The sequence below is a fragment of the Typopeltis vanoorti genome, chromosome 1 (genome assembly GCF_054136105.1).
Source record: "Typopeltis vanoorti isolate ZY-2024b chromosome 1, IOZ_Tvanoo_1.0, whole genome shotgun sequence".
NCBI classification, from domain to species: domain Eukaryota; kingdom Metazoa; phylum Arthropoda; class Arachnida; order Uropygi; family Thelyphonidae; genus Typopeltis; species Typopeltis vanoorti.
Genome location: NC_143549.1, coordinates 105,201,310 through 105,273,398, shown reverse-complemented (window position 1 = coordinate 105,273,398; position 72,089 = coordinate 105,201,310). Strand labels below are relative to the sequence as shown.

Here is a 72,089-nt window from a genome sequence, read left to right as displayed (position 1 = left end):
ATTCCTATTAGGATGAGCGCCATGGCTGTTTGTTCTTCATATTGTGGATGTCCGTTGACTTTTTTCCAAGCAGTGCATTTTGTATTCAGATTCTAACAGACTTATTCCTTTTCTTTATGTTGCTACTATCCACGGAAGGCTATATGAAAATCTTTAGTACATTTTGTGGGTTGGCTAAGGACTTTTATCGATTTTATATATTTTTTCTATTTTTAATTAATTTTTATATTTTTAAATTTAAAATCCTTTTTCAAGCTACCTCAGGCCTTCAGTAAACGGAACGGTGGTCACGCACAGGCCCTTTTAATTAGAGGCCTGAGGTGGCTTTGAAAGAGGCTTCATACTCGCGCGATGAAATTCATCTCCCATCTCAAGACAATCACGAACATCCATCTCATGGCGAGATTCGAACCCACAGCCTATTGATTGAGAGGGCGTACTCTAACAACTCGGCCAATCATCCCAGCATATTCATTTATAATATGAATATTTTAATTTATCTTTTTTTTCTTTTTTAAATAGGCAATGTAATAGATTTAGTCCAGTCATTTGGAGCTCTTCCAGTTTGTAAAATTTTATTTAGTACATTTGATAGTCTCTTGTGTAATTCCAAATCATCCTATTGAAATAAGTCCAGATTTCCATCCTTTCTTAGTGTTCCTTTTTTATTTTCTTTAAAATTTCGGTTAAATTAAATTTTAGTTAATTCATCTGATGTTCTACTTTCTGATTTATTGCTGTTACTTATTATTGTTAGGAGAGTAATAATTTCATCATCTTCCATAAGTTTTCATAATACTTATTCATTCTTTTTAAAATTATGATATCTATATTACTTATTTCTTTAATATCTTTTTTTTTCAGATATTTCAGGATTTTATGTGTTGATGATTGCATTAAACTCTCTGTAGTTATTTTATATATTTATTATTTTTGTTGTTGTTTTTATCTTCAGCCATTTCGGAGGTATTGAAATATTTCCAAATAACTGCATAATGATTTGTATCTAAATGTAAACTTATGTATTTTAGGTCAAAGTCTATTAATCTTATCCGTTCTTAGTCCATTGTTCTTATTATAATTTTATTTATATTTTAATTCTATTTCTTTTTGTTATTCTCTCCAAGGTTCTTTGAGTACACAACCTGCCTTCTTGTTTCTTAGTCATTGACCATTTAATATAGGCATTATTCTAGTTGTACCTATTGAGGTGAGTACCCATCTCTATAAATCCTTTAAAACTTTTATAAAAATAAATTTAGAATTCTCTAAAAATTCTTGATGCTGTCCAGAGGAGAGCAATTAGGCTCATTGATGATCCTTCCCTTCCACATTCACTTCAACCACTATCCGAAAGACCAGTGTTTCTGCTCTGTGTCTGTTCTATTGGGTATCTCGATGGTCATTGCCCACCTGAACTGATAACCATCATTCCTCGACTTTCTGTTGCACTTGTTAATACGACAGCATCAGCTTCCTCGCATTCCTTTATTTTTCAACTACAAACACATCAAACCTGCTTTTCTCCTTCCTTTTTTTATTCCATCTACCTCTGTCCTCTGTAACAGCCTACTGCAAGAGGTATTTCCAAACGACTACATCCTGCAACTCTTTTAAAAAAAAAAAAAAGAGAAAATGTAAATAAATTTCTGTCTGACTCCTCAACTACACTTCAGACATGGTACTGATGTGTTCATAGGATCTTCGGTCTCTTGTTGTGTATTGGATCAATAAAAAAATCTGTTAAACAAAATAAAACTGAATGTTGAGAATTAGAGAGGAATTTGTCCGCTGAGTGTTACAGGTAAAATTCATTCAAGCATACTTGAAAAAGAGGCTAATAAAAATTGTAGAAGACAAATTTGGAAACAGATTCTGGCCAAATAGGGAGAATTGTCAGGATCAAATTTTCACTTTAAGGCAGTTAGTTAAAAACTTATGGGAATATAAGATCTGTATTTAAGTTTTGTAGATCTGGAATTTTAAGCAGGCAGTTAGAACTGGAAAAGGTACTGGAAATGATTACATGTTAAATCAGGTGTGACATAAGGGTGCCCATTATCTCCGCGTCATCATCTACAGTATATGGTTCACGTTATGAAGTGGAATTGCAGCTGATGTTAAAATTGAGGTTATCAAACTTAACACTTTGCTTTATGCAGATGATATTATGCTCCCAAAATAAAACTAGTAGAATTTCTTCTTGATTGCCTAACTAAACTGAATAATTTCTGTAAATTTATATGAAAATCTATAATAAAAAGACAGACTATGAACACGGGCAGAAACGTAAATTAACGAAGATGGAACGTTAAATAGACAATACAATTAGAAAAGTGTATGGTAGGAAGTCAAGTGAATAAATTTATATGGAATAAGAGAGAAATTAGTCAAACACTAAATTAGGAGCCGGATAAGAAATAAAACTCTTGATCAATGACTAGAGAGCACATATATGAGAGAGTTCTAACAAAGATTAGGAGAGAAAACGAACAGATGGCATCAATGGTGGCAGAATCTTATTAAGACGAGGATATTATGAAAGAACGACATTGTTAGCATTCAGGAATGCGTGAGCAGAGCAAACCTTAAATGGAAAGATTAGCAAAACAGGTAGTTTTTTTTTTTTTTTTTTTTCCAGGAGGGCAAGTTAAAGGGACGAAAGAAGACAAATTCTTGATGTATTGATACAATAAGTTCCTTAAAATACTGAATTATAAGATGAATAACAAACTAATTTAGAGGAAATCTATCGACGACAGGTTGTAATATTGTAAACTTTTGATCTATTATTATCATGGTAAACTGAATACATCTTGGAGGAACCTTATCAAGAATTGAATGGATTGTGTGTATACACTTTTTATAACATAGTAGTGTATATGTGTGTGCGTGCGTGCACATTTCCTACGGAGTAACTATAAAGAATCGAAATTTAATCATGATGAACCGATAACATACATATTACTAGAATATTATTATGCTTCGCTGTGCTCATGAGTTTATTAGTTCGTTAATACCACATATTATTAATTAGGACAAAGTGTGGTTCCATAATGCTAGACTTCCACAATATAACGGCATTTCTTCTGGAAGTGTAGTATTCGCTGAATACTAGACGTTTCTAAGCTTTTTTTTTTTTCTTTCAGTTAGTCAATTTAACTTCAGAAGGGCTTTTCTACTGCGATTTGGCACTAGTATCTTAGAAAAATCGACCACAGAACTTACTCCATTCTAGACAAGAACGTTCTGCCTATTCCATTTTTAAAATAAAAAGGCAGGTATGGTTTTATTTTACAGTTATTCTTAATTTTCAGTTTTACAGTTATAATTTGCATGGTATTGTGATGCCTGAATTCATACTTTGCAGATTATTTGATTTCATTTTTAAATAAAAATCGCACCCGAAAATAAAATAAAAAATCGTAATTATATTGAATTGAATTTATTATTTCAGATAATAGTGATGAAAAGAATCGATTAAACTAAAAGAAAAATAAGAAAAAGCACAATTTTCATTGAATAATTTGCATGACAATTTCAACTAGGCAACAAACGAGTAGTAACTAGTAACATTACTGGCTTAACGGGTGAAGCAAAAGCTTTTCATATTCCCGGCTATCTTAACAGAGACTATGAGTGGAAAGAGTTTATGAGCTATATGGCTCGCCCTGATTGGGCTAGGAGATTAATCCTCAATGAGGGGATTTAGGATGGCTTTAGGTCTTTTGTGCTTAGAATAGTCCGTTGCATCATAGTCAGCGGCCAGTTGGATCAGTCTGTTAGGATGCACACTTGCCTTTGAAAAGAATTTGGTTGCTATAGTCCGCATGAAGGTGTAAATATAGGGGACCTCCGTGTCGCGGTGCAGTTGGACAATTCGGATGAACCATGGAGCGCGATCATTCTAAGACACATGTTCTAAATGCGTTGTAATTTAATGATATTTGAGTTTGAAGTATGGCTCCAGGCCGGTGAGGCATAAGTGAGTATTGGACGAACCATCAGTTTGTATATGAGAAGTTTGATTCTGGTGCTCAGTTTGCTGTTTCTGTTTATTAGCGGATAGAGCTGGGCTATGGTTTTGGATGCGTTTGCACAGAGAGTCTTGATATGGGAGTTGAAAGTCAGTTTACTGTCCATTACTACACCAAGGTACTTGATCTCTGTTTTCCACTGAATTTTTGTGTTAAAGAGGAGAATATCTTCTTTGGGAAGCACTGATCTTCTAGAGAATAAGACGGCTACGCTCTTCTGAGGATTCACCTGGAGACTCCATTTGGCAAAATATTGCTCTATTTGCAGTAGGTTTTCTTGCAGTTTCTTGATGGCTAAGTAAGGCTTTATTGATCTGGCCAATATCGCTGTGTCATCAGCGTAAAGAGCTTTAATTGAAGATAATGGGTTGTGTGGTATATCATGCAGGTATAAGGAGAATAGGATTGGTGCTAGTAAGGACCCTTGTGGAACTCCAGCCAAGATGTGTTTCTGTGAGGACACCACTCCACTTAGTCTCACTTGCGTGCGCCTATCGCAGAGGTACGTCTTTAAGAGTTGAATGATTCCGATTGGGATACCAGATGATATAAGCTTGTATAGTAAACCATAATGCCAAACCTTGTCAAATGCACTGGCTAAGTCTAGGAAAACAGCCCCAGTGCATTGGCGCCAGTTAAAACCTGTGATGATATGTTCCACCAATCTGTGTATTTGTTGTGTGGTACTATGCAACTGTCTGAAACCAAACTGCTCCTCAGGCAGGATGTTTAACAGGAGTACAAAATCTTGAAGCCTAGTAAGAATTACCTTTTCAGCTATTTTTCCGAGATTAGAAATGAGACTGATTGGTCTGTAATTCTGTGGCAGAGTGGGATCCTTTCCAGGTTTATGAATTGGAACAATGTACGCCAATTTCCAGTAGGAAGGGAAATACTTGTAGTGAAGTATGGAGTTGATTATGTTTGCCAAATGAACAATAGCTTTGCGAGGTAGAAGTTTTATAACTTTGTTGGAGATGCCGTCGGGTCCAGGAGCCTTTTTATTTTTGAATTTCTGAATAATAGCATATATTTCCGCAGGTGAGGTGGGTGTGATTTGAGTAGAATGTGTGGGAGCAGACTTGAGTGAATATCTGACATTACGGTGATTCTTGTAGATATGACTAATGTCAAGGTGACCGTATGCGGGTTTGCATTGATTTTCAAGATGATTCGCTATTGCCTCAGCTTTATCAGCATCGGTGTGGATGAGACCTGAATCTGTTTGCAGAGGGGGAAGAGGTTTATTTTTGTTCTTGATCTTTCGGATAAGATTCCATACAGAGTGGCTGTCAGCGGAGATGGAGGTCAGTTTTTCTTCCCAGAGTTGAGTTCTATGAGCTGCGAGTGCATCTCTCACTGCAGAATTTAACCTATTTAAGATCCGTTTATCTTGTGGCGCCCTAGTGTTATGGTATCTTTTTCTAGCCTTATTTTTTTCCCTAATCAGATTCATAGTATCTTCAGGCAGGTGGTTGGACTTGTGGGTGGTTGCAGGGGTAGTAACTGCTGTACAGGATGCTGTAATCTGTTCTGTTAGATTTTTGACAGCTATGTCAATTTCCTCTTTTGATTTAATGATGGAAACAGGTCCAATATATTTCGGGAGCATCTTGGAGAGCCTTTCCCAAGGAATAAATGAGTGAGGGAGTGGGGATAATTTTTCAAGATTTCCTAATTTTAACCGTATTGGATTATGATCTGATGATAAATCATTGATTGTTATTAAATTGTATTGGAGGCTGATGTGCTGCAGTATGGCTATGTCTAATACATCGGCCCTACCATAGGTGTTGTGATGGGTGGGATCAGCAGGGCCTATTACGTGAAGGTTGTTGAAATCAGCATAGTTCTGTAGTATCTGTCCATTTTTGTTAGTGGAGTGGCTATTCCAGGTAGAATGCTTGGCATTTAAATCACCTGCCACAATGGTAGGCTCTCCATTGTCAAATATGGCGTTCAAATCAGAAGGTAGTAGTGCTTTTTGTGGTGGATTGGAATGTATGCTGCAAAAATTTTTAATTTGCCTACTGAGCTCGTGAGAATCTCGATGCCAGTGATCTCAAGATTGGAGGTAGTAGGAATGTTTATGGAGTGATGAGAGATAAAATTTTTGATGAAAATTGCCGTGCCTCCACCTCTGTGGGTTGATCTGTCAGTTCTATACGACTGATATCCATAGATTTTGGGATTGTCTGCTGGTCTTAGATGCGTTTCATTTATTAGTAGAAGATCTGGCCGATGTCTGTGGGCAAAATTTTGGAGTTCTAGGATCTTATTTCTTAAGCCGTTTGCATTCCAGGCTATTATCTCTAGGGCTTCTGGTTTTAATTTTTTACCGTTCATTAGTGAGCGCTGAAATGATGACTTGAGTATCTTTTAGAAATCTGTTAGTAGAACTTTGTGAAGGATTAGATCTGCTGAAATCTAATAACATATTTGCCAGGGACGCGGTAATGATAGCTGTCATATTTGGGCGTGATGTTGACTGTTCTAGGGATGTCTGTTTAGGGCGGGTTACATCCGCATATGTCCTGGGCTGCCAGCTTAGAGTCGTTTTTTGAGGGACCTCAGTTTTCAACAGATGAGCTTCTGAGTTTTTATTCTGTACTTTAGGAGGCTGTGAAGTAGCCGCAGATGTAGGCGAGCTGATGGAAGGAGAGAATGGTCCCTCTTCAGATTTCCTGTTACGTGGATTGTACAAACATCCTCTGTAGTTGGATGTGTGAGGACCGCCACAATTGGCACATTTAGCCGGGGTAGATTTTGATTTAGAACAGGTGTTGGTTGGGTGACCAACCCCACACTTCAAACATTTAAATTCGGCCCTACACATTTTCTGGGCATGCCCAAACTTTTGACATCTATGGCATTGCCCAGTAGAAGCTCTCTTCCTTAACGGTTCTACCGAGATTTTTAATCCACAGATGGTTGTCAAGTCATATATGTGTTTATAGGTTTGACTGATCTCGATCAGCACTAATGGCATTGGAGTCTTGTCCCTCCTGGTCATCCTGCTGACCTTGATTGGTGGTAAATCACTTGAGTGCAGGTCTGTGATGATTTCATCGGTGGAGACATCCTCAGGCACGCCTCTAATCACAACCTTTAGATTTTTTTCCGAACCGAGTGAGAAAGTATGGTACTGAATTCCTCTGGAATTTAGTTCTGCTGTTAACCTACGATAGTCTGTGACAGTTTTAGGGTGAATTTTTACACCACCTGTGATATTCTTTGCATTGTTATATGAGATCTTTAGGTTGTTCATTATGCTCTTTAGAGTCATCCATTTGTTCTTCTCACGCAGGATAATCGGGGGGATCTTTTCCCTTGAGGAGGTAGGTGAGTCTGGGGCAGAGCCATCTTCTTCCATGACATCTATAATTGGTGTTTCGGAGGTCACAGTTTTGCGCTTTTTGCTTGCGCGAACCTCCTGGAAATCAGTGTGGTCAGTACGGGAATGATCTTCAGCCGTTGTGGTTTTTTCAGTAGCGTTGTCTTGGAGTAGTTCAAGAAGTTGAACGTCGTCCGTATCAACTTCTTGGATTTCATGAACTACTACCTTACCTGGCCATTTTGTGTGTAGCAGATTTCCAATATGCTTGAAAATAGCCAGGAGCTGTTTGAAGGTGAGTTCCTCGTACGGCAGGTCTGTGGTTGGACCCACGTTTTGTTCTGGAGAACAGGACATGCTTTCCATTTCGATCTACCGTATTGTGATAATAGGTAGTTTCTAAAATAATAACTGATGCAATGAAACAATGGCGTTGCTGATGGCAGTAGGTTTAGCGTATCGCCGTTGCTTCGGAAAAAAGGTTAACTTACCTACTGAATTAGTTTTTATGAGCCTATACAAGAACCAAACCGGTTGACTATACCAGTAGGACTATTCACTGTCAGTAAAAATATTTGTTGAGTTCATTAAATCACATTTTATATCAAATATCGGAATCGAGAATCAAATGTATGAGCACTAGGCAAAACGCCATTTTTTCCTCTCTTTTCGGCAACAAACGAGCTATTATTATTATTAAATTAAAGCTCTGATCATGGCAGGAGGGTAACAGCAATAGCTGAGCCTCAGTTAGAACTTCATTAGCTACAGCATTGCCATCCATTACCCTCCAAGGGTATTGGTCTCTATCCGGCAACAAACGAATTTATTCGACTTTATTCAACTACGTAATTGCTATAATAAAATTATAGGTGTCTTAATGCATTTTATGAAATATTAAGGTATTATTTGTTTTAAATAAATTTAAAGAAAGATTTTATTTAAAATTTAAAAATTAATAAAAATTATATAAAAAAACTGAAAAAAAATAAATAAAAATTACTTAAGTGAAATATAATGAAAACTTGTTTAAATACCTATTTATATCATTAACGGCTGGTGAATAGCTTTTTAATAATTATAATAATAATATAATATATTTTACTTTCAAAGCAAAAGATACAATTTTCACATAATTTTAAGGCTGAGAAATGTCAGTTCACCTCATAATATCTTCATACATAGCATTCCATCCGCTCCAAGATCACGATTAAAATTGACTTTTAGCTGCTCATATTGCTTATGTAAAATTTCATCTGTCTCGGCTGCATGTAAACAATACGTGGTAGAAGACATGAAGTCTAAATTGTTTCTCCATAATGTTCCACTGCTTTATTTCATTCGTGTACACTGCTTGCTAGTTTCCCATCGATTGTGTCCTGCAGCATACGTCTAAGCTATAAAGCAAACGTCTGCTTCCCAACAACAGGCAATCAAAACCTTGGCCCCATTTCAGCGAAGTGAATATGATAGAGGATTCTAGGGCCAGTTACGTTGCACGCTATCCATGGGATCCGTGCCATAAGAAGAGATATGAAATAAATGTGTTATCACTTTAAATGAATAAAAGATGATCGAAACTCGGGTTACGGATGCTGATATCACCTCCAAGTGGATGTACTTTTCTAATACAGGTCATTTCTTATACTTCAAAGGAGTCTTAGGAATCATTTCTGTAAAAAGGAAAAGCTTCTCGTAACCTAAGTTCATTTTTGCAACCATACAGACTGGATCAATCTCCACATTCCCTTATGGTTTCATCTTTATGTCCTCAATTTCCTTGCTGACAAAGAAGCATGCTTACAAGATTGATTCGGGCGTTGCTAAGCAACCCTGCATCTCTACAGCAAAATTCTCGCTACAGTTCTCGTTACCTTCTAATACTAGAGAATAAAAAAAAAATGTTAAAAACATTTTTTTCTGTGTGTTGTCGTCATTTTCTAGTAAGTTTACCTCAGATGACAAGGATAACACTTTGAATAAGGGGTTGGAAGAAAGGTTGGAACACTGACGATATGGATAGAAACATTGGTTGAGGAAGAAAAACAAAAAAACGACACGGTTGATGTTAGACAATTTAAAAACTGCCGCAAAATTTTTTAAAAGGGGGGGGTATTTTCAAGTAACCGCGAATGCAAACACGTTGTTTAAGAAAAGACGAAACTTGCAAGGTGTGTATATTACATTTTTGTTCAGCCAAGCGAGAGGCGAAATTCATTTCGTCAAGCTTAGAAAGAATCCATACAGATGGATTATTATAGTCACGTCATTCTAGCTTCGGGTGCGGGTTGCGGACTTAGTAACTAGTCGACGTATTTTGAATAGAAAAATGTTAGTGGGTTCTTAGATATTAAACATTCGCGGTTTCTTGTCTCTTTAGCACACAAGTCCTTCATACTTCAGCTTTTAAGAGACTATTTAAAATTTGAAGGAAACTCCGTAAACATTGACCACGAACAGAGAGAAAGAGAACGTAAAAGAGAACTTCAGAGAAAGAAAGAAAGAAGCGAAAATGCATAGAAGAAAATATGAAGAATGTGTATGTGCGTGTCTGAGAGAGACAGAAAGTAAGAGAGAGAGAGAGAGAGAGAGAGAGAGAGTGAAGGAGAGAAAGTAAGAGAGAGAGAGAGAGAGAGTGAAGGAGAGAAAGTAAAAGAGAGAGACAATAAGAGAAAGTAAGACAGAGAGAGTGAATGAGAGAAAGTAAGAGAAAGAGAGCATGAGTGAGTGAAAGATAGAGTGAAAATAGAAAGTAAAAGAGAGGGAGAGAGAGAGAATGAATGAGAGAAAGTAAGAGAGAGAGTGAAGGAGAGAAAGTAAAAGAGAGAGAGAAAGTAAGAGAGAGAGAGAGAGAGAGAGAGAGTGAGATTAAAAGAGAGAGAGAGAGAGAGAGAGAGTGAAAATAGAAACCTAAAAGAGAGGGAGAGAGAGAATGAAGGAGAGAAAGTTTGATAGAGAGAGTGAAGGAGAGAAAGTAAAAGAGAAAGAGTGAGTGAGTGAAAGATAGAGTGGAAATAGAAAGTAAAAAAGAGAGAGAGAGAGAGCGAAGGAGAGAAAGTAAGAGAGAGAGAGAGAGTGAGATTAAAAGAGAGAGAGAGAGAGTGTGTGTGTGAAAATAGAAACTAAAAGAGAGGGAGAGAGAGAATGAAGGAGAGAAAGTTTGATAGAGAGAGTGAAGGAGAGAAAGTAAAAGAGAAAGAGTGAGTGAGTGAAAGATAGAGTGGAAATAGAAAGTAAAAGAGAGAGAGAGAGAGAGAGAGCGAAGGAGAGAAAGTAAGAGAGAGAGAGAGTGAGATTAAAAGAGAGAGAGAGAGAGAGAGAGAGAGAGAGAGAGAGAGAGAGTGTGTGTGTGTGTGTGAAAATAGAAACTAAAAGAGAGGGAGAGAGAGAATGAAGGAGAGAAAGTTTGAGAGAGAGTGAAGGAGAGAAAGTAAAAGAGAGAGAGAGAGAGTGAGTGAAAATAGAAAGTAAAAGAGAGAGAGTGAGAATGAAGGACAGAAAGTAAGAGAGAGAGAGAGAGTGAGTGAAGGAGAGAGAGTAAAAGAGCGAGAGAGAAGGAGAGAAGGTAAGAGAGAGAGAAAGAGTGAAGGAGAGAAAGTAAGAGAGAGAGATTAAAAGAGAGAGAGAGAAAGAGTGAGTGAGTGAAAGATAGCGTAAAAATAGAAAGTAAAAGAGAGAGAGAGAGGAGAGAGTGAGAGAAAGATTAAAAGAGAGATATAGTAAAAGACAGAGAGAGAGGAGGAGGAAAATGAAAAAGAGAAAGAGTGTAGCGCAGTGAAGATAAATTAATGGAAAACTGGGAGAAAATATAAAGAGTGTCTGTTTTCGTGTCAAGGAAAGAAAAGGGGAAAATGTGCCATGTAAAATGAAAAATTTTTTCCCCTCTAGCATCTTGCCTTCATTATAAGCATTGAACGCTTTTCGCAACGGGATGTTTATTCTAACGAGGGAAGCAGAATGTGCATTGAGAAATCTTAACAAAACACTAACTAAAAATTAACTTAATCCTAGATGAATTGTAGTTTGATGTTTACTGTACATGCTTATTTCTCGTATATAACTAAAATCGATTGATTTTTAAGCTAATATATTAAAAAAAACGCAAAACATTTTTAATTATTTGAGCATTTCTAAACTTATCCATCTCATTTGAGATACAAAATGTTTCGATGGGAAATCTCTCTCTCTCTCTCTCCCTCTCTCTCTTAATTTTACATGTAGTAAATACATAAGTAACGAAACTGTGTTAGGTTTATAAGAGGCTGAATCTCTGGCCATAACAGGCAGTCGAGTCTTATAAAGCATGAATTTTAAAATTTAATTTATAAAATAATATTGTAAAAAGGAATTTAAATTATGACATTTGGATTTATTACATAAGAAATTTGGAAATAATTAATTTAAACTTTTAAACTACGCTTAAACTCTTATTATAAGTTCTGATACCAAAGTAAGAGAAAGAGCCTCGTGAATGAAATTACGTAATTCGTATGGGTCCAAACAATAATGTTTGTTACGAGTAAGGCATACTTTGTCCCAAAGTAAGTACAGAATATCAAACTTCAAGCCGCACTTAATAAAATTATTATACTTTTAGTTGAAGTGTCAGTCACTTCATGATTTTTATCAATTTGCTATCAATAACATAATATACTTCTCTAAGCTCAGCTAGAGATAAGCTTCGCACCTTTAGCCCACCCTGGAGTGTATCAAATTTCTTGCCGGTATAGATTATCGTATTTTGGCAAAACAGGTAGATCTGCAGCCGTGCATTGTGATGAACATTTATACGACGTTAAGTTCCATGAAACAGAGCAATCGGGACTTAAGGAGCACGCAATCACCACCAGACGCCGAGTTCTTTAGAAGAAAATTTAGGTTCTCCATAAAAGTAATAATCTCTTAGAACGTTTATACAAAGAAAGTTGTGAAACCTTGCTACACTCCAATGCTGCATTGCATGCACATTTCGTAACTTATTTTGATAATGTCTCGACATTCTATATTGACCCACATCAATAATATGAAATTGAAGAATTAATAAAACAATTAAAATAAATCTTTTCAGCTCTTTCGCCACACGGAATTCTAGCGTGATCTACGGAGTGTATGAGTGTGTGTGTGGGGGGGGGGGAGACAACGTGCTTACCAAAAGGGTGCACGTGTACTACTTGCTGCCCGTTTTTTAGATTCCGGCCACTTTTACTAAATCGGATTATCCATTCTCCCAGCAATTTACAGTATAAGACTTACACAAGAGCAGTAAGGGTTAAGCATTTAAGCACTTCACAATACTTTACATTATAACATAATTCAATGAAAATGTCCTGTTTAGTAATATTTTAGTTCATTACAACAATTTAGTATATCTGATATATCAATAATTGATTCAAAAATGCAAGCCCATGTTAAGTCTGTAGGAAATGTGAAATAATTCAAAACAATCTAACTCAAGTTGCTGCCATCTCCTGTCCAAAATCCGAAGTTGTTCTACTTTAGGATTTAGGGACCAATCGTGTATTGTATGATGAAATTTTCTGAGTTGTAAGTTAAAATTTTGACTTTTCTGGGGGAAAAAACCCTGTTTGACCTTCCCTATAATCAAGTCTACAAGGACTTTCTGTTCACTTAGTATCCTAGTCTTAACACGAGGTTGCAACACATCTTATTTATCACAAATTAATAAAAACAAAATTAAAATTAAATTTGGTATTACTATCTACAGAGTATACACTAATAAATTAATATCATATGATAGTAATTGTTTGGCAATATTAATAATGAATTAACAGTATTCATTAAATTTATTAATAAATGACTAGTTAGTAATCAACTGGGCTTAACAGCTTAAAAACCACCTCATTTAGGAATAATGTGCTAGGACACACTTCGTTGTGTGTTGTATTGGATATTCAAACCTATTTGAATATATATATATATATATATATATATATGGTATACTGTTAAATATTCAATGTAGATTTATTACTTATATAACCAGAGTGTTTTTTTTTCTTCTCTATAGAGAAGAATATGAATTTTTTTCCCGCATTTTACAATTGGCCATGACGAAATAAGAATATCATTTTTTGATCGTTTAAATAATTAAAGGATTTCTGTTTTTAACAGAATATCTTTTACGGAATGTCTAGCAATGACAAGCTGTGTATCAGTAATATCATCACTCCAAACAGGTCGCTTCAAACAAGTTTGTGGCATCCATAACCTAAGGACGAACACTATTTATGAATGACATGTATGGATAACAATGTCACATCACATCGTATGCGAGCGGTGGAGAGACAGATGATGATGATGATAATAATAGAATCGAGTAGCGAGAATCCTCCCTAGATCTCATTCCCATAGAACACGTTTGGGAGGAATTTGGGAGGGAGATGCATTGTTGCTCGAAATTCCCCCTCCAAAAAACAAACAAGACCTTATCATCTCTCACAAGAAGGAGTGGGCCAGTTTGCTAGGTTATCTGAACCCCATTTGAGGATGACTTGGAGACCAGAATTGAGGCCGGTGGTGGTTGATGTTCTATAGGTTGAGATGAGTTTGTAAGGTTTATCAAATGAAAGGGGTGGGAGGAGAGAGAGTGTGTGCAATGTGATGTCGTCTACAAAACTGTGTATTGGGTTGGAGGCCAGCTTAAATACGTCACTGATATATAACAGGAAGATGTGAGAAGACGAACCTTATGGGACCCCTTCATTACTTGAATGGTGAGAGGATAAGGAACCATCCACCACCACACACACATAGTGTGCGTCCAGACAGAAAGCTGGCAATCCAACTACAGAAGTCTTGATTAGTAAGCCCTTGTGCCAGACCTGGTCAAACGCGTTGGAGTTATCAAGTACAACCATTTGAGATTCGCCAAACTTCTCCATGGAATTTGTACAGAGATGGATGACATATGTCCGCAGATCTTCTGTCAACCGGCAACGACGGAATTCATACCGCCGGTCGTTTATTAGGTACCTTCAATTTAGTGTGGGAGTTGGGAATTGATGATTTTTTCCATTACTTTAGATAGAATTGAAATGAGCGAGATAGGGTAGTAGTTGGACGGCAGTGACTTGTCGCCCTTCTTTGAATGGGTTGAGTATAGGTCAATTTCCAGGATGTGGGATAGATACCTGTGGAGTAAGATAGTATATACAGGCGGCATGGGACAGGAGGCAGTTCTGGTGCAAAAACTTACAGGACAATTGGAGGAATGCCATCAGGGCAGGAGACTTTTTTTATGTCTATTTTGGACAGTATTTTTCTGATGTCTTTTTGACAAAGATTATAGTGGGCATTGTACGTTGGCCATCTGGAATGGTTGGGGACATTTATTGTCAATTATGCATGCATTTGAAGCAAAGTGTGAGGCCAGGAGATTGGCTTTTTTTCTGTTGATGGTGATGCAATACAGCCATCTTGGTATGATAGCTTTGGGAATAGTGTTGGGCAGAAGTTACGACCGACCGATTGCTTTGGCGAGAGACCAAAAGGCTCGGCTGCCGTTTGGAAAAACTGCTATTCCTGCTTTTTGCCCGTCCAATTCTGTTTTGGAAGCATTGAGTGTTTTTTTTGTGTGTTTTTTTGCATCTATTTCGGGCTTGGATATAAGCTCTAAAGGAGGATGGAGTTCTTGATTTGAGCCAGTTTATGGTGTTTGGTTTTTCATTTGAACAGCCTTGGCGCATCTTTTGGAAAACCAGGGTTTAGTTATAGAATGGCTGGTCATGGTGTAGGGAATGCATGTTTCCATGCTGGTGAGGATTACTTTGGTTATAAGTTCGTTGCATATGTTTGAAGCCCGGAAACAATAGTCCAACCATGGAAATGAGGCATACAAGTCGCGGAGGTGTCCCACTTGGCACTGTTATAATGCCAAACTACTTTTGTATAGGAGTGACTGTGTGAGCGTTTTTGCATGGGGAGAAGGAGATGAACACTAGATTGTGGTCAGAATTACCTAGGAAGGGCCCACTACATTCACTGGGTATTTGGAAGGGTCATTGGTGAGGAAGAGATCTAGGGTGTTTGGGGGGAGTGGATCGGGTTATCAGGTATTCTGATTGGCATCTGAACAAGTTGTGTAAGTTCATTAGAGATGACAAATGTTTCAGCATCTCTGCCTGCAAATCTATACAGCTGGAGAAGGAAAGTCAGTTGGTGTTGTGGACATTAAAAGCTCCTAGGAGGATGATTTTGCTGTTGGGAAAAGTGGACTGGAGAAAATCAATTTTTGAGGAAAGGAAATTAAAGAGCTCAGCGTGGTTGGTTGCATTAAGGCAACGATAGAGACAGCAAATGAATTTGACTGAGTGGGAAATGGATATTTTCAACCAATGAAGGCCAAAGTTAGGCGATTCTAGGTTGGGTACTCTCTCTCTCTAGCAAGGTATGTCGGAGCGGATGTATGCACAGACGCCACCCTTGGGTAGAAAGGAGTTAAAGAGTGTGTAGTTGAGAGGAATAGTGCTGTTGAGATTTGAGTTTCTGTCAGAAAGAGTAGGTGGGTTTGGTAGACTGAAGATCGTAGTGGACAATTTTAAGGTTGGAGTTTAAGCTACGGGTGTTGGTGAAGTGGATATGTAGGGTTCTGTGAGACATATGTTTGCCTGCAAGGCTCTTGCACATTTCCTATGCAGTGCCTGGATGCTGGCCTCCATGGTGGCTGCTAGTGACGTGACCTGATTTTTGCACCAATTTAACTTGTCTGCTGTAGTCGATGATCCATCTGTTGTCTCAATTTTGACGTTTTTCTTCAAGTTGTCTTCGAAGCTGGCGTCCTTGTTCCCTCTGTACAAATGTTAGATCTGGTTGAGCACGTATGCGCGATTGGTGGCTTGTCTTTGAACTTCTTGTTGATTGATGTTATTCATTTTGATGTGCTTGTCGGAGAGTCGCAAACTTTTACGAGGCGTGGAAAGTTCGTTCTGTCCTTTCTTTTATTTATGGGTCCGAAATGATGACACCTGACGATATTTTTAGAATCGATGTTGCATTCTTCTGCTAACTTGATGACGTCTTCTTTTAGTGCTTTTCCGTTTTCCTTTGGAAAGTTCAAAATAACGGCGTTGTATTTTTTCCCCCCCATCGATGGTGCACCGTTGATGCGATTAGGTCACGGAGTTCATTCGCAGGTAAGGATGAACTTGCGTTGCAGCGCTGATCGTCAGTTATTTCGAGCTTGGTTCCCAGTACTCGTATTTTGGAGGGAAAAGTTTGAGGTGTTGTTCGAGTTTTTCGATTCGTTTGCCGAAGTTCAGGAGCTGTTTTACAGAAGGGAGGCACAGCGAACAGAAAAATTGATGGTTGAGGTAGATAAATATCTTGTGCCCCGATTCATCTATTTTTACGCAGGAAGCGTGTAGTCAGTGGCAACAGAACTCACAGAATATACCCTTTTTTTCATCGCTGACATCAATTTTACAGCTGCGGTACTTTGTGGGTTTGTCGGCAACCGACGGAGCAGCGCTGGCGAGACACGGGGTTGCTCGTTCAACGTTGGCTTTTGTTGCCGCCATCTTTGCTTCGTATGGCAGGCATAGGGGGCGCTTACACGTGGTTGATTTTTAAATTGAAAGATACCTGATTTAATGCACTATAAGTACTTACAGGTTGTGCAAAAGTAATCGGCTCCTAAATACTCGCTGTTAAGATTTCCGTTTAATGATTACTTTGAATGAAAAACACTTGTAGAAGCGATAAAATGCGGGAGCACAAGCTTTTATACATTAAGTCCTTCAATATTCATTAGGAATGTAGCTTTTCCCAAAAACGTTGTAATTTAATTTGTACGAAAGATATAACACTGTTTTGTATAACATAAACTATTAGTATGCTGGCAATAAATTTAAGTCCACATTTGGCTGTAAATTGCAAAGTATACCCTATTTGATCACAAAAGAAACGAAGATATTATGAAAGAATTAAACCAAGAATCAGTAATAGAAAAAATTAAAAAATATAAACATAAATGGATGGAACACGTTCAAGGAATGAAAACAGAAAGATTACCAAAACAAGCCTTAAGTACAAGCCATTAGGAAAAAGAAAACCAGGATGTCCTCTTAAACGATTCAACGATGACTTCTAAGGCCGGAATAGGCCATGCTAGGCCTAAATCCTTGATACGTATGATGATGATGATGATGATGATGACATTTGGCTGTAGTCATGCAAATTTTCTCATATACAGATAAAAATGTAGCTTGTCCTTAGCTTTTGCACCTCAGTGTATATTAAAGGCTGCAGGGTTCCAAGTCTTTTGTAACAGTAACAGTTTTTAAGCAGGTATGGCATTAACCTGTAAATTGCTGGCCTGGTTAGAGTGGTTAGCGTATCGGCTTTCCAACCTAAAAGCTGAGGGTTGGAATTTTACGGTGGGCATAGAAGTTTGTTTATGATTGTCGTTAGGTGGGAGATGAATATCACCGCCCGGTGTGAGACCACCATCCCGCTTATTGGAGGCCTGAAGCGGCTTGGAAAAAGTTCCATGCTTGGTCTCTAATGCAGGGTTTCCGGACTATGTAAAAAATATGAACTAATAAAAGAAATAGAGGAAAAAACATCCTTCGCCGCCAACGGTACTAACTTACCAGACATGTACATCCTTTCATGGGTGGAACTCATAAACAAATAAACAGGCATTCATTTCTTTTTATTTCACAACATGTCCACGTGATTCTGCAAAAGCCTCCAGATGACACCACTGAAGTGTATGATTAGTGTTCAAGATTCGATGCATTAAACTTTGATTCCTGCCTGGAAAAACTTTACTTAGTAAGGCATCACGACATTAATCACATAAGTATTGTCATCTTGCATCCAAAATTCAGAGAAAAACTTTTCATAAACATTGAAGACATTTCCCATTCATGACATTAATGATGATTACATTCAGCTCTCAAACAACAATTTCGCTGGAAACTTAACCTGGAGAATAGCGACCTAACATTCGTCGTTTTCTTTACATCTTTTACACATTTCGAATGCCGTTATTTCACTGAGCGGTGTTGTTAGGGCAATAACCATTCTGAAGCATCGATATTTCAATCTTGGCAATGCGCGAAAAAGGCCATTCAGGATGTACTTTAACTTTTGACAGCTTCCATAAAATACATCTCCTTATGATCTCTGAAAGCAGTCAGCGATAAGCACAACACTGTGAATGTGTTGCTGTGGCGTGTAAATGCCTTTAAACACCCTTCGTCGATTTCATAAACACTACATATCTCTTAGCAAGCGAATGAGCGAAAGAGAGAGAGATAGATAGAGAGAGAGAGAGAGAGAGAGAGAGTATTTGGCTATCAGTAACGATATAAATTCCATCAAACTCAGGTTGGACGATATCAGTAAGTGCAAAAGATGTGGATGCATCGATTTGCTGATAACACCATCAATTTTTAAACCGTGATCGAAAAAAACACTGGAGGCTGTAAGAAGTTCTAAAACATTATCTGCTATCGGAAGAAATAAAGGACAATTTCTTTACCTTAAAAAAAAAAACATTAAGAAGGTTTCATGTCGCTGATTGCTGAAGGACTTTTGTAATTAATTTAATTTTAAAAAAGTAGCCAAAAAATAAACGAAAATTATTAAAAATTTTAATAAGACGCTTCGTTTTCTATGGGAACTGAAAAGAAGTTTATAAAATGCTTGTTTTTAAACTTATAAAGATGTTTTAATATTCAAATTAGGTAGCCTTGCCATTATTCAAAAACTCTATCAAAACTCTACTTTCCTTGAGAAGTTTGTGTATCTCTAAAGATTGTGTGTGTGTGTGTGTGTGTGTGTGTGTGTGTGTGTGTGTGTGTGTGTGTGTGTGTGTGTGTGTGTGTGTGTGTGTGTGTGTGTGTGTGTGTGTGTGTGTGTGTGTGTGTGTGTGAGAGAGAGAGAGAGAGAGAGAGAGAGAGAGAGAGAGAGAGAGAGAGAGAGAGAGAGAGAAGGAGGAAGCAGAGATTAGAAAGATAACAAGCGTCAAAACTTTTGCAGAGACTTTGATTATTGGAAGAACCATAAGAAAAACGGAGTTATTTGTTTGCTATAAAGAAATTTTACATTAATGGATTTCTACATCATCAGTCTAAGTCCCTTCTCTATCTGTTAGATCTATTAGTCATGAAAAACTGCATAAAAAAGACATCCCATTCTGTTCCCTTTAAATCATTCCTGAATTAAGAGCTAGCGAGAGAGAGAGAGAGAGAGACAGAAGGGAAAATATTTACACTTGCGTGAAATATTTTGTTGGTAAAACCTCTCCATTTTGTTGCAGCCACGCGAAAACATCGAGCACGAGATAAATGCATTTGTACTCACTTGCATTAAGTATTATTGATTTCACTAACGATGCGAGACATGCGGAGTTTTACTTTCTTACTGAAAAAAAAAAATTCATTTTAAATCTCCCAAGGCTTACATGTGTGTAGAAGTATCCTTCAATTATATAACATATTAGTCTTATACAAAAATGTCATACTAAGTATCTTTAATCCACTAAACACCATCCAAATATTTGTGCCATTTCTCCACGTTTATGAAAGTGTCAGAAATGAACAAACACAGTTTACTCTTCTTCTTGACTTCTCGTAATTGGCAATTATTTGCCTGTAACGTTTTCAAGGGTTTAAAAAGTTTTCTACCCATCTCCTCCTGGATCTTCCTCGTGATCGGTGTCCCTTTGGTTTATATTTCCAGGCAATATTTGGCCATCTGTCCTTATTCATTCTTTCTATGTGGTCTTTCCAGTTCTTTCTATAGTTTGTGATGTCTTCTGTTATGTTAATTATACATAATTGTTTTCTTATTTCTTATCTTCTATTCTTTTGAATAGACAAGATAATAAATTCAGAATTGGTTTGGCTATTGTTTTATATATTTTATTTGGGTTGTTCTAGACATCTGTTTACTAAAGTGTCTATTCAAAGTTCCAATCACTGCTAGAAATTTTTGCTTTGGATATGCAATATCAATTTCTCCATTGAGGCTTATGTAATTTCCGGGATATTTAAATCACTTGTTCTATTACTTTGTCGTGGATTACTAGTTTGCATATTTTAATTTATTTACCTTGAAATGCTATTGATTTCGTTTTATTTATTGAGATTTTCATGTCATATTGTTCTATTGTTTTTTTCAATACGTGTAGATTTCTCTGTAATTGGTCTCTTCATCTTCAGCAAAAAAACTTGATCATCAGTATACAACAGGCTGTTTAATTCTTTATTTCCAATCTTAATTCCTATGATTTTGTTTTTCCTCCACTCTCTTGAAACATAGCTTACAACTTTCATTATTTTTATTCTTATAACCTACACTCAATATGTTTTGCTAACTATATATTTCATTGTAATATTCAATTTACCCTGAACTCAATAGTCACATTGGTGACTCAAAATACCCATCGATGCCTTACCCACAATTTAAAGACATTTACTTGGTCGCGATAATAATTATAGAGATCGATAAACAGGTGTTTCAGGAATGGCAACTTCTAAAACAAGAATGGTTGCCTTAAAAATTCAATCGATAATGTTAGCTGTCGTAAAAAAATAAATAAAAAAGTGCCAGACTTACGAAGCTTTTTAATGTTTGAACCAGACGTGCTCAACTTTTTTTTCCAGGGACAGACATGATACAGGGGTTTTAAACGTACCAAGCCTAACAGCAACAAATATATATATACACTCAAAGTGCATAAATGTAAAAATACTAATGTTTGTGTGAGGGATGAAATTTCCAATTAATAATAATAAGATTTATACAGCTGTAAAATATTTTTTCATTTATTCATATTTTTAAAATTTTTCATTTTTTTTAGAAATACAGAGATGGTTTTAACAATGACAACATATGCAAGCAGAAGGAATTACATTGTTCTTCGATAAGTCTAACAAAGGTTTTAAGGTAAATTCTTTCAATTGACAGCAATGACTATCGTCTATAGAGAAGAGGAAACTCTGCAAATCTGGAATTACTACCTGCATTGATATGATAAAATAAAACCTCTTTTGGAACTCTTTTGTACTCAGGTGTACGGATTGTGGTTGTATCCTTGCGATCTGGAGTAGTTAGGCTAGAAGTAGTCATTGTGGACACACAAAACACCAACAGCACAAATAGATGTAATGTAGCCTGCAGAATATAAGAAAAGGAATTACATCTATAGTTACCGAGAGAATAAGGCAAATATTAACACGGGAACAAAGTGATTATACATAAAGAAATAATAACAGTATTATCAACTTGGATAACAATTGGGAAATGACAATAGACCTATGGATTTCTATTGCTATACAGTCTAGTTATGTTTAGGATTGAATATAAGAAGCACTATTACGGGGAAGTATTAAATAAATAAAAAATAATAAAAATTTATGATATAATTTAGTGATGCAATTAGGTTGTTTTTCATTCTAGCGGTAGTTATTTCAAACATTGAAATAACTAGCGCTGCTAGACTTTGTATAATATAAGATACGGATATATCTTAACTAGCATCTGCTATACGAGACACATCAAGGATGGATTTATTTCCAGAATTTTATCTATTTAGGATAGAAAGATATCGACTACCAAAAGAGATGGATAGATATAGACCAGAGAGAGAGAGAGAGAGAGAGAGAGAGAGAGAGAGAGAGAGGAAGACCAGCTGCAAATGTGTAAAGACAAGTGAAGCCGGAACAGGCAAATGCCTAATCCTTGAAGAGAAGATGATGATGATGATCAATAAAGAAGAAGATATGACAAAATAAAAAAGAAAAAGAAAATTCTTTAAATATGAACAGTTTCGTTCAATGTCAGAAATTTGTACCATTTCTGATGCCCAATTTTTGTAATAATTAGCTTCGCTAATTATGAGGTTTGTTACCCCCCCCCCCACACACAAAAAAAAAAAACACTTTGAATAGAACAAAGAAGCAAAATAAAACCAATTAATGTTGAATATAAGTGTATATTGCGCGAAAACAATCAACTAGAGAACAGTTATATATATATATATATATATATATATATATATATATATATAAAGAAGGAAAGAAAAGTTCATGATGGCATGTACGTAATGCCGATTAAACTCTTTCACCAACAAGAAAATTTTAGGAGAAATCCTTCATCTCTATTATGGATCCCCTTGAAACCAATTTGTGATACGATCAATTATATGTAAAAAAATAGTGCAATCAATTTTTCATTCTCTGTTTAATTTGACACAAGATAGCTAAATGAAAGTCCAAGTCTCCTGATGATGTTGATAATGACCTCATTGGGAAGTCCAAGACGCTTTCCTCTCTATATTAAAGAAAATGATACATGAACTCAAAAGACATTTAAGTCACCAGGATCTTAATAAAATCCTTAACAAATAAAATAAAATAAAATAAAATAAAATAAAATAAAATAAAATAAATAATATATATATATATAATAAAATAAGTAAATAAATAAATAAATAAATATATATATATATATATATATATATATATATATATATATATATATATATATATATATATATATATATATATATATATATATATATATATATATATATATATATATATATATATATATATATATATATATATATATATATATATATATATATTTATTTACTTATTTATTTATTTATTTATTTTACAGAGTAATTGACTCGGTTAAATGACACATGTTTAAAATTATTTACTAACTTAAACACCGAGAAAAAATACAAGAGATTTAATAAGGTTTCACTACTAGTTGCATCGGAAATGCCGACTTCGTCAGGTGGACATAGTACCATGGAGAAAACAACATCTTAAAAATATGTTGTGCTTTAGACAAAACAGAGTTTAGAACAAGCAGTAGTTGTGTTTGAATTTGAGTCCGAGCGTTAGTTCTGGCGTGACTTTTCTGTCTGGCTATAATATGGTTTGCTGCAACTGCAAATGAAGCACTGTGCGTGTGAATGATATCACGAGTGCGCCAAAACTGGATTACAGCGCTATATGAATCGGACAGGCTGTAACTGAGCTTGCTGTTTAGATGATCAGGGTCGAGAGCTATTTCTTTGGATTGCAAGATATGTGTTTCTAATTCATCGCAGCATTTATGGATGTTTGAAGTTGAGTTCCGGTCTATTTGATGTTGTCCTCCTTCAACATTGGTACTGGCCGAGAAAAAAACGTGGCTGGATAGGGAACTAGCACAGCTCTGTTATTAGAAATGTCACGTTGGTGTTCTTCTAGGCGGAGAGAGATGAACTTTTCTGTCTGGCCATAATATGGTTTGCCGCAACTGTAAATGATTTTGTATACTCCTGGGAACTGAAGACGGTTGTGTTTTTCTTTAGGTTGACTGAGGTAAGATCGGAGTTTTGGAAAGGTGGATAAATATGTTTAAACATTAAGTTTCTTCAGGATTTTCGCTAATTTAGGAGAAAGAGAACTTATATATGGTAAGGAGATGTAGGCTGTTGGGTTTGAGTTATCTTCATTACTATGTTGATTATGTACACTAAGACGATTATAGATATTTTTAGGAGAGTAAGTGTTATTTAAGAAAGTCTTTTTAAGGTAACTAAGTTCTTGTTGAAGTTCCTCTTCTTCTGACAATAAGGATCTCGCCTGATGAGCTATTGTGGAAATAATTCCTAATTTTTGAGGTGGGTAGTGGTGAGACGAAGCATGTAGGTATCTATCGGTGTCTGTTGGATTTCTAATGATAGAAATTTTGAGACTATCCGTTGTTCTAGTAAGCTTTATATCTAGAAAAGCTAGAACACCATTAACTTCTGGTTCTGATGTGAAGATTATCTTTTAATGAAAATTATTTAAATGATCCAGAAAGGTTTGTAAGTTTTCTGGGCCTTTTCCTAAGTTCCCAGGAGTATACAAAATCATTTACAGTTGCAGCAAACCATATTATGGCCAGTCAGAAAAGTTCATCTCTCTCTCCGCCTAGAAGAACATCAACGTGACATTTCTAATAACAGAGTACGTGCTAGTGTCCTATCCAGCCACGTTTTATTCTCGGCCAATACCAATGTTGAAGGACGACAACATCAAATAGATTGGAACTCAACTTCAAACATCCATAAATGCTGCAATGAATTAGAAACACATATTGGAATCCAAAGAAATAGTTGTCGACCCTCCCTATCTAAACAGCAATCTCAGTTACAGCCTGCCCGATTCATATAGCGCTGTAATCCAGTTTTGGCGCACTCGTGATATCATTCACACGCACAGTGCTTCATTTGCAGTTGTAGCAAACCATATTATGGCCAGACAGAAAAGTCACGACAGAACTAACGCTCGGACTCAATTTCAAACACAACTACTGCTTGTTCTAAACTCTGTTTTGTATAAAGTACAACATATCTTTAAGTCATTTAATAATTTTAAACACACACACACACACACACACATATACGTATATTTAAATTTATATATTTACATACATATATATTTATATTTATATATTTTTATTTATTTCTCTCTCTCTCTCTCTCTCTCTCTCTCTCTCTCTCTCTCTCTCTCTATATATATATATATATATATATATATATATATATATTAATCTTTTATATATTATATTTTTATTTATATATATATTTACACACACACACACACACACACACACACACACACACACACACTAATATCCGTAAACAGTATAACAATTGCAGCGAATTACGTAATGATAAATGTGACATGCTTATAATGAATACAGGATTTGCATGAAAAGATACGAACGCATATGCGATCTAGGTCACTGAAGCAATCAAATAATACCTACGGTCATCTTTAGAAATCCTTTAATAAAGCACGCAAAACAGATTCCTCTTACCGAATTCGTCTATTCAGAGAAACGAGTTCAACTACAATATCGCAAGCTGATATGCGAATGGGAGCAACCTGTTTTGCAAGTCTGCTAACCAGACAGGTGACTACGTCACTTGGATGGGACTCCAAAAATAAGATTAGGCTTGCAGCTAGTGTAATAGCATGGAAAAGTATGAACTGACATTGAATGACCTTCATCCGTTGTACCGAAATAATCCGGTGATTGTCTATCTAGAAAGGGTAAAAAACGGCATCTACCAGGTTTGGGAAAATAATGTGTCTAAGATAGCATATTAGCATGTGCGAGCCTTTTATATAGCAAATTATCGATGCTAAGAACAAGAAACCGCATTCAATTCCCTTTGCTTTTCTTGTCTCTATACAAATAAGGGAAAAAAGACAAAAAGAAAATGGTGAAAATAAAGAGAATTTTATTATTATTATTATTATTATTATTATTATTATTATTATTATTATTATTATTATTATTCCTGACAAAACTGATACCATTTTTCAATCAGTTAGCGAACTCTGATAAAATTTTTTACTTGAGTATATTTCTTAATGTATATATAATATATATATATATATATATATATATATATATATATATAAGAAAAAAGAAAAGAAAAGAAATTGGAAAATACAAGAATCCGTATAAATTTTATTATTTTTAACTGGGAAAAAATAAAAACTAGGTACAGTAATCGATATTTTAATAGCCACGGAAACTTGAGTCTCTTATCTATTCCAAAGTTTTGATTGACACTGGGCATGCTATTTTTAAATGATTTAAATGCAAAATATATTATCTTTTATTTTTAGAAACAATAATTAAACTTATATTTAAGTTTTAATTTATATAATAATATTTAAATTTTTAAAATTAAGTTTTAAAATTCTAAAAATATTATAATATACCTTTAAATTTTTCTTATATATATTTTGAAATTATGTTGATCTGAATTTGATTTGCAGATCTATAAAATCGACTGTGAGATGCGGTGATTAACCTTTGGAGGGTAATGGATGGCAATGTTGTAGCCAATGAAGTTCTAACTGAGGCTCGGCTATTGGTGTTACCCTCCTGCCATGATCAGAGCTTTAATAGCTCAATAACACCTTATTCTTACAATGTCCTCTACAGATAACAGGGAATATGAAAAGCATTTTTGCTTCGCCCCTTTAAGCCAGTCCTTATAAGGATAAGGAAATTATGTTTTATACCTAATTATAATGAAGAACCAACGGCTTCAATTCGGCGACGTGAACTTATTTAAGTTAAGGGATATTACATCCCATATTGTTTCTTAGCCGAATAAGAAACTCAAAGAGTTTCATGCCAAATATAGAAACTATATAAAGTTTGGCGATTCCAAGCATAAGCAAATACTTGGATAGAGCAGCAACTGACCCTTGAAGGTAGTGCAAGCTGAGGCAACTCATAGAAAGGGTGGAGCAAGCTCCGATCACTATTCTTGATATTTACCCATAATGTGAACTTAACTCCTAGGAGCTGTATTATTGTTCAACATTATGCGAGAAGGCGACTACCCAGACCTCTGTCGACCTTTTTTGAGGTCTCATCAGTGAGTAGGTAGACCAAGTTTGTAGCGAACAGAACTTACATCCCTTCTATGAGAATTGCCAAGAGGTGTCCTATTAAATTACTAATTATAATGAAGAGCGAAAGGCTAAGAAACACTATGGGATATAATATAATGTCCCTTAACTTAAATAAGTTCATGTCACCGAATTGAAGCCTTTGGCTCTTCATTATAATTAGTAATTTAATAGGACACCTCTTGGCAATTCTCATAGAAGGGATGTAAGTTCTGTTCGCTACAAACTTGGTCTACCTACTCACTGATGAGACCTCAAAAAAGGTCGAAACCGGTCTGGGTAGTCACCTTCTCTAATAATGTTGAACAATAATACAGCTCCTAGGAGTTGAGTTCACATTATGGGTAAATATCAAGAATAGTGATCGGAGCTTGCTCCACCCTTTCTGTGAGTTGCCTCAGCTTGCACTACCTTCAAGGGTCAGTTTCTGCTCTATCTAGGTATTTTCTTACGCTTGGAATCGCCGAACTTTATATGTAGTTTCTATATTCGGCATGAAACTGTTTGAGTTTCTTATTCGGCTAAGAAACAATATGGGATGTAATATCCCTTAACTTAAAAAAAAATATTTTTTACCTATTTTTAAAGGAGTGGGGAAAAGGAAAGAAAACTTGAGGGGAGGACAGATTTTATAGATCTCAAGAATTCTTTACAATAGGCGTGGCTAATTCATTCTGCGCGAGGGCCAATATATGATGAGTGAAAGCGTCACGGGCCGCACACTTTTAGACAGAACTTAAATAAAAATAAACTCTGCATATTTTCAAGGCAATAGTTAAATGTATTGAATTACTATATTTGTTCAATCATTTTACTACTGGGAGAACAATATAAAATACTTGATTGATTTCAACATAAGTTGTTAAATTAAATTTAATTACATATTTCTGGTTTATTTACATGTAATGCAACTTGATGAGAACACTGTGGGCTTTCATGTGCGGCAACAAGTTCATGAAAGTCGATTTTCAACGATGATGACGATATTGGTAACAAATCCTGAAGATAGTCATCAATCAGTCTGCTTCTTTGTGACGATTTAACCGCCCTCATAGTTGAGCAAGCGCATTCACACATATGAATGTGCTTCCAAACAGAGATGCCATTCTTAAGCTGAAATCACTCAATGCAGGATAATTTTCCCTTGGTACCAGTTTCCAAAGGTCAATGCCTATCTCCACCCTTGACTGGAAAAAGGGGTCACTTTGAAGGCCACACAACTCTAACATAGTGTCATGCTGCTCTGAAATGTCACATTTCACTGGGTTGTTAAATAATGTCAGTTGTGGCCGCATGTCACTGAAGTCAAAAAATTGCTTGTGAATTGCTCCAAAAGTTGGTCTAACATTGGCATAGAAAACTTGAAGTCAATGTCATGGCTCTCCTCCATCAACTCCCTGCAGGAAGGGAAATCTACCGAGCTTCCTTTGACTAGGGTGAATTTAAAAACCTTCAATCGACTTATGAACCCATCTAGGTGTCCAACTAAATCTGAGATTGTTTGGTTACGTCCCTGTAACTTCACGTTGAGTTCATTCATGTGGTGTTTGTTAGAAAGGCGAGTAAGCAGTTAAAACGAGGATCACATAGTTTTGTGATTAGTTCTTTGTTTGTCTTCTCGTGTTCCTATAAAAACTGTTTTATTTCCTTTCTCAAAGTAAAAAACCGTTTCAAACAGTTCCCTCTGCTTAACCAACGTATTTCTGTGTACAACACTAAATCGTCATATTCTGCCTCCACTTCTGTTAGAAAAGAAAGAAACTTGCGGTGTGTCAAGGCCCTATTTCCGTCCTTAATTAGATTCACACACTTCATTAGTTTTCATAACATCCTCTATTTCCAGAATTTTATCACACAGAGCCTCCTGATGTATAATGCAATGCAATACAGGGCAATTGATTCCAGCCTTCCTTAGTAAGCCAACTAAGCCTGTTTGAGTACACGCATTGATTTAGCTCCATCTGTCACAATAGCTGTGAGATTATTGATGTCACCAATACCATTTACAGCCTTCATAACTGCATCATAAATGTCTTGACCTTTGGCTGTGTTATGCAATGACTCTAATGTTAGTAGCTCTTCATTAATAACAAAGTCTTTGGAACCAGTTCGAATGAAAATTAGAAGTTAAGCTGCATCTGTTATGTCAGTTGATTCTTTCAGAGCCACTGAGAAGTAAGCTGAATCTGTAATAACACTTTTTAATTTATTTAATATGTGAGAACATATTTCCTCGACTATTTTTTGTTACAGTTTGTTTTGATAGTGGGACGCTTTCAAAACAAACTTCAAACTCACTGGCAATTTTATCTTCCCCAAATGCACGTGCCATTTTCACAGAACAGTGTTTTACAAATTCACCATCAGATAATGATTTGTTTTGCTTTTGCTATCTCTGCGCTTACAACAAACGATGCCAAGAGTGAGCTTTTTGTATTGATGTTAGTTCAGTAAAAATAGATTTCTGAGCACTAACCTTTCTCTTCAAATTACGTACAATTTGAAGAGAAATTTTAGTACATTCTTGTCCACGTATTCATGGTATTTAGCGGCATGGTGCTGTATGAAATGGCATTTGAGGTTATATTCCTTGTGCACAGACAATACTTGCAAACACACAAGGCACTGTGGTTTGTTGTCGTTATTGTTTATAAACAGAAACTCATTTTCCCATTTCTTCTGAAAGGACCTCTTTTCTTCAAAGATCTTACTTTTCTTACTCATAGTACACAAAAGCTGAAGTAACTGACCAGGGGACACAAACTGCAACAATAACACTGTTAACTGTGAAACTGAGTCTCTGAAACTGATCACTGTAACCAGAGCAGAGCACGTGACTTTCAATGATGCGTTACTCTGGAGCGCATAGAAATCTACCACTCCCACTACTACAACTCGCACAGAGAAGTAGTAGATTTTATAAATTGAGTAATCCTTTTAAAGCAATTTGGATTCCGTGTTGAGAATAGAAATTGTTTCCATAATCAGAAATAATGAATGTGTAGTCTATCAATCAGAAAATCTGCGGTCGAAACTAATAGCTAAATTGATAATACATATAATTGAATATAGTTTTTATCCTGCTGCGGGCCGCACAAAATCACGTTACGGGTCTCATGCGGCCCGCTTTTGGCCACCTATGCTTTACGACAACGTAGTTCTGTATTATTTTTTTTTTTTCATTGCAATACAGTATCATTCTGCTCATGCGTTGACGTGATAGAACAACTCACAGTCAAGAGTGATCATTTCTACAAAAATACAGTAAACAATACAAAGAATGTTTTCTGTAACATTTGTTCGCAAGAGTAAAGATGTTTTATTCAAAAGCATCCCTTCTTTGAATTTCAATATTTCGGAAAAGAATAGCTACACTAAATCACCCATATGGAATATAAAGAAAGTTGGTTGCAGTACTATGCCTGCGTAAACAAATCCCGAAATGAACTAAAAAAGAAAAAAGAAAGACATCTTTCCTATTTGATTTTCCTAAAACAGGAAAGTATATACGGAATGCAAAGTGACTGCGTGGTAAACCAGTTTATGACTAGAATCAAGTCTTTGCTCGGAAATCACTATACCTAGGAACAGCGTATTTTTTCGCCATAAAATTATAATAACGGACCTATTTTCATGGAGAATGTATTTAATTTCACAACACAAATAATGCAGAAAAGGAGAAATGGCAAATAATATTGCCAGAGTCCATTTCTGAAGAGATTATTTGGGAAACAGAATGAAAATGCATGAGCAAGCTACATGAAGTCTCTGGGCACGGGAAACTATTATTTCATAAAGACAGTACCCGCAGTAAGAAATGTCAAAGAATAATCATTAACTGGGAAACAGAATGGCTACAAATGACATGCATTGCACTGTTCTTACATTAAAAACATCAACAACAACAACAACAACAACAACGTTACTGGCTTGCTGGGTGAAGCATAAAATGCTTTTTATTTTCCCCTTTATCTGTGTGGAGAAGCTTGATGGGGGAGGTTGTGAGACTTATGCTCGCACTTTGTGAACTATGGAGTTAGCTCTGTTCTGCTGAAAGCAGGATTGCCTTGGGTCTTTTGTGTTTTTGATAGTCATGTTCACTATAACTGGAAGCTTGTCTGATTAGTGGATTGGGATGAGAATGTGCCTTGCTGAAGAACTTTTCCGCATGGTCATGAAGGAGAGAACGAATGTCAGGGGTTCCGGTTTCTCTGTGGATCTGCGTGTTTCTGACGAACCATGGGGCGTCTAAGATCATTCGCAGGCATTTGTTTTGTATCCTCTGTAGTTTCTGGATGTTAGATTTGGATGTGTGACTCCATGCCGGGGATGCATATGTGATTACTGGTCGAATTACCATCTTATATAATAACAGCTTATTGAGTTTATCCAATTTGCTGTTGCGATTGATCAGAGGATAGAGTTGGGCTATGGTTGTGGATGTCTTTGTGCCTATGAGCTAGATATGACTGTTGAAATTTAGCTTTTTGTCTAGCTGTACTCCAAGGTATTTGGCTTCTGTCTGCCATGGTATCTTTTTTCCGAGAAGTTCAATATCATCTTGGATGAAGGCTTTGCGTCTGGTGAACAGTATAGCTGAGCTTTTGACGGGGTTTACTTGTATCCTCCAGTTGGAGAACCATTTCTCTAGCTTTGTGATAGTATCCTGGAGATGACTGATCGCCAGGTGTGGGCGGAGAGATCTTGTCATTATGGCTGTGTCGTCAGCATATAGGGCATTAAAAACATCGCGTTAAACAGCGTTAATTTGTAAGATTTAAGTTTAGAATATTAAATGGTTTAACTACAATAGTACAAATAAAAATGTTTTTATTTTGTATATTGCTTATTTCTTAAAAACTTTCAAGAAATAATTTAAACTATAATTTTATAGTTTAAATTATTTGGGTTAAGAAAATTTCATTTGGTTTTTAATATTAAATTATTTTTTTAATTATGTTATATAAATTTTCATTTCAATTGTGAATATAAAGACTGCAGTTATTAGCTTCGTAATGTTACTGAAATATTAAAAAAATTAATTAAGAAATAAACTAATCATTGAGAAATTAGAAATCTAGCTTGCATACATAATAAGGTATTTTATAATCTCTTTCTTCTTATCCTTCATTCACAAACAGATATCGGTGATGGCCGCTAGAAAATTCTTGTCGCTGTTTGAAATCTTTGAGATAAGATCTGATTAACAGCAGGTATGTCAACATATATTACCAAGACGTTAAGCCTGTATGCTGGTTTTGACTAAGTGGCCTAAGTGATTTTTCTTGCAGTATCGTATGATTTGATTGTTCATTTAGTTTGAAAATTTATGAATTAAAATTCATAAATTCATTCATTTTATAAACGCAAATAATATCCACGAGAGGGCATCCAGAACGATGTAGAAAAGAAGAAGAAAAAAAATACGATTTTTATATGATCTCCTGAATATTAAACTTAGGCCATAGGAAAGAAATGGAAATCGGCTATTATCAAATAGTTACCCCAACTTCCATATATTTTTTGTTGAACTTTATTAACTTGTACCGAGTAAATGTATTTGCATCATTTTGATAATGAATTATCATTAAAACAATAGTCAGTGTAAATTTTATATATTGTCATTATTCCATTCATATTATGTTTATCATTATAAGAAACTTCTGAAAAAATACATTTATCTGACATGAAAGTTTTATGAGATGCACAGTCAGCTGTGATGATATGGTTCTTATGTGATTTGGTTACGTATATTTATCCAGGAATGTTTGATGAGAAATTATCTTATGCGCTTTTTAATTCATTGTAACTGAGATATTCCATCGTCTGATGTCAATTGACTCAAAGGGAACAAAAAAAAAAGTTTTTTCTTAACAAATGTTTACACCATCGCTATAAAAAAAAACAGCTAGTTTATTTCTGGCAAGGAAAACTCAGTACAGGCAGCCCTCGGTTTACGCCGATTCACAATAACACCGGTTTCTGCGCGTGCTTTCTTGCTGTAGTGTGGTTGACGGAGAAACGACGCTAGCAGGTACTCTAGTGTTCGAGTGTTTACCGAGCTACTACGACGTATATGTATCAAACCTAGTTTTAATGTTGAATATACCTACTTGTTCTATTTAATTTTTTTACGTACATACCTATTTAAATTGATAAAGTACGTAATTACATACCATGTCTGATAATAGAAGTACAGAAAAATTAGCAGAACTTGGTGTTAAGAAAGCGCGGAAATCAATCACACTTGAAAAGAAGATGGAGGTGATTTGAAGAATGGAAGATGGGCAGACACGTGCTAATGTCTGTAGAAGTATGAACTTACCTCCATCGACTGTTACTACAATTATGAAAAATGTAGATAGAATAAAACAGTCTACGCAACAATCTACGGCAGCGCTAAATGCAAAACGTGTACGTTATAGCAGGGGTAAACGTCATGAAAAAATGGAAAAATTATTATCATTATGGGTGGATGACGAATCAGAAAAACATTCCTCTGACGCAGGCTGTTATAACTGAGAAAGCAAAAACAATTTTTGAGAATCTTGAAAAGACAGATGGAGGCGAAGAAACATTTTTAGGAAGCAAAGGTTAGTTCATGAGATTTAAGTCTCGAAGTAAGTGCCACAGTGCCAAATTATGTGGTGAGGCAGCAAGTGCAGATGTTGCGGCAGCGGCTGCTTTTCCTAAAGAATTTCAAGACTGTATCCTCCTGATCTCATTTTTAATGTTGATGAGACTCGGCTCTACTGGAAAAAATTGCCATCACGCACCTTCATTTCCTGTGAAGAACGTTCCGCTCCAGGTTTTAAAGCTGCAAAAGATAGACTTAATCTTTTGTTGGGTGCAAATGTCTCCGGAACTTTGAAGCTTAAACCAATGTTGGTGTACTATTCACAGACACAACGCGCCTTCAAGGGTCTAAAAGCAATGCTGCCAGTCTATTGGAAATGGAACAAGAAAGCTTGGGTTACACAAGACGTTTTTATAGATTGGTACACAAATGTTTGTCCTAACGTGCTTCGCTTCTATAAAGAAAATGATTGGCCAACCAAGGCATTGCTTCTCTTGGATAATGCCCCTGGACATCTTCAAAACCTTGCTGAAGTAAGAACACCATTGGATGTCAAGGTTGTTTACATGCTCCCAAACACAACATCGCTTTTGTAACCGATGGATCAGGGGATTATATCAATCTTCAAAGCCTATTACCTCCGTATAACATTTATGGAAATGGTAAGAGTCTTGGACACTTCAGGAAAAACTATTAAAGACTATTGGCGGTCATTCGATATTTTGAAGGGCATTAACAACATCGAGGCAGCGTGGAACAACGTGTCAGCAAAGTGTTTAAAAGGAGCATGGCGAAAACTTCTTCCAGCATTTATGCACGACTTCGAGGAATTAGAGCAAGAGGAGAATGTTATCGAAGACGTTACCAAGCTTGCGCGAGAGGTGGGATTGTACGATATTACAGCTGAAGATGTGAACAGAAGTCTTAGAGAGACTTGATAAACCGATTTCCAATGAAGACTTAAAAATAATTAGCCAAACAATTAAGTCAACATCCAAAGGAGGAGAAAGAAAACGAGAAGGTCCTTTGACAGATATGAAAACGGCCGATTTACAGCGTGTCCCTGCAAGCATAGAGACATTGACTGATGAACTCTGCGAAATGGACCACGATAACGGAGTGCGAACGTAAAAAAGAGTATTATCGCATCTATTCGACCTTACACTGAACTCCTTAAAGAAAGAAAAAAGAAAATCTGGGCAGTTATATTTTATATTTTAAATATAAAACAATTTTATTTTTGGCATATAATTTTGTTTTGTTTTTTATTAATAATTTTATTTTAACAAATATATATGTATGTATTATCAAAGCTTTAAATATAATAATGTTATACATACTTCATGCGCATATTTTTTGACTGCGAGGAACATAACTTCATACCCCCCATTAAAATTGGGTTCGTTTTACGCCGATTCGGTTTACGCCCGTTTTTTTCAGGAACGGAACTGAGGCGTAAACCGAGGGCTGCCTGTATTTGACTATTTTGTTTGTGTATTTTGAAAGCTTGGATGTATTTTACTTCTTTGCAATGCAAGTACAGATTGATGTTACGAAAGTTTAGTTTCTCTGTTAATTCGGAGTATTCATGTCACACTTTACATCACTGGGACAAGAATACTCTGAAATATATTCCAGAATGAACTGGTTATACTCAAATAAGAAATTTCATTATGCTTAAAAATTATTATTATTATTATTATAAAAATAAATAGAATAAATAAATAAAAATTATTATTATTTCTTTTTCCTTTTTCTTAACAACACCGAGGGAAAAATTATCCCTTTGTAATAAAGCTATTCTAGATATCTGGCTGTTTGGATTTTCGTCAAATTTGGAATTCCTTTACTAAAATGTGTCAAAAGTTTGTTTCAATCGTAATATTTATAGAAGCATAAAGAAACAAAACGTGTTAGAATTAAACCCTTCAACAGCTCGGCTCTTGGAAGATGATTCTGAGTAAATGATAACGATTCGATATCCTTGATTCAAACTTAATTTCAATCTGATTATTTTATTGACAAAACGATAAGAACTTATGTTAATACTCCCATCTCCATCCTCTTATATATTAATATTAATATATAAGAGGATGTCAATTTTGTCCTCCTTTTCTTTAATCCTTTCCACTGATACCCTGTGGAAGTTTGGCATCTCATGTGTCTCCCAAGGAATACAATCCACAGCTTTTCAAGTTAAGTGTGAGCAAGTTCCCTGTCCCCCATCCACGATACTACTACTTTGATTGACTAATCTCTCGTGGATGTGTTCTCCATAAAAAATATAACATAAAAAATCTGTATTATATGGGTGTAATTTAATGAAATTTGGTTTTGATCTGGTGTAATTGAACCATTAGAAAAATTAGGGAAAACAAAATTCTGTGTATAAAAACCATAAACCAAAAGCCGAGTGATCGTTTCATATGCGTGCTACAATTTTTGTTTCTTTACCTCAGATTTTATAAAAGTAAAATAACTTCATCAAATTAGTTCAATACCGTACCTCGTCACAGAGCATGTTTGTCACGGAAGCAAAGGAATTATCGGCAGTCGAAATGTATACAGTTCGAAGAGCCTATTGAAAACTATTCCTCATTAAGCTTAATGTGTACGGAAAAAGAGACTTATTTTCTTTGTTAATCCAGTTTTTTTTTTTTTTTTTTTTTTTTCAGAATGCAAGATTATTTCTGAGGATAAACGATGTTCTTTTTATGGAATTCCTTAAGTTATGGATTTTTCAGAAATCTTTGTTCAGATTTATTCAAATGATAATAATAATACTTTTAATTTTTTTTTTCCTGACTTCGTGGTATCTTATAAAATTTGATAATTTTCGATGGCAAATTGTCATTTCAGATGGATTCTTTTGATGGTAAAATTAGAAGAAAAAAAATCTACAGCACACAAGATTAAAGCAATGTTACACGATGTTACAATTGATTCAACAGTAAACAATGATGTCACGATACCATCATGCATTGCGAAATAGAAATTCGATAACCGTATACAAAACTAAAAACTCAAAATTTTTTCTTTTAAGTTTCTGATTTAATTTTAATTATTATTTATTTTGGATAAATGCTAGTTTATCCAAAATAAATAATTTTGGCTGTGACGTGGACTTAGCACTATTTTTCATCGCATAATGAGAATTCTAATTCTGTCTTGCATCATTGATTCTTCTACAACTTTACCTTTTGTTACGATCTGCAGTGAATGCGTTCTTAAAGGCTGAAAGACCGGGTATTCAATGATAAGACATCTGTCATTGTTTCTGAGGATAAAAGATGTTCTTTTAAATATGGAATTTTCGAAGTTATTAATTTTTCAGAAATCTTTGTTCAGATTTCCGGTGAATCTTGAATAGAGAGAGAGAGAGAGAGAGAGAGAGAGAGAGATGTTGATTTAGTGGATGTTATTCTTCGGCATGTGTACGGACGATCTCCAATGTGGATTTAATACCGGACTGCATATTTATCGAGCTGAATGGAAACCATAATTAGACTTTGAATATTATTATTACGTGCTTTTTCAATTGAACGTGAGTTAGCTGATCTGATAGTGAGGAACCAAGGTTTTTCCCTCCGGAAACTAGGGTTTTGCATCCCGCATAGAGTCGAATCGGCCATGAGAACACACGCAATTTTCAAATAAAAAATACTACTGTTGTGGGCGGTAGATGGCTTTGTGTGTAGTTGGAGAATGAAACAGTGGAGACGGTGAGCTGTGTGTAGTGAAGTAGAAGAGTACCCTCTCGCGATGGGTTCTTGGACTCCTAGGAAGCGTCACGTAATAATGATAATAATAATCGTATCATAGTTTAAGGTGCTAAATTAACTGATTAGCTTTAATATGCTCATCTTCGTTATTATTACAAAATATCGTTATTTGGAATTACTTACAAAGTAGCTAAGACTATGAGGCGGATTGTGTGGGTTCGTCTTTTCGGTTTACCTATCTTGAGGGATGTAAAACACGAGTTTCCGGAAGAGAAAAAAAAAAAAAACTTTGCACTTCCGAATGAGATCAGATTAATCATCTTAACCAGATGGCGCTGTCTATATCTATACCGACTGAGCCACAGAAGTTCATATTCTAAAGAATTTGAATATGTTAGCGAATAAGGCAACTATGACATTGTAAAGTTGTATAAGTTTGTTTATGGTATGACGGAAAATAGCCTGTAGATATATTGATCTAAAGATGTAAATATTAGATTTGATATCCCGCACTAAATAAGCATATTTCATTATTAAAAGTAGTGATCAGTTGAATGTGAGTTAGCCGATATCATTCGCAGCAAATTGGGTTCGTCATTTCGTAAAACTCGCACATAGGACACCGACAATTTACATGCATGTGCTAACTAATACTGGAAATATATTTCTTCTGATACTGGAAATATATTTCTTAACGATCTTTTAGTATAAATACAGAATGCTATTTAAATAAATCTAGCAAATCACAAAAGTATTTTTTAAATGAAAGCCCATAAAAGATTGAAAACCATGTAATACATTATTATTATGGGTGCTCTTAAGGGTTGGTTAATCCAGAAACTTTACCTTACTAAACATAGAACTTTTTAGCCGCTTCACATCTCAAATAAGCGGGTGGTTGTCTCACACCAGATGATAAAAATCATCTACCATCTAAAAGGTATTGAAAAGCATCCATGCCACAGAAGAATTCGAACTCACAACCTGTTGGTTGGAGAACAGATATGCGATTCATTCTGACAACCAGGTCGTTGTATTTCTGTCTATCAATCTGAAATGAATTTCCCCAAGGATTTATATTACGAATGCTCTCGCACAGGCTTTATTATCATCTAACCGTTGTTGATCAATAACCTAACGCTTTCCATGTGTGCTTACAAATGAATCTGAAGGCTATTGTCTGTTGATCAAGATATTTACACGCGCAGACACGAAGCATTATGCTATCTTAATTTTAATCTGTAAATTAAATGACTAAATTATAGTAAATCGCTTAATTAAATAATTTATTAAGAGTATAAATTATAAGTACCACGAACTCTGTGATTTAATTGCTGTTTCGATTTTGGTTTATCCGTTTGATGCAATTCATCCCATGTAACTGTATTTGTTCTTAAAATGGGCACTGCGCAAAGCACTTACTGTAAACAGTCAATGCAATTTTAGCATCAACCGTCATGTTTCTTATTTTAGGATCTGTACCAGCATATAAGCATTCATATGAACAATATGAATGTTTAGTCTTTGATATGTACTGTTTATTCTACCTATCTACTGGAATATACAGTTTACTTTCTGGTGAAATCAGTTGTGCATTAAAAAAAAAAAAAATTCAGACCATAGATGTACGTTACGCAAATAAAGACATGTCATGGAAATGCAACTAAAACAATTTTAAAAAATATATATCAAGAATTACTTTAAAAAGTTTCTTAAGTATTAAAAGATGAAGAATTTTAATATCGGAATTTTGAGATATTTTAAGGATTCTAGTTTAATTAGAGTCTCCGTATCTTAAATGAATCCCGTTAATAATAAGTCTTTTCCAGCACTAATTAGTAAACATTATTCGGGATAGGAAAGCTTACATTTTATGCTCTTATAAACCAGTTTAAAGCAGATTCATCATAAGGAAAACTGCATTGACACCAATCCAAAAAAAAAGTCAATCCAATAATCAGTGTTTAACTTTTTCTAGGAGTATTATTTAATTTATGGAAAAACGAACAGTTGTGGTGTAAATCTATTTTATTTACATTAATTCAATCACTTATATATTCATAATGCAATAAATAAATTACGCCACCTGGTAGATTGAATATAGTCAACATTACAGTAGCGTCTATTACTTTTTTTTAATAACACAGTATCTAATTCTGTTTTTTTAACATTTCAATATTTTAAAAAAAAATAAAATATATTAAATTTCGAATTAAATAAATAGTAATTCATATTTTTCAAAATTATATAACACTTTAATTAAATCAATGAAACTTATTTCATAGATTTTTGTTTAACCGCTGCTCAAGCAAAAAAAAAAAAACTTCTCCTTTTGTATGGAAGTTTTGTTAAGATTTTGAATGTAGCTTTTGTTAACTGGTTTCTGTTGTTGATGATGAATAGATAGCTAATAGATTCAACATTTTCATATGATTATTATTTTATTTGCTCGAACATCGAAACACTAAATGAGATACTATTTTATTAACAGTAATTCAATCGATTACATATTCATAATGCAATAAATACACTACACCCAACCAGGGGTGAGTTTTGAAACGTGTCAATGGCTCAGAAGAATGAAATCATTTTTTGGTTGTATACTCTGCAGCCAGCACAGTTCTACAGCCATCAAAACGTTCATCATTTATCCACTGTACAATAAAGGAAGCTGGGGAAATCGGGGATGACTTCCTGCATATAGGTGGCGCTGAAATTCTTCATTAGATAATTGTTCATCGGAAGGTTCATCATCCAGATTGCTTCGAGCTTCAGCCTGTAGATTAGGTGGTGCCATGGCAACGGATGTGACCAATAGGAAGACAAACATGACAATACATATGGGCTAAAAAGAAAAATAATAAATAAATTAGTATAGAATCAGGATGAATGGGCGATACAGTAGAGTTCCATCTCAAAGAGTGTTCAGGGCATTCTTCTATTGTTATTATTATTCCAGTTTGTGTAAATGTACACAGAAAAGATGACTGGAATCGATCGGTATGAAATTCACTGAGAAATTAATTTTTTTCAGGCCTCAGTTTATCGAATTATTATATCTGTTAATGTGTGTGTGTGTGTGTGTGTGTGTGTGTGTGTGTGTGTGTTATCGGCCTTTATCTTTTTTCATTCACTGACTATATTTTTTTTTCTCTCTTTTGCTCTTCCACTCTTTCTCTGTGAATACTTCTGTTTTAAGTGCTGATATTTTAATAATATGAATTCCGTGATTTGGGAAAGTAATTTTATCATTAACGATTCTCCTGTTTTTTTACCAACTTTAATAACTTTTTTTTTTCCTGGCAGCTTAAAGATTTCATCTTAATTAAAATACCACTGATAACGTCTTCATGAATAATTACTTAATCATAAGTGGAGAAAAGTTTTTTCCGCCATTAAATCAACTGGCGAAAAAGGAAGCCGCATATTTAGGAAACTGAATATTTATTAGCTCACCAGGAAATAAGAGCAAGCATATCGAAGGCCCAAAACGGTTTTCACAGTTCCTCGAAAAGAACACTTCCGTGCAATATTTGACTGCTGCGTTAAATTCCCTTCCAGACTTCTGTAAAGGTTATTGCTCTTTTAAGGAGAATGAGACGCCGTATTTTTCTTCCAGTATTTATTAAATTATAGAACTGGTAAATTTTACCAAGATGGCGCTTAGCATTAAATTCAAATAGGTTTTCATTCCTCATTTTTATTGGAAACTTTTCTTTTGTAGTTTCAGATTTTTTTAAATAAATAATATATATATATATATATATATATATATTCTGTACAAGGAACTCAGTGCATTATAGATTCTAAAACCCGCGGTGTGCGGATCAATATAAACGAATGTATAAGTAAATATCATTCGCTATAATTTACTTATTTATTCGTATGCCCCCCCCGTTCCTCCACCATCCCTTAGGACTGGCTGATCCCTCCTAATGAGGGATTGAGTATGTATTTTATGACCGTAGATCCGTATGTGTGTGTGTGTGTTCAAAAGCCGGTTTGCTTGTCCTGTTCTGAGGAACGAAAAACCTGAGTTTTCGAATGGAAAAAAAAAAAACCTCTCTACCTCCGTATGAGACCTACTAACTTACCTTTAGTCGAAAGAGACCAGATAAAGGTTCTTCACATTCACTGTCATAACATTATTATATACTATATAATAACCAGGCGATAAGATCACTGGGAGGTTGTACGTTAACTGCAGTTCATGAAGACAAGAAAATATTCTGCATTATAATGTTCGGAATGTGGTAAGAAACCTGCAGAACTGGTATTCCTAATTGTCTTCGTTTCTAAACCATTCAAATTATATTGCTGATAAGTGCTCTGTTGTCTATGATAAGTTGTCTTGAAAGGAAGTCATGCCATACGCGTGTTCCAAATAGAAGAAGCCAGTCAAGTGGTTATGTTGCTTATAATCATAAATAAACAGTCATAATAACTTTAACCAGCATTTATATTCATAAGCAATCTCTAACGTCAGAATAAAACAATTTTAAATTATGTATCAGTAATTGTCAGTATTATCTTTTTTTTTTTTTTTCAATGAGCTATGGTAAAAGCAGATACAAGATTGAACAGACTATCGTATGGCAAGGACTGCTTCTGATTTACCCAAAATTATATAACTATATTGCTATAAACAAATATTTGCTATTATTATTTTTCATTTATCAGGTCTATATATTTCATTTAGTTATAGTAAACGTATTACAAGTAATAAATAATAGTAATAATAGTAACTTTAGGTGCCTCCGTAGCTCAGTGAGTATAGACGTTTGGTTCGGAAAGACCTGGGTTCGATTCCCATCAGTGTAAGGAGCCTTTATTATTATTATTATTATTATTACGTGACACCTTCAGGGAGTCCAAAGACTCATCGAGGGAGGTCACCTACTCTACAACTCTCTGAATCCACCAACTACAGCGAACTGCATCATCTACACCAACGCCATCTACTGCCCACCACCACTACAGTATTTTCACAATCAATCACAAACATCCATGCCCTCGGCAGGATTCGAGCCCGCAGCCTTTTGGCTGGAGAGCGGATATGCTAACCGCTCGGCCAATCAGGTCGGTAATTTATCTGGTCTCTTTCGACTAAAGGTGAGTTAACCGGTCTCATACGGAGTTGGAGGGTTTTCTCTCTGGTTTTTCATCTCAAAATATGCAAACCGGCCCCGTGAACACACATACACGGCTTCAGTCATAAAATATACTACGGCAAGGAAGGCAATGAGAGACCACTTGCTCATAATTATTTCCCTAGTATGGTAGCATATAGCTACCCCCACCAGCTGTATGGCTGAGGGAAAAGAATAGGATAGTAACCTTATTTTAAAAATGTAGTTGTTAAATCTATTTTTTAAATAAAAGTGTAAAAATTTCAATTAAAAAACCGGAGACATTCATTAGCTAAACAGCAACTCCTACCTAATTGTAACATCTATTATCCGCTTATATATGAAAAGAAAATTGTAAATCGCCATTTAGGAATCAGCAGTGTCCAACTTTTTGATATTTCTGTAGGTGTAAATCTCTTTGATATATACAAAGCACATACTTAGTGGAGGCAATGCCTTTGATAGGAAAATCTGAGGAATTCAGTCTTGCTTTGGCTTTTCAGTAATAGAGTTAGCCAATCTCACATGGATTTGGCGAGAGAAATCAGGATGAAGCGTCATATGTCATCTTAGGACCGTAGATCCGTGTGCGTATGTTCATGGGCCCGTTTGCCTGTTCTGAGGGACGAAAAAGTAGAGTTTCCGGGTGAAAAAAAAAACTTTTTGCTACCGTATGAGATCGGCTAACTCACTTTTACTCGAAAGAGATCAAATACCTCACATCATGTGACGGGAATCGAACCCAGATATTTCAAACCAAAGGGCTTCGTCTGTACTAACTGGGCTGCAGAGGCTCGTATTGGACATCATAAATACCAGAGATTTCCCTGCAGAGCAGTCTTTAGTCTGATAAAATTACATAAAAATAAGAAATGAACCGTGTTTGTTTGCTTGTTTGTAGCAGGCTGCTTCCAATAATTTTTCGTTTTTAATTTTGGTGTGTACTTGCGTGTTTGGATTTTTGATGTTAATTATTTCTCTCATATAAGCTCCCTGTAAACTTGGGTTTTTATTTTATGAGAAAGAGAGAAAGAGAGAGAGAGAGAGAGAGAGAGAGAGAGAGAGAGAGAGAGAGAGAGAGATGGGTGGAAGAATGTTTCCTATCACCACTGCAGTGGATTATTCTGTTCCAAAATTATTTTTCTCTATTACTGATAAAAGATCAGACAGACCATTTTTTACTACATCCTACAGCATTGTGTAGCTTTTTAACATGATGATTAATAATTAGATGTGGAATGGAATAACTTCATTTCCGAAGATCGCCACACACACACGCACACGCACGCACACACACACACACACACACACGCGCACACACACGCACACACGCGCGCACACACGCACACACACGTGTAATAATGATTTTATTAAATGGTAAACTTGATGTATGAGAACGATTTTATTATGGGCGTGTAGAATAAAATACAAAAAATAATCTATTGCACTAACTTGGTACAAGTAACCCCATATATTGAGTTCACCTGCCGAAGGAAAAATTAGCATCTAAACGCAATTCAGGCTAAGGACAAATCACTTCTGTCAGAATGCAATTACAGAGACTGCGGTAACTCTTTTTACTCATATGACTGCATGACATATGGAATTAATGTACTACGACAACCTTGTGCGCTGTAGAAAATTTGTGTGGGTGTCTGAAGCAAATAACTAAACTAAATGATTTTGTTACTTAAAGAATTTTACAAACTGTCAAAGGATACTTTTTTTTGTCATTTCACTATTGTTGTTTTGACAGCTTATATAAAATATATCTGTAATTATCATCTAAATTGTCATTCCTGAACATGTAGGTATTGGTATGCATCTTTGTATAAATATGTATGGAAAAAAAAAAATAAAAAAAATAAACTAAGGTACAGTACTTAATAAACCTATGCAGGTGGTGCATTTCGTAGTACGCGAATCGGTTTGGACGTAGTGGAGATTATTTAGTGTATGGTTTTCACCAGCGGGTTCTTTGTTCATCTCTTCCATTAAGTCAGTCGGTCTCAGATTGTGAATGCAGAGTTAATTTTCCACCGAGTGCTCCGGTTTTCTCCTCACAAATAAAACTGGCCTTGTACACATTTATTTGATTTTATTTTAATTGCTAGCCATGATATTAGATATTCATTGATAAGGCTTGACTGAAATAAATGAACATATCTCAAGAAGATGATGGGAACCATTTGCATTGAATAACTCACAACACTGTTGGTGTTAATACCAACGAAACTTAATCTTCAATTAATCCTTCAAAGATAGTAATGTTATATGCCTATTCATTTGAGAAATTGTTTCAGGTTTCTTTTGTATTATCATTAAAATTATATCCATCCCACTAAAAATTAACTTGTTTTTTATGGCAAATATTTTTCGCCGCTATCGAAAAAAAATTAAATGTCAAAGAACCCGCCTACTTCTCTCGATCGTCAGTTGGATGTCTCAATGAGGTGTCATCAAGCATTCGTTGATGGTATTGACAATGCAATAAAGGTCATCTGAATGCTCATATTGGCAGTAAGTATCTCTAGTCAGATAAACAATACGTCGATTCTCCTATCGTCTATTGCATTAAGCTTAAAGTTATAAAAACACTTTTATACGCTCAAAGCATTCGTCTAAAGAATATGCAGGATTCGGTTACAGCTACCGATACCGAGGAACTAGCATATCCATCTAGTCCTGTACAGCAATGTACCGATAAGTCTATAAATCTACAATAATCAAGCTATGTGGAGTTACTTCTCTAGTTCCTCATACTGTCAATCGTTTGAACCATCAGATCGTGAGGCATTCCATCTTCAAGGTACCCCTAACTTTACTTTGAAGAGAGCATTTTAAAACCATTCCTTTTGAAATCTTTTGATAGACTTTACTCAGAAAAAAAATAAAAATAAAATAAAATAAAATAAATCGAAAAATTGTCTATGATATGAATCTTCCTCTTTTCTTTTCTTTCTTTATTATTTCTTCAAGGGACTTCCTTAAAATCCCACGATTAGATTTTAATAACAAGAATACAGCCAACCTTTCAATTTACAATAACAGAGTATCTAAATTACAATAATTAGAGTATTTCAAAAGCATTTGACATTATCTTCCGCAATTATTTAAAAACTACCGATATAATAATCACTGTGATTATGTGCAGTCAACAATGTTATTTTTCTAGCGTTAAATGACGTAACGAATCACGAACTCGGATTTATATTTACTTTACAGCACGATATTTATCATAATCCTTTGCAGACGAGCATTTCATTAAGGAAGGTGAGACATTGGAGTTTTTCTTTTTTTTTTCCCTTTACTTCTGTGTTGTCTTGTGCAAGAACGATTTCAACATTATTTAACATGGAAATTCTTATTCAGAATTTATGAACGCTACTAGTTTTTTTTTTTTTGTTTTTTTTCATTTATTCAGTTTCAACTTATTACTAAACTGTGTGTGTGTGTTGGGGGAAAAAATCTTTCTCTTCAAAACGTAATTTTGTAATGCAAATCATTTCCGTTGTAAAAAAACTTACCGAAATTGCATAACTTTTTTTTTTTTTTTTTGCTACCGAAACGACAACATGAAATATCAAATTAATGTGGCACGATAACATGGAGTGCTTTGGGAAATTTGTGGGCATTTCGACGAAAATCACTACACCACTTAATATCTAAGCGTATCGTATTATATAATTTTTTTTTTTTAAATATAAAAAGTAAACATATTTCAAAAAATAAAAATAAAAAAGCGAGACTACTAGCTTTGCATAACATAACAAATACAAACTACTTAATTGGAAAATAAAGCCATTTTCAAAAGTTACCGAGGCTGGAACGGCTTTTCTTTCTCTTATAATGATTAATTTCATAAAAAAAAAAAAAAAAAAACCTTAAGAAAATAATTCAAGTCGGGAGCTCTGTAGTAAGAATGTCCTTTATATATCCATCTCATTAAAGTTTTTTTTTTTTTTATCTTGCATTAGTATCATGGGCAATGTAAAGATTAGCAACCGAAATCCTACTAGAGACCAAATCTGAATCTTTTTCAAACCATTTCAGGCCTCCAATAAGCAGGATGGTGGCGGTGGTAGTCTCACATCAGGTGATGAAAATAATCTACCCCCTGAAGGCATTCACCAACACTATGTCAACAGCAGGATTCGAACCCGTGGCATGTTGCAGAGAGGGTACGCTATCAACTCAGCAAACTAAGCCTGCTTATGTTTTTTTTTTCCTCGTATTTCGGGCGTTACAGGTAATGTTTTAGAGTAATAAGCGAAGTTTTTGATTATAATTTAGGATAACTCACTGAATTTTCCATAATAATATTGGCATGGGGTTCCCCGTCCTTTCCCTCCCGTCCCTTTGGGGGACAGGGTGAGTCCTCCTAATGAGGGATTAAGTATGGATATTTTTTATGACTATAGAATCGAGTATGTTCAGGGGTTCAGTTCGCCTGGAGGACGAAAAACCCCAAGTTTCCTGATGAAAAAAACCCTTACCTCCGTATGAAACCCTGCTAATTTACTTTTCATCGAAAGAGACCAGATAAAGATTCCTCACGTCATAGACGGGGCGAACCCAGGACTTTCCGACCAAAGAGCTTCGTCTATACCGACTAAGCTACGAAGGCTCTACTGAATTTTCTATAAAACGATGGCACACTCACATTGTATATAATTCAATTCATGAATGTGTCATTACGCTTCGACTACTGTACGTCAAAGCCGCACTGTAGCCGTAGTGTACGTCTATATGAGATTTAGTACCTTCTTGAAGGGTATGTTTTGTTTTGAATAGCCTTAGGTGTGCATGTAAGTCATATAAGCGACAAATTTTTTATTCTCCGGAAATTTCTAAAGATAATCAGCTAAGATTTATTGTCGTCTAATAGTCTGTGATTAGGTTAAAGTGTAAGTGATGTAAGGTTGCAACGAACGTGAGTGGTGTGTCATCTGCATTTGATAAATCTGAATACTTACTTCTATGGATCGTTTTGTAGAAATGCCAAATAAACATGGTAATAAAATTGCTGCGTGTAAAATATCGTCAATCCCAGTTCATTTGCATTGTGCATAATATCTATTTGCGATGTAATTTCTCCCCCTCCCCCATAATGTCTGTGAACTAATTGTGCAGGCTTCCTCTTAATGCCAAATGCTTCTATTTTCCTCAAAGAACTCCATGTTGTATGAAGAGTTAGAGAGAAGACGAAGTATCCAAAGGTTTAGAAGCTTGAATATGGGATACATTTTATACAAATCAAGGAGAGGTTTCAAAATTAATTTTTGCCATCGCTGCTTTCAGGCATTTCTTTGCTATCTGAGGAAAGAGTCTTGCTTTTGTCTGAACAATACTAGTGTTGTCAAGAGCAGGTATTATTATTATTATTATTATTATTATTATTACTCAACTCTCCTGTACTTCATGCTAAAACTACATCGACACTACTGCAATCAATACACAATGCCATCTACCATCCACCACCACAAATGGTCTTTTTTGTCTGTAAACTACGTATGTTCCTACTGCCTATTTGTCTGTATGCAGTATGAAAAATCCAAGTTTCTGAAAGAAATAAATATAATATATAGCCCTTATAAAGATTTCTCTCATCATGAGAATCGAAGTTTGGTCTTTTCCAATCGATGAACGTAATATGCCATTGTTCTTCCAGTTGCGCTACGATCGTATAGTTTGTCTTAAATTTGCAGTTTGTTTCTTGAAAACGCCATTAAAATCTATTTAAAATTGCTTGTTTATTGAACCAAGTTTTACATCGTTCTGGCGATGATGCATCAGAAAATGAACTGTAATGTTGATCAGATATCAGTTATCGATTACTAATGCCGTTTTATTGAGTAACTCACCTACTACTAATATCGATATACATTTCATCTTTCCATCATTGCTTTATGATTAAAACTTTATTAGTTTTATTACTGTAATAATAATAATAATAATAATAATAATAATAATAATAGTTATTATTTATTTATTTATTTACTAATAAATTAGCTAAATATATTAATTCAACTTGTACTGACCATGTCTAATTATTTGTTGTTGATCTTTGAGTTGAAACGGTGAAGCAGAAAAAATAATCTAATTTATTGTTGTAAGAGTACCGCTTCTCACGCAAATGAAACCCTGTTACTATTCATAAATCATCTTACCTAGAGGTATATTTATCCAGAATATATTATCCAATATGATACTCAAAATATCTTTGTGATATGCTAAGTTTTGCATTTCGGTGGTGGAAATAAATTTAATAATTACGTAGGTCTTTATATAAGCAACGTTTTCAATAGAATGCAAACTGATATGTAGCCATGTGAGTATGGTATTCAAATTAACATTTTATTTAAAAAAAAAAAAAAAACTGATGTCCCAAATAATTCTAATTTATTCATACTGGTAATATCATGTATCGAAAATTTCCCTATTAAAACCATAGTGTCATTTATAATGTGAAATCACTATGCGATAAATAATTACGACAAAAACACGCCTTTATATAAACAGGAAATAACAGAAAACCTTACCTTCATGGCGGAAAGAGCAGCAACAAGTTAAGAAATGCAGTTCTATCACTGGTCTGGGAATGGCGCTGTTCTTCCTCAAATACCTTGACTGAGTTCTTTGAAAAAACGTCAAGGTGACGTCTGCAGGTTAGTAGGTCATACAAGGTCACTAGTAAACTATCCAATGATGCTGCACAGGTATTAAATGTATTCGTATAATAATAATAATAATAATGACAACAAAGAAAAATTGTGAAGAACAATGATCCTTAACCTATAAAGTTATTATTTTACTCAGTTTTCTTTTTTTATTTTCAAAAACAAATTAAAAAAAACTACATTTAGACTTTTTTTTTAATGTTTTACTTACTTAAAAACACATAAAATTCATCACTGTGTAAATACTCATTTATGCTGTTCTATTCGTTTTTATTGTTCATGTATTAGCAATCTGAATAATATAAGTAAAATAGAAAACGTGACAGACAGCTCGTGTATCATTTGATTTGGTTCTTTAATACTGTGACGTCATACAAGATGCAACTATTGCGTAATAAATGGTCATCTGTAATGAACCACATTATGTTGATTATATGAAATCAGCAGATTTTTGACTGCAAATTTCAAATGGCAAAAGAATTGTCTGAGTGGCATCTCAAATTACATTTGTCGGAGTCCTCAAAGCGATGCGATTTTTATTTTCTAATGATTTTCTGCAGTAACAATAAATTTTGCGCTAAAAGGTAGATGAAAAAGGAAGACGAATCATATCGATAACTCATTGCTTTAATACTCAAATGCTCCTAATAAGAGTTAAATTTCATACCGTAACAATATAAATTCTTATAGATGAAATCCTAAAATATACGATAAGCTCTTTTTAGAAAAACAAGAAAAATTGCATTTATTACTAATGATTTCGATCGGATATTCGTAAATGCGCTAATAATACAAATTTAATAACTTCGCTGTAAAAGGAAAATAATTCGTTACAAAATATACTTTACTATTCATTAACGAGGTTCTCCATTCTAACGTGTGGCTATCATTCATGAATTTCGTTTCTCGAGTCGCAGATAAACGAAAGAACCGGAGTTTAGCTACTTAAATAAATTTCATTTTCGATGTTCCTACACTATTCGGTGTATCCGGTAGAGTAATTTTCTTTAACTGCGTCTCAATCTTCTGAAATGTGTCCCTTAAGAGTTAGTCGCTACTGAAGAAACTCGAGATTCGAGGTGTAATAGCAAGTTAAAGAAGCACATCAATTCCCTCCAGCTTCTAGATGGTAATCTCCTGTCAAGTAACAGAATACAGTCTTGCACCTCCTACTTGATGTAGATTCAGCGATACATTTGTACTAAATCGTATTAAAGCTTAGTGGTTGGTATTTGATATGACAACTATAATGGTTACAACTATAGAAACTATAGTTGTAACCATTAGAAATAGTCTGTTTATTTCTCTTCGTTATATTGTTTCTTTAAGATTCGCTCTTGATGAGTGCTGCCCTCTTTTGATAAAATTTCAAATTTTCTTAAATATTATTTATCCAACTAAAATATTTCACCATTGGCTTTCATAGATGGAAATCCTTTCAATTATTACATCCTCTCCCCTTGTCTCTAGAAGCAATAATGAATTGATGACGTAAAAACGATGTGGTTTTCCGATGAATTACATAAATATTTAAAATTTAGTTATCGTTATTATCATTGATTATTTCAAATATAAAATTTCCTTAGAATCTTAGATGATAAGAATGTAATAAATATTAAAAACATTAAAGTATTTTTCTTTGCTTCATCTGGACACAGTAGTAAGCTGTATTAAATCTTAGTTGTATTTGAACGTGTCTTTCGGCATATGGTTTTTCTGTAACGCCTAGGAAAAAAAATGATATTAAAGCAACGGATATAACCCCAAGAAAGAACATATCTTAAAGCCCTTTAACCCCCACGTTTCATCAAATTGTAATAATTTGTTCTTTTTCTTTTAGAATATATAAGAAGACATAAAATGAATTACTTTTTATTGTAGGTGTTAATCAGAACTTTGCAGACTTCACCCTTCGTAATATTAGCATTCTTATTTCTCTTCTCAGTGGCCTTTGTTTCATCTTGCGTACGTAGGAGCTTTTCTCTATGAATTGAAGGGAGGATGTCGATGTACCTTCAAAGTCCTAAGCGTCAATTCTTAGCGTGACCTATATTTGAAATAACAATTTATTTGTCTTACCCCCCCCCACACACACACACCTTTTTTTCATCCCTTATTGCACGGGATGGTCTCGGAAACTTGCAAGATTGCAGGGAGGACGTTGCGAAATCTCCAATTTGGAGATCTGATCGTTATTTGTCACAGAAAACTGGAGCAAAACATTATTGAGTAATAATAAACGTTGAACATAAGCATTGAAACACTACAAGCGAAACATTCGAGTGAGATAATGCGAGACGGGTCAAGGCTAATATGAATAAACGCGGTGAAAGGGCTCAAACATAACTGGAATATTCTTTCTAGCGCAAAAAGGTTTCGAAATTAACTGAGAATCTGCCCCTGTAGGGCTCAAATAATTTTTACGAGAATTCAGTTGCTAATGCAGCGGACTAGAGTTAAAGAAGGGTCTCACACACCAGGCAATGAAATTCATCTCCCACCTAAAGCGAAACTTCCGTATCCATGACGGTATCCTAAACAAAAGCTTCTTGGTTGGAACATGAGTATAATTACCACTCGGCCAACCACACGGGCAATTGATGCTGTCCTTTTTGTTTATTTGTTTTATTTCTAAGAAAGGAAAGCTAGTTCATATTTTCATTCTTAAATTATGCGTCAATTTTCCGAACTCCCTCATTCCCACACATTCTGAAATTAAAATAAATAAAAATCATTAAAAAAAAGTAAATACATATTTGCTGGAAGTTTTTTTACTTGGCTACCAATTATATATTTGGTTTAATCCTTTATCCAAGTGTGAACAAACAAAGTTTGCGCCTGAAGTACGGCTGAAGTTGCACTTGAAGTGTGAGCAAATACTTTATCCAAGTGTTTGCTCACACTTGGATAAAGGATTAAACCAAATATATAATTGGTAGCAGAGCTAAGTAAAAAAACCTCCTTCAACTTATCTGTAATCTAGAGAATTTTAATAATAGGGTGTGACACCTTTTGGCAACTCGTATAGGTAAATATGACTTCTCCATTACTTCCACTTTAGTAACACCACAAAGCTAGAGCTCACAAGAATAGTAGTACCCACTACCTCAGTCGGGAAACTAACACTTTATGCAGCTTACAATCCTCCATCAAAGAATCTACTATATTCAGATCTGGATACCGTTCTAGGCAATAAAGATCAAGTCATCATTGCCGGTGATCTAAACGCGAAACACCCGGCATGGAACAGTAAAACCACAAACAGAAACGGCTACACCCTCTTCAACTACTCCAGTTCAAATTATGCAGTGGTGGCAGTCCCTGCAGAACCAACACATCATAGTACGTATGGCACAGCCGACATACTTGATATTGCTATATTACAAAATATTAAGTTACAGTATAGCCTAGTCTCTTTAAACGAGCTGACATCTGATCACAACCCAATCCTGCTCCAGGCTGGGAAAGCAAGAACAACTGCTGCCTCCTCCCCACTCCTTTATCTCATGGAAAAAAACTAACAGAAGTACTGTCAGAACACATTGGACCTGTCCCTCACATCAGATCCATAAAAGAAATTGAAAATGCTGTCAAAAGCCTGCATCTGAGAGACGTCATTGGATTATCGAAGTCTAGAAAAAAAAAGTTATCTTTTCAGATGAATATCGTTTCCGGCTATTGAACTATAAATATAAAGTGTAGCTATATTGCTGTCATTAAAATCTGATTGAGGGGTCTTAAAAAAGTATTAGGAAAAAATTTAAAAAAAAGCTTTCATATTATAGACATTGTTTTGCATAAATTGATAGGATACGGAGTGAAGTATCTATACTAAAATGTTTCGAAATGCTGGCTCTATGATGTTATCGTCAAAGTACAGTTGATGGAGTTACGGTTGATGGAATGCATCGCCACATGAGGATCCAAACAGTTGACCGTGAGAAGGAGAGGGTTGGTAGCTCTGGTTAAACTTGATCCTCCTGGACTTATACGTGTTGGATGGTTAGGTTTATTCCTCAATATCAGTAGATGTGTCTGAATTCGATATATTCGTTAGAAAGATTTGCGAAAACCTTTCACCAGTGCAGCATGGCCATAAATGTAAAATTGATGATAGACTATGGGCGGGTATGCGATGGGTTCTTTATCTACTGGAATGTTCATGCCGGATTGCTAATTGAAGATGGTGAAGAAGTGGGTTGGTTCTTCAATATTTAATTTTCATCGTTATTTTTAATAGGGTGATATGTCATAGCCCACTGTTTCGGATAGATTACTCGGGTCGACATTAAATTGTCTCTATCAAGAGGTATCGAAATGGGTGGTGCTATGTGGCTATCGTCAAAGCACGGTTAGGATTGATGGAATGCATCCCTACATGAAGATTAAATCGGAAGATTTGGCGGCAGAGTTACTTCAAGTATAAAGTATCCGAGTTACCTCCGATCGTTCCTGGGCTTACGTGTTGGTGCAACAGGATCAGGAGGGGTTTTACTTATTCCCTCGATATCCGTAGTCGTGTCTGAATTTGGCATATGTTTGATGGATTCGTGGATACTTTGAACCTTTCAAGCATTGCCATAACTCACACTGATGTGCGATCGATTATGGGAGAATTGGTGGACACTTTATCTGACTAGAATGCTCATTGCCGACATTCGCATTTCGATGACTTTATCGTGTTGCTCAATATTATTCATGAAGGCTCTGTGTCGATGCATTTGGCCGTCTAACTGATGATTGCGAGATGTAGGACGGGGAAGGGACCGCTAACATTTTGAACATTTTCATCGTACTGGTAAAAAATAAATTACATTTATTTATTTAAAATAAAGAGCCAATAGGCTTCATTTCGGCGATGTAAACATTATTTAAATTAAGGGGATATTAAATGCCACATTGTTTTAAAACCGAATAAGAAACTCAAAAGATCGGAATCAAAGAGTTTCATGCCGAATATAGTAACTATAAAAGTATCGTCGACTATTAGTGTAAGCTAAAACTGAACTACGTGCTTTAGCTTACGCTAGTAGTTGCCGATACTTTTATAGTTACTATATTCGGCATGAAACTCTTTGATTCCGATCTTTTGAGTTTCTTATTCGGTTTTAAAACAATGTGGGATTTAATATCCTCTTAATTTAAATAAATTTATTTATTTTAATAAGATTATTTTTTTCAGCCCAAAAAAAAGAAAATTCAACCCCCCCCCCAAAAAATGCGGTGTAAAACTGAACTGAAATAAAACAAAATGTCTATTCTTATTAACTCAGATAAATTATTCTCGCTGAGAATAATTTATCAGCCTTACTGATATTCTCACAGTGAATATCGCAAGTTTCTCCAGTTCGTTCATATAAATGCAAAATGGCCTCTTGATTACCTTAAAAAAGAGTTTCCATAACTTGTGATGCATCAGGGATTCTGGAAGTGTCTAATTATTTATAGACACTTCCATAATCCCTGATTAGCTTATGCAAACTATAATAACAGAAAACATGAAATATCTCAAACAGATGTCTAAAAAGAACAATACTCAACCGAGTGCTGTTTTATGAACTAAGCTAAGACGTTTTATAAAACTTATGTTTGTGTTTTCTGAAGTTAACGCTGTGTCGTTATGTGAATTTGTGGAGCATTTTTGTAAAGCAAATATAAGCTCTACAAAACTTCTTAAGTTCGTCCATAATGGCCTACTAGGTTGAGCACTACAATCTAGAAGAGAGTTTCACTTTGCGTATAAAAACTTAGATAAATTAAGAATATCGGTATGACCATGTATCTCTTTATTCAAATTGGAATTGACCATCTCGGCACGAACTTCCTACTCTTCAGAGTAGAGTCAAAAAAATACGAAATTTCGTGATTCTTCAATTTTTGCAATTTACACATTCTTTTGCTGTACTTTCTCGGTAATATAATCTAGAATACTCAGTGCCGTGAGAAAAGTACGATGAGTGGGATATGCGTCTTGACAAAAAATAACAGTAACAAAATATATATTAAATGGGAATGGTCGGCTAAGAGAGCAAACGCTAGAAATGAATTAAAAATATCATATACAAAAATTAATTTTTGTATATGATATTTACCTGCATGTAATAAAATAATGATATTATCAGAATATACTATGATACAGTTTCGATATAAATAAGTATTATATATTGTTTCATTTGCTTTTTTCCGGAATCCTAATTCTGGTAGTCTCTTTCTTTTTTTTTTTTTTTTTCTTTTTTTTTTTTTCGGGTTGCTAATTGTTCTTGTTACGTTACTGTCAATACTGAACAATAATAATAGATATTAATTTAAGTACAATATCATACACAAGTCACTATTATTTATTAGTAAAATGACGGAAGCAACTACAAAATGAGATCATCGATTGCGTACATCTACAGTAATAAGTTATCATTGCAACGTCATGTCAAAGTTTGACGTCACAGTTCTCTAACATCGCGGACATATTGTTCTATTGGCTCTCTTCTCTTGGTATTTCCCGGTTGAAGATCTCATCGTTTACCGGCATACAACAAGGGATAGTCAGCAAAGCGAGGTTTGCTACCAGAATTAAGATGACTGTGGAGCTGTTCCTTGGAAACCTCGTGATAGGAGCCTAGGGATCGACTTCCGGACAACCTTCTTGAGTAGCTACTGTAACTCACTGTGACATCTAGGGAAACCACAAGAAGAATGAGGCATAGCACAGCGGCCTGAAAGAAAAATTTTCCATTTACTATGAAATCAAAGCAGTATCCTCGCAATTATCGACATTAAAATTTTGCCTACAAAAATAGACTTTATATTTTGAAATAGCTGATTTCATAGTGTAGGTCTACCATTGCATCCAGCACAAGAGTATACACGTGCTCGATATGCCTTCTAGTGGTCAATTTATGCAGTCTTATTTAGCTCAGTGGCTCAGTGGAGTCAGTTTAATTATAGATTTTGGGTGCATTATTTTCAACGATCAGCGAATATAATATAACGTAAGGAGAATACAAAATATTGCATATTTTTATTGTAATAATTATGTATATTTTAATGGACGAAAACAAAACAAACAAAAAAGAATGAATGAAAGTGATGAAAATAATTATGTACGGTAGCAAAACTTCTTTCAATTCTTAAAAAAAACAGAGGTTTGTTGGGAATGGGGGGGGTCGCGGATAAAATGATACACACTAATAATTATTAGTGTGGATTCTCTGCCCACGAATAACCGACAATTGAGTGTTCGCGTAACTGAGTTCATTTCCCAATGACGTAAAATAATGGCGTCAGTGCGTTGACGACACACAACATACGTCGGGCTGAAACTCTTCCGGTTAAGGACGTGACATATATATCAAATGGAATGACACGCGCGCTCATGCAGTTAAAAGCTCGTGCAATGACAACTAGAATCGAACAGCAGCGCCACTGGCGAGAGTGAAGAGAAGCAAGTCATTTCATGGACTTAAGTGGATATGGCAACTTGCAGCAATAAGCTACTTAAAATGAGAATGTTGTATCTTTGCATGAATTCCCTCGGCAGGAAATTGCTCGAATTCATCGAAAAAATATTGAATTATGGGATCTGTGTTTCTATGAAAAGTAATTTAAAAGAATTCTCACCTTTGTATGGAGCTAACCTAAGCTAACTTTTTTTTTTTCACACCGCTGCAGATCAGCAATAAACTAAATAGCGTGTTGGTTTTGCAAATGATGAAAGTCTTGTATTACTTAAAAATTCTTATAAACATCTGTGGCATGATGGAATTTGAATCTGCAGCATGTTAGTAACAAAAGCTGGCAGACACTATCATGAATGATAGCCTTGTTCACCGATTGGGTCAGCTAGTCCTAATCCCACTTCTTTTCCCATAATAGCATGCAAATTTAAACTGTGTATTGATATATGCGCGTACCCAAGTAATTCAAAAAATGATGGTTTACTAGACGAGCAAAACCTTTGAATTGGGATCCAATACAGGAAATTTGAGTTCTCATTCTTCATCCTTGTGGCATCTCGAATACATTCTCGTTGGACGAATGTCAACAGTTACTGGATTACAAGTGCAATCTTTATTTTTGTCCGACTGAGGAAATAGACGTTTCGAAATAGTGCAGCTAAATCAGCGAAATTCTAATTAAAAGTTCAGAATACTTCCGTCCATTAGAGTTCTTGTCTTAAATTTTCAAAAAGAGCAATACCAAATTTTCTAAAGGCAACTTATGTCACACGCACACAAACAGTAAATTTCAAGCGCCTTTAAAAAACAAACTTAGAATAAAATTGTTTGTTAGCTTACTTTGTGTGTGTGTGTGTGTGTGTGTGTGTGTGTGTGTGTGTGTGTGTGTGTGTGTGTGTGTGTGTGTGTGTGTGTGTGTGTGTGTGTGTGTGTGTGTGTGTGTGTGTGTGTGTGTGTGTGTGTGAAATATGACTATTTTTTCTTTTTGTACTGCTTCAGTTCCAAAATAAAACTCCTTTTAAGACAATCTTATCAACATCACAATATTAACATTGCTACTTAAAGCAGACAGTTGTCGTGTAGTTGATCAAACTATAGACTCCTTAGCTCAGTCGATATAGACGAAGCGTGTTGGTAGGAAAGACGCAGGTTCGAATCCCGTCTAAGATGCGAAGAACCTTTATTGGGGCTTTTCAACCGAAGGTGAGTTAGCTAGTCTCACAAGGTGACATTTGAATCCCGGAAACTAGGGGGTTTTCGTCCACCAATCAGACAAACTGGCTAAGGAACACACGAAATTTACAGACAAGAATGCTTATACGCATATGGTTAACCACTTTATCCTGGAGTTATGGTTAAAATCCAAGGATTATGGTAAGTGCCTGTTAGAGCCACTGATGATGTTGATCATAATGATGATCCATCTACATAATTGCAAGTTATAGTAGCAGGACAGCAAACATTAACAATTGTAACGTGTTGTTATGCTGAAATGCGCCATAGAATGCATAAAAATCTGCGATGAAAGCCTGAACACAAGAGTTTGTTAGCTTTAAATATAATTTAAATAAACGCGTTTGAAACTTCTTTCTCTAGTCGTGGTATCTTAAAGATGCATCGTTAAAAGTGAAGATCTATAATCTCTTTGGAGATTGCCATGAAGTAGAATTACATGAAAAAGTAACAGAGTTGAAATCCTCGTGATTATTATATAGCAGACCTATCATTGTTGTTTTAATTTAAGAGTTTGTATTTAAAGTGAAAGCTGGGTAGATTCTTAAAAGATCACAGTATTTGAAATAGAATATATCGTAGAATAAATAAAACATAACTGCTAGTGGTATGCTCAAAGGTCAGTAACTGTATTCCGGACATCTTCGGATATCTGCATAAATGCTTTTGTAAAGATTTGTGTCATTTAAATTCGTAATTATATATTGATAATATTAATATCAGGTAACTGTAGAAAAGAAAAGAAAAAATTTATAAACACCATAAAATTAAGAAACCATTTAAATTATGTTTATTATATTTATCTGTTATTTACCTTTTCTCTTCAGTCATATCAAACACACAACAGCAGGTTGAGAACGGTTTGACAACGTAAATATTTCTCAAGAAAAAAATAATATAAAATGCATTTAAAATAAAATAAATAAAAAAACATGGAGAGGTCTTTTCCACAGATCTGACATTCTCTCATAAAGATCTGTAGCACTAGCAACAACCAAATGATTATATCATGATTACAGCAAGTTACAATGCGCTCCCATAGAGTACACACACAAGAAAGTTAGTTATCTTTCAATGTCTGTAATATTCAGCTATTGATAAGTCTCAGAGCTGAAATGCGTTGTTTCAGTACATATTTACTATGCCTATACCGGAAATATTTAATCATTTATGATAATATTAGATTTAAAGCATTAATCAAACTTTGGAAAATCGTAAACAACTTTTTTTCTTTCACTAAATAATTAACTCTAGTCTATAAAGCATTCTTTCGATAAAGAATTAATGTTCTAGCTATTATATACTGTTATAACTGTTGTCACATAATAACAATTGAAGTATAATTAATTCAAGTCGTTTCTTAAATCCACTATCACCTTTAAAAATTATAAAATACAAGATGTATTCGAATGGTTTTGTAATCTTACCTTGGTGGGCATCATCATCATCATCCGAGATCAAAGGATACTGGAGAAAGCGACCAGGTTGTTTCAAGGGCTTACTACGAATATCTGCTTGAGACATTTCGGCTCCTTTTATAATTACCTCGACATCAAAGAACTCATTGGAGAAGTTTCTAGGTCAACTACCACGTGTATGGGCGTTTGCTGGTTGTTACTAGGAGAGTATAATGTCGACGTCAATTTATGCGGAAAGTGCAAAATCTTTGCGAACAATTAGAAGTTATTAAAATGTAGATCACGCCAGTTAGAACCTAGATATAGTAATGGATAAACAACGTGAGTACGTACGCACGTTCGCAATTCTGTAGTATCCATCAAAGTCACCGGGAAAGAAAAAAAAAATTTTTTTTAACAGCATGATTAAAAATAATCACAGCAAACTTGCCGACATAAAAATAAAATACAACTGAATATAATTTAAAGCTCAAAGAACTTTGAATGTAGTACATAATTAATGTTGTTACTTCAATTAAATTAAATACTTTTATCAGAGTAAATTATTTGATATTTAAATTATCAAAAGGTGTTTAAATGCTTTTGGTTTAATTTAGATCATAACTGTGTAAACGTAATTATTGTGTGGGGGCGCTTCAGTGTTAATTGTTGTCAATGATTTTTTTTTTCGCCTTAAGACTATTTTCGTATTTAAAATGCGACTGTTTAATTCGGTTAACTTAATTCTGAAATAATATATGAATTTCACTTAAATGAATATGCGGGCATTTAATATTTGTGGTAGCTTCTGTGCAATTGTTGATAAAACAGTTTGTTATTTGTTAAAAGTATTAAAACGCATTATATACTTTATTTCAATTCATTCAGTTAAGTGTATTGATAATGTAATATAATTTATAAAACCATATGTTTTGTTTGATTAACTCTTATACCATATAATGTACGAGCTCGTAATTAAGCAGCAGTTTTTCTTCTGATTAAATGTATTATATTACCTTATATAGACGTAATTAAATAAATGAAAAACTAATTAACTTGTAAAATACTAAACTCTCAATATTTATGTGCTTATTACAAATTATAATTCAACTAAAAAGTAACAAAAAATGTTTTGAATCAAATTCAGTTTAATAGGTTTAAGGTATTCATAGATCATATCGCTATCTAGACATCGAAGTGCCTGTAGATGTTTATGAGATAAATCATGACAAAATAATCGATTATATGACTGAGAATTGGAACTCAAGGGATTCGTTTTTACTCTGGATACTTCTTTTTTTCGTCTAACGCTACGATGGCTCACCAAGTGACAAATTATAGAGGGTTTACTATTTTTTCGCTGTCAATATGTCTAAAACATCCTTTTGTGACAAATAATACCCTTCCTACATGTTGCTGGGAAAAAAAAAAGCTACCGTGGTGACTTCATTTTTCACTTTAGTAAAACACGTGTCTTTATATATATATATATGGCAGAATGATCATTGACTCGGTTAACATACATAGTTTTATGAAAAAAAAATTTGAATGACTAGAACCGAGATTTAATTAAAAAGGTTTTAATATAAACACACTACTAGTTTCGGCCTGTAACAGCCTTCTTCAGGTGACATTATAAAAGAAAAAACACTAAACATTGAGGGTTAAAAGACTATGAACAACATAGACAGTCTTTATACATAATTAGCATGAAAACGTTGTAGTTGTATTTGAAGCTGTTCTTTCATTTGTTGCATTGTTGGCAGAGTGCGTGCTTGCTGCATCACGTGAACGCCAGTACATGATTACAGCTGAATGACTATCCGGGAGGCTGTAGCTTAAGTTATTATTTAGATGAACAGGATTGAAGATGATTTCTCTCGATTACACAATTTTTCTCTCTATTTCGTCACTGCAACGGAAGATGTTTGTAGATTTTTCCCAGCAGACTTTGTGACTTTGGTTATCATCATTAGGATTAGCCGAGAAAAGGATATGACTTGATAATGCACTTGCTCGCTGTCTCTTGTAAGTAATGTCTCTCATGTGTTCCATACGCATTTCGACAGATTTGTTTGTCTGCCCGAAATAAGGAATATCGCAGTCACATAATATTTTATATACTCCAGGGTATTTGAGTTGATGATAACAAGGTTTTGGGTGGCTAATTAAGGAACGGATCTTTGGAAGTGGAGTGAACAAGGTTCTGATATTGTATTTTTTTAGAACTTTTGCTAATTTATGTGAAACAGTACTTATGTACTGTTCACACCACTTATGTTCACTCCACTTCCAAAGATCCGTTCCTTAATTAGCCACCCAAAACCTTGTCATCATCAACTCAAATACCCTGGCGTATATAAAATATTATGTGACTGCGATATTCCTTATTTCGGGCAGACAGACAAATCTGTCGAAATGCGTATGGAAGAACACATGAGAGACATTACTTAAAAGAGACAGCGAGCGAGTGCATTATCAAGTCATATCCTTTTCTCGGCTAATCCTAATGATGATAACCAAAGTCACAAAGTCTGCTGGGAAAAATCTACAAACATCTTCCGTTGCAGTGACGAAATAGAGAGAAAAATTGTGGAATCGAGAGAAATCATCTTCAATCCTGTTCATCTAAATAACAACTTAAGCTACAACCTCCCAGATAGTCATTCAGCTGTAATCATGTGCTGGCGTTCACGTGATGCAGCAAGCACGCACTCTGCCAACAATGCAACAAATGAAAGAACAGCTTCAAATACAACTGCAACGTTTTCATGCTAATTATGTATAAAGACTGTCTATGTTGTTCATAGTCTTTTAACCCTCAATGTTTAGTTTTTTTTTCTTTTATAATGTCACCTGAAGAAGGCTGTTACAGGCCGAAACTAGTAGTGTGTTTATATTAAAACCTTTTTAATTAAATCTCGGTTCTAGTCATTCAAATTTTTTTCATAAAACTATATATATATATATATATATATATATATATATATAATATTAGGATAACCAAGTTATTTTATAAACTTGGTTATTTTAACTCCTAATCCCAAGTACGCAAACAATTAAGTTTGCGCCAGAAACAAAGTTCAAGTCTAAAGATCGTACAACACCAGGGCAACTGATTGTAAAGGTGGGTAAAGCTCTGATCACTATTTTTAGTATTTTCCCATAATGCAAAGCACATCTCACTAGAAGATATATATATATATTACTATAACTTTGGTATTTAAGGCCTAGCTACTCACTGAGGAGACCTCAAAAAAGGTTGAAACCGGTCTGGGTAGTGACCCCACCCACAATGCATTGCAGTATACATCTTCTAGTGAGATGTGCTTTACATTATGGGAAAATACTAAGAATAGTGATCAGAGCTTTACCCACCTTTACAATATGTTGCCATGGTGTTGTGCCATCTTTAGACTTGAACTTTGTTTCAGCCGCAAACTTAATTGTTTGCATACTTGGGATTAGGAGTTAAAATAACCAAGTTTATAAAATTACTTGGTTATCCTAATATACAATATCCCCAAGTTAAAAAAAAAATTTCTTACACACACACACACACACACATATATATATATATATATATATATATATATATATATATATATATATATATATATATATATATATATATACTGCAATGCATTACGGGTGGGGTCACTACCCAGACCGGTTTCAAGTTTCAACCTTTTATGAGGTCTCCTCAGTGAATAGCTAGACTCTAAATACCAAGGTTATAGTAATATAGTAATACGGAGCCTTATCAACTTTACCTATAGAAGTTGCAACCAGGTGCTTTTATTTTTAATAAATATATATACTGCAATATACTGCAATGCATTATGGGTGGGGTCACTACCCAGACCGGTTTCAACCTTTTATGAGGTCTCCTCAGTGAGTAGATAGACCCTAAATACCAAGGTTATAATAATATAGTAATACGGAGCCTTATCAATTTTACCTATAGAAGTTGCAACAAGGTGCTTTATTTTTAATAAAAATCTCTGGAGGAGATATAGATGTAATAAATTTTTTAACTTGGGGATATTGTATATTAGGATAACCAAGTTATTTTATAAACTTAGTTATTTTAACTCCTAATCCCAAGTATGCAAACAATTAAGTTTGCGCCTGAAACAAAATTAACGTCTAAAAGGTTGCCCACTAGTGAGATGTGCTTTACATTATGGGAAAATACTAAAAATAGTGATCAGAGCTTTTCCCACCTTACAATGAGTTGCCCTATTGTTGCACCATCTTTAGACTTGAACTCTGTTTCAGGCGCAAACTTAATTGTTTGCATACTTGGGATTAGGAGTGAAAATAATCAAGTTTATAAAATAACTTGGTTATCCTCATATACAATATCCCCAAGTTAAAAAATTTATTACATATTATATATATATATTTAAATATTTTTTTAAATTTAAATTTTATTTTTACTCCCAATAGGAGCCCGAGGTAGTTTTATTTTCTACATGCTCGATTGTATATAATAAATATACTACAAGTATTTACAGTCACATGAATTTACATAATTTAATTAACATTTATCCTGTATAATACATAACCAGAACACATTATATATTTATAGTCAAATAAACCGAAACTTGAATTTTTTTTTTCAAAATTTTACCAGAGAATTTATGGGAATATAACCTTCGGCTTCAAAGTTGACTTGACTTGCTCTATTTAAAAGACACGAGCACGGTCCAGGAGCCCGTGTATTCCTCTTTTATTAGTGCACTGATTTGGTTTCGCTAGCCTGACATGTATTTCGAATTGTTGATTCTTATCAGAGACTAGGCAGAAAAATAACCTCTTTTCAATATTACTTAATTTTCCAGATTGAAGCCGTTAAGTATTCTGTATATAAATGAAATAATTTCGAGTAATTCTTTTTAGATAAGTTATTTTCATACCGTGCATTCAACTTCCGAAGCAATGATGTGTTGTATTAGAGGCATCCGGATGTAATCCAGTAACTGATAGTTACAGATAGTTACCCTACTTTCGTGTTTTTATATAAAAAATAAATAAAAATAAAAATAAAATAAAATAAATAAATAATGGTCTTATATAACCACGGTGGCCAAACTGTGGCTGGAGCCTCATGTGGCTCGTCTTAAGTTTTATTGCGGCTCAACTAACAAATAAAAAATATTTATAATTTTTCTTAATTTTCTGTTGTTTTTAATTTAATTTTTCAATTAACTACATGGCTGTTCGGCAATGTAGTTATATTTATATTACCTTGTCAGAAAATGTAAAAAAAAAGATACATTAAAAGATACAAAAGAATCAACTGACATTACAGACCAACCACAATTAGCAATTTTTATTCGTTTCGTTCTTGAGGACGGAGTGACGCGAGAAGAATTATTAGATTTAATAGCATTAAAAGATAGTACTCGTGGCGTTGATATTAAGGAACGAAGCTTTTGATGTTGCCCTTAAAAATGTTCCAAAAAGTAAATTTGTGGTTCTTAACAATTTCTGGTAGGTAACTATGGCTCATACTGCAAAAACTCTGGCCACCCCTGTTATATAAGATAAAATGCGTTTGTAAAATATTTCCAGTCGCTATCAGCAGTGTAAGTAGGAAACCTGCCAGTGGTGCATAATTTAAAATATTGTTTCTCTACTCATTGGAAATATTTCTACATATTCTACTAGACTAGAAATCCATAAACACAACTTAATCATCCAGATGCCTAGTCATTATTATGAAACTAGGAAATGCACCTAAAGATTGCTACTTTGAAGTGTTTATCTTGCAACGGTTACTATATATTTGTAGAAATTTAAAAATCGGATTCCTTTAGAAAACTTTAGTCCACAATGACTGACCTACTCCATTTTGAGTCTTATTTGGCCCTTTAGTTTTTGTCTCCTTGCGTCACAAATACTGAAATAGCATAAACAACTGCAGCACACACTCTCTGTTCGAATTATGTTTTGATATATTTCATAATCCAGTCAAGGAGGAGCCCGAATTAAAATATCGTGTCTCTGGGTGGAAATTTTAGAAAAGCCAGCTTCACCCGTGAGATACGTGATACTAAAATAAACAGGAACAGATACAAACGTATGGGAGGAAAAACCCCTCTGCTACTAAATGATGTGAATTATAACAAAGACGTCAGACCTCATTTCAGCTTCTCATAGAAATTAGAGAAGCGAGGAATAGGGTCGCTACGAGGCCAACGCATTTTCTCCACCTCTTCCTCGATGCAGTATTGGTAAAGTAAATCTCAAAGGGAAATCCCAGCGATATTTACTTACTCAGATGAATGAAAAGAAGGGTGGGAGGAAGTAATGAGATTTTACCAGTTACTTAGCTGATTTCTCTTTAACTATATTAGGAAATGTTCCTCAGTAATCGTTTTTCTATTCCGTTAACCAGCTGCCGGTATGTAGGGCATAAGTACTGAATTAACGTAAGCTAAGTAGGAATGGTATAAATAAAATCGGTTTGAACACGTGCGTGAGACAACAAGCGTCCTTTCATCGTTGTACTTCCTTTTTTTCCCCTTCTTCTTCTTCTTCTTTCATCCTCCGATCCACTTCTAGTACAACTTCTTCACAGGCATTCCTTGATACCTACAACTTTTAGGAAGTGAAAGTTATAAGCTATTTCTGGTCACCCTCCCTTCATTAATCTGTTAAGTTTGCGATAGCTTAATAATTCAAAAATAATATCAACGAATAAAAACAAAATCAATGAATCGTACTTGCATTAAAAAAAAATAATAATCAGATATCAAGAATGAAAGTGTGAGTCAAAAGTTTCGAGATGGGTTTATTTATTCATTTATTTCGAAATCAATATTACTTAAATGGAAGATATTTCTGTAGTATTCATTTCTATTTTAAGGTAATAATCATACCTTTTTTTTTTATAAAGAACTACTTCGCAATCAATAAATTAAAAATAAAAAGTAGTTGTTAAGGGCTATTGTCGACATCAAACTATTTTAACCATTAAAATATTCGGAAGCAACAGTTAAATCAAATAAATTCCGGCTAGAAAACTAAGTCGATAACATTAGTTTTTTTAGCATATTATTTTAGCTGTGTCCAGTTTGCGAAATAAATTACTTTCGGACGCAGAGTGTTTAGATGTTGCGAGCATATACTGCTTGAAAAAAAAAAGGTCAACATACTCCCCCATGGGCATCTTGCCATTTGAGTTACATGTTTGTAGCCGGTATAAACTGCAGGAATATGATGCTCCGGAGTCAGTGCAGTGTCCGGGTGAAATGGCTGCGAAGGGAAAGTTCAGTGTCACGTCAGTTTACAAACTGACGGAGTTTGAAAGAGGCGTTGTGATAAGATGCCATGCTGCAGGCTCATCGCACAAAGGCGCGTGATCAGGAGGAGGCGCAATTTCATTAAAAATTTCATTTTAATTTGCAAATTCTATTTTATGGGAGCGCTGAAATATAACTTTGAACAAAAGACGCCTCTTACCCACGGGACGGCACTGTGGAGGTCTATCTATTCTGCAAATTGTTTACAAATTGGTCCATCCCAGGTAAATAATCAGTGATGCCATACTGAGACGGAAGTGCAGGGAGGCAACTGCACTACCCAAAGTGGACGACTCACCACACTCGCCGAAGGTGACCGTAGGGTGCTATGAAAGATAATATGCAAAACCTGCCATTCGTCGGCTGATATGTTTAATTCCGGGCACCGACTGGAACCCAAATCTGCACGAAAAATCCGAGGCTCACAGTAGGACTGCAATATTCAAGCCCTACATTACCCGAACCAACATGCAGCGTCGTCTTCGGTGCAAAGAGCGCGTACAGTGAGATGTGGAAGCTTGGAAAGCTATGTTATGGAACGACGAATCACGCTACATCCTCTATCGAGCAGATGGACGAGTGTGGGTGTGGCGGATGTCCGGTGAACGTCTCTTATCAGAGTGCATAACCCCAACTATGAAATTCGGAGATGTCGGTGTGATGGTATTATCCTCTTTTTCCTGGTTTGGCCTCGGACCTCTGTTTGTGGTGTCACGAACACTGAATTCTGAGATGTATCTGAATATTCTGAACAATGAATACTTCCTACTTTATGGCGTTTCTATGGAATTGTCACCTTTAGCATTGCCTTGCTAAAGTGTGTCATAAGGCTGTGCTGTAACTGCGTGGTTTGTGGACATGAACGTTACCGCACTGGACTGGTCGCCACAGGGATCCGATCTGAACCCAATCGAACATCTGTGGGATGAACTGGAGCGTTGGGTGAAGTCAAGGGACGTCCGCCCTACAACCGTCGGGGATCTCATTAAATGCCTACAGGAAGAATATCCCAAATTCCCATTGATCGGTATCGTACGCTTGTGGAAATTATGGTCCGTAGAACTGCTGCAGCGATCGCAGCGAAAGGATGTCCAACATCTTATTAAGGTCGGCACCATGGCTATTTGTTCCTCACACTATGGTGCCGTTGACTTCTTTCCAAGTAGTGTATGTGGGTCTTGACGATGTTACTCTGATCTTCTAGAGATACTGTGACCTTCTAGAGATGCAAGCACAACATCCTGTCATCATGGAAATCCAGATCTGCAGCGTGGCATCGGGGCTTGGCTTTAATATTCTAATGAGCGGGAGCAGACAGATAGTAGAGTTTTATAATTTTACAAATGCAAAGTCAAAAAAACTTTTCATTATTCGTCTGTTTGTTATATAACTCTCAACCGCGAAAGATTGCACACCAATCGTACATTAATACTTCGGACTGGCTAAGAGTTAAATAATTCATAAGCCCTGCTCTGGGTATCAAACTTGGATTTTTTTTTTTAGATGACAGGGCTTAACCCACATCTGACAAAGCATAAAATTTTAATGGATATAAAAATGAGAATTATAGTGCAATCTTTGCACCGTAACTTTTAGTAAGCTGAGTATGACAATGAAAATAGAGGTTTATATTTGTTTTATTTATTTTATTATTTTTTTTAGTGTTTCGCTACTCCGGTATGTTTATTTTATTTATTTTTGAAATGAATCTACTTTGAGATGCTTTCCTACAGCAAAATTATTAAATCGGTACAGCATAGTTAAAAAAAGGTACAATATTGATAAAAATTGGAAACAATTCTTAGCCCACTCATGGTGCAAATATACTATAGCTTTAAGAATAACTTTTCTTCGGTGGGAAACATATAAAAAAACCCATGAATATATCCTTCTATGCTCTCCAGCTAGTCTGTTTTGAAAGAATAAAAACTAGAACATACAGTAGAAAAACCTTCCCACTTCAGTATTAGATTAGTCGTCGTTTATTTTCAAAGTGCTCGCATTACAGCAGGGATTTTGAGTTTCAGACTGTGCTACGCAAATACTTGTACGAGACTAATTCAGAAAGTATTTACATTGGTTTTTTCTTTCTTTGATTGATCCCATTGTGGTGCGCCTACCTGCAAAAGAGCTTACAGTCTAAACATATACCTGATTGTTATTCGAACGAAGAATTTTAGACCTCAAATTAGTCGAGTGAATGTAGCTGCTCCAACGAGTACATTCGCCAAACAAGAACAACATACAGTGATTACATTTGTGTGGACTGGAGGTAAAACAGGTGCAAAAATTTATCGAACTGCATACAGTATGGTGACGTAGTAGTAGTGCATGCTTTTTATTTTCATAATAAGAAAGAAGAATCGAAGTACTTAAGAATAGAACTTTATAATCCAGTTGAAGGCACGACCCCCTATATACCTATCAACCTCGCACACTAGACGCACAACATAGTCGTGTGTCAAAAATACCTATTCGTTAATTAACATAAAAAAGTCTGTAAGTGATAAATGCCAAGAAATCAAAGAGATTTGATGTTAATACAGAGCTCTTTATGCATTTTTTACCCACTTCTTAACTTCAGTTCAACATTGCCTTCATCCCACCTGACTGACAGTTGATTAATTGAAGTCAGTCCCACATTCGTACCCAGTCACTTTGAGAATGAAATGGTTCTGATCGGAAGACGCTTGCACACCGTTAAAGTCATAAACACATTGATTGACAGAGATGCGTAGGAGCATTATTAATCTTCTTATCTTAGATAAACCTTCGTTCCTACCCACAAATAAAGGTTAAATGTCATTACACCTACAGAGAAGTTTACCTTGTTAGATTATTAATCAGAGAGAAATGGCACAGACCTCCATTTACAGAAATTTCGTGACAAAGAACGTGAACGAAGTGTCAGATATGCATATTTATGCATATCTGACACTTCGTTAGATCTTAAACAGTAGACATGTTTGTTTGTTTGTCATATTCTACATAAAACGATCTTCATAGCCACTACTATTAAAACTTGAATAATAAGAAAAAAACAATGACTTTTCCTTTCCTAAAACTAAGCAAAACCGAAGTACTGCGAAGTCCCTTTCATCGCCTACATCATCTGCTAATCAATGGTCTGATCACGTCTATCGAGATGTATCATCACACGAGAAGTGAGTGCTTGCTATTGACACCGTTGCACATTGAAGGGAATTTTGATGAGTTCTTCTTCTTCATGATGGATATTCTTTTACCAGTACATCTTATTTCAGTAGCAGATTCAGATGCGAGTGATCATCCTACCTTAAGAAATTAGAGCGAAAGACCGTGAATTTAAAAATTCGCAAATAATAAAAACAGTGTCCATTTTTTTAAAAAAATAAAAATTGATATAAATGTGACTGGAGAAAAATAGAAATAACTTATATTAATAAAATATAATAAATGAATTACATTCTCTACCTCCTGAAATACTCAATCGCTTAATGTTGATCAATCCTCGCATCTCATAAAACTAATGTTTAGCTTCTACTGTGCTGATTTGCTTGCTCTTGTTGTCAAGGCAATGAAAACTCGTTTTCCCCCCATTCTTAGCATCATTTTCTAACATTTTCTATAACTAATAAATAGAAGCATGATGTAGATAATAATAAAACGTATTCACGAGAATCGATAAAATACTGCTATAATTAATATCCATTACAAATCATTTCCTATAATTAAGCTTAAACGTAATTAATTAATTATTAAATTTGATAATTCGAAACATCTGTATGCAATGGTTTTCTGATAATAAAATTCTAACATAACCGTTTGAACATAAGACTTCTGATGAGGGTATTACTTGAGGGTTATTCAGGTTATTCCTTCTGCTAGCGAAATTAATACTAAGTTGATTTTGAATACAAGCTTATTAGTGATATCTATAAGAGACGGATATGCTTGACATCATCATCATCTCTCTCTCTCTCTCTCTTTTTTTTTTCTCAGAATATGATATTTTGTTTAAATCCCTAACCCCTATGACGGGCTTTTAAGCTCCTTAACAGATATGATCATAAGTGTCAAATCAACATATTCTTCTCGCCATGACATGTAAAATGAATAAGACCATAAGTATTTTGGATACTTATCTCATCATGTTTTTATTTTATTGTAACACGTTTAACAATGTGTAAGCATCCTAAAAAACAGTCACTCTGGCTTTATATCCGGAGTAGTAGCTCGGACATTATACAAACAATCCATCCAATGTAATATTTAGTATTTTTCTATAACATTATTATTATTATTATTATGTGATAACTCCAGGGAGTTCCAAGACTCATCGAGGGAGAGTATGCCAACAGCATGAAATGATTGAACCCTTCCAACTACTAACCGCGCTCAAACTGACTTAACTTTTTGCGTAAGCCATTAGTAGCAGAGGCTCCACCAATCGACCAATCTTTGCTGTAAATTGTCATTTTCAGTAATTAATATTCCGTATTGTAGATAAACTTTAGTTATATCAATATTTGGTATTTTCTGAAATTTTCTCTTGTAGCTCCCAATAAAAATAACGATTTGAAATAGCAAAGCTTATTTGGTATGAGCTTCCCATATGTTCCAACCTAAGATTAACTTAGGCTAAATTTAAATGGCCAGCACACTATCATGTGACTGGTATTGTGTGTAAGTTTTGTTCCTTTTTTATTGTTTAAGTTTTTATCATTTTTAGTTTTTGATTTTTTAATTCTAATCTTTCAAAATTCACAGTCTATTTACACCATTATCTTCTCTGTTATTGGTCCTAATCATGTTTTATTTCGGTCATTAGATTTATATTTCTACGTTCACATATTCGTTCTTCATACTCAATATTTTCTTATTATACATTTTCGGCTCAGCGAAGTTCAGCACCGAAAATACTTTGTTATCCACCTTCTAAAAGTACTTATGCAGCTATGTTATTTTCATTATCTTGTTATCCTTGCTGATTTAAGCTCACTCGTAGAACTACTCTTTACGGTGCCGACGGAAAAGGGTCGCTAATCCTTAATCCTGTAGTGTCGTATGTGTATATATATTGCGTGTATTCTTCTGACCAATTTGCCTGTTCTGATAAACAAAAAACCAGACTTTCATAAAGAAAAATCCCCACCTCCGTATAAGACCTATTAACTCACTATTTGAATAAAAACACCTGATAAAGGTTCTTCATGTCATAGACGGGATTTGAACCCGGATATTTTCAACCAGAGGGCTCGCTAAACTAAACGAGCTACATACACTCCTCTTCTAATATAATTTATAAAAAAACGTATACTAGTTAAAACTAAATTTAGTCTTTGATTGGAACATAGAACAGCCATATTACCAAATAAGCTTGACAATTTCTGTTCATTTAGATATATCTTATTGATGTATGTAGCTAATCTTTTACCCAAATAATACTACAATAGCTCTCTCTCTCTCTCTCTCTCTCTCTCTCTCTCTCTCTCTCTCTCTCTCTCTCTCTCTCTGCGGTAAGCTCTGACTGAATTCAATAAAGAGTTCTGAGTGTAAGCTATATTGGGGAAAAGTGTATAGATAAAAATAGAATCATTCATTTATTATACCAGTGTTCCTATATAGCAAATATTCGTGCTTATATGTTAAGTATTGTTAGCATTTATAAATATAGAATAGTCGTATATTAATACTTGACATAGTATTACTATATTCGGTAATCTCAGTTCTCAAGCCATGTCTACATTGTATAATAAATTGCTATATTCAGGAAGCAA

General features: G+C 34.9%; 2 long non-coding RNA genes across 3 annotated transcripts; both read right to left on the bottom strand.

Moving 5' to 3' along the window:
* Positions 1–21,269: 21,269 nt before the first annotated feature.
* On the bottom strand, positions 21,270–25,239 carry LOC150110286 (uncharacterized). 2 transcript variants are annotated; one of them, XR_016548316.1, is made up of 3 exons: positions 25,159–25,204; positions 22,642–22,671; positions 21,270–21,513 (listed from the first exon to the last, which is right to left on the bottom strand). It is a non-coding gene; the product is annotated as an uncharacterized LOC150110286 (long non-coding RNA). The 2 variants fall into 2 exon arrangements; XR_016548317.1 differs by lacking the exon at positions 22,642–22,671 and having other exon boundaries at positions 25,159–25,239.
* A 14,462-nt stretch (positions 25,240–39,701) lies between these two features.
* LOC150110285 (uncharacterized) lies at positions 39,702–48,862 on the bottom strand. Its single transcript, XR_016548315.1, has 2 exons — positions 48,799–48,862; positions 39,702–39,972 (listed from the first exon to the last, which is right to left on the bottom strand). It is a non-coding gene; the product is annotated as an uncharacterized LOC150110285 (long non-coding RNA).
* Between the last annotated feature and the right edge of the window lie 23,227 nt (positions 48,863–72,089).